This window comes from Nicotiana sylvestris, chromosome 11 (assembly GCF_000393655.2).
Source record: "Nicotiana sylvestris chromosome 11, ASM39365v2, whole genome shotgun sequence".
Classification (NCBI taxonomy): domain Eukaryota; kingdom Viridiplantae; phylum Streptophyta; class Magnoliopsida; order Solanales; family Solanaceae; genus Nicotiana; species Nicotiana sylvestris.
The window spans coordinates 36,730,896-36,802,984 of NC_091067.1; the positions used below are offsets into that span (position 1 = coordinate 36,730,896).

At 40.2% G+C, this 72,089-nt stretch overlaps 3 protein-coding genes and 1 pseudogene across 3 annotated transcripts; 3 read left to right on the forward strand and 1 right to left on the reverse strand.

Moving 5' to 3' along the window:
- Positions 1-3,818: 3,818 nt before the first annotated feature.
- On the forward strand, positions 3,819-33,225 carry LOC138880931 (uncharacterized). The gene is made up of 2 exons (XM_070161116.1): positions 3,819-4,244; positions 33,085-33,225. The coding sequence occupies exons 1-2, from the start codon at positions 3,819-3,821 to the stop codon at positions 33,223-33,225; spliced, it is 567 nt and encodes a 188-aa protein (XP_070017217.1).
- Positions 28,657-38,093, reverse strand: LOC104223657 (putative disease resistance RPP13-like protein 1; annotated as a pseudogene).
- A 3,140-nt stretch (positions 38,094-41,233) lies between these two features.
- LOC138880932 (uncharacterized) lies at positions 41,234-54,386 on the forward strand. The gene is made up of 4 exons (XM_070161117.1): positions 41,234-41,476; positions 52,726-53,239; positions 53,365-54,160; positions 54,287-54,386. Exons 1-4 carry the CDS (start codon positions 41,234-41,236, stop codon positions 54,384-54,386), a joined length of 1,653 nt encoding a protein of 550 aa, XP_070017218.1.
- A 2,355-nt stretch (positions 54,387-56,741) lies between these two features.
- On the forward strand, positions 56,742-57,191 carry LOC138880933 (uncharacterized). The gene has a single exon (XM_070161118.1). It carries the CDS (start codon positions 56,742-56,744, stop codon positions 57,189-57,191), a length of 450 nt encoding a protein of 149 aa, XP_070017219.1.
- The last annotated feature ends 14,898 nt before the right edge of the window (positions 57,192-72,089 follow it).

Here is a 72,089-nt window from a genome sequence, read left to right on the forward strand (position 1 = left end):
GATAAGCAGAGGAGACTAGAGAGATTTGGGAGGCTCCAGCCTCCATCTTTTAGTGGGCAGAGTCTGAGGATGTGCAGGCTTTCTTAGATAAGTGCTAGTGGATCACGGTGTGTATCCTAGAGACCAGTGGGGTTTGGTTCAATATTTTTCAGTTTTCTGGTGATACTTTTAGTTGGTGATAGGCTTATGAGAGTTGCAGGCCGATCGGTGCAGCACTACTTATATGACAGGAGTTCTCCATTCTATTCTTGAAGAAGTTCATGCCGTAGTCTTGTTGGGAGGAGCTGTGCAGACAGTTTGAGCAGTTACGTTAGGAGGGCATATCTGTGATGCAGTATGAGATGAGGTTTTCTGAGTTGGCTCGTCACGCAGTTTGGCTGGTTACCACAGATAGGGAGAGTATTAAGAGGTTCATTGATGGCCTCACATATCAGCTGCGGTTGCTTATGACTCGGGAGAGGGTACCTGGTGCTACTTTTGATGAGGTGCTTGACATTTCTCAGCAGATAGAGATGGTCCGTCAGGAGAGAAGGAGGCCAAGAGGCCTCGTGGATTTGGTGGTTTTAGTAGTGTTCCTTTTGGGGGTCAGTTCTACCACGTCAAGGGTCGCTTTTATAGGCATGCTCAAATGGATCATCCAGTTTACCGTGGTGCATCATCTGGCCATGGTTCATACAGTTCTCATCTGGGTCAATCTTTCTCTCAGTGTTTTTCTAGCTCAGAGTTTGTCCCATGCTCCATCAGTTTAGTGTTCATCTATACTGGGTCCTTCTAGTAGTTATCATGGTGCTCAAGGCTCCCTTTAGTCGCACTACCATTGTTAGATCGGGGTTGCTACGAGTGTGGGGATCTTGGTCATATCAGGAGGCAATGTCCCCACTTCTTGGGAGGTCCAGGTCAGCAGAGGAGTCAGACTACGACTTTAGCACCAGTAACTTCACCATCTGCCCAGCCAGCTCGGGGTGGGTCCGAGGCAGTTAGAGGTCGCCTTAGAGGGGGAGGCTGATGAAGTGGTGGTCAGCCTCGATTCTATGATATTCCTGTCAGGCCGGATGTTGTTTTTTTAGATGCAGTGATCACAAGTATTGTCTCAGTATGCCACAAGGATGCTTCTGTATTATTTGACCCTAATTCTACTTATTCGTATGTCTCATGATATTTTTATCATTATCTAGATACGCCCCGTGAGTCCTTAGTTTCATCTGTTCTTGTATCTACGCCAGTGGGTGATACTATTATTATGGAACGTGTGTACCAGTCGTGTGCAGTGACTATTGGGGGATTGGAGACTAGAGTTGATCTCTTGCTACTTAGTATGGTTGATTTCGACGTGATCTTGTGTATGGATTGGTTGTCTCCATGTCATGCTATTCTGGATTGTAACACTAAGACCGTGACGTTGGCGATTCTGGGTTTGCCAAGGATTAAGTGGAGAGATTCTCTAGACTATGTTCCCAGCTGAGTGATTTCATACTTGAAAGCCCAGCGGATGGTTAGGAAGGGTTGTTTATCTTATTTGGCCTTTGTGAGGGATGTTTATTTTATTTGGCCTTTGTAAGGGATGTTAGTGCTGATACTCCCACTGTTGATTCTATTCTGATGGTGCAAGAGTTTCTACATGTGCTTCCTATTGACCTGTCGGGCATGATACCGATAGGGATATTGACTTCGGTATTGACATGGTGCCGGGCAGTTAGCCATTTCTATTCTACCGTGCCATATGGCACTAGCTGAGTTGAAGGAATTGAAGGAGCAGCTTCAAGAACACCTTGATACAGGACCTGTTATGGTCATTATGAGTTCTTTATGATATCTTTTAGGCTGACCAACGCCCCGGCAACGTTCATGCATCTGATGAACAGTGTGTTTCAGCTTTATCTTGACTCATGTGTCATAATATTCATTAATGATATCCTGGTGTACTCTTGTAGCCAAGAGGAACATACCAAGCATTTGAGGATTGTGTTGCAGCATTTGAGAGAGGCGAAGCTTTATGCCAAGTTCTCCAAGTGTGAGTTTTGTCTTAGTTCAGTAGCCTTCTTGGGGGCACGTGGTGTCCAGTGAGGGGATTCAAGTGGATCCAAAGAAGATAGAGGCAGTTCAGAGGTGGCCCAGACCGTCCTCAGCTACAGAGATTTGGACCTTTCTCGGCTTTGTCGGTTATTATCGTCGCTTCGTGGAGGGTTTTTCATCTATTGCATTGCCCTTGACCAAATTGACCCAAAGGGTACTACTTTCAGGTGGTCGGATGAGTGTGAGGAGAGCTTTCAGAAGCTCAAGACTACCTTGACTACAGCTCCAGTTCTAGTTCTACCATTAGCTTCTAGTTTGTATATAGTATACTGTGATGCTTCTTGGATCAGTATTGGGTGTGTCTTGATACATAAGGGTAGAGTGATTGCTAATGCCTTGCTCCAGTTGAAGCCCCATAAGAAGAACTACCATATCCATGATTTGGAATTAGCTGCCATTATTCATGCATTGAAGATTTGGAGGCATTATTTCTACGATGTGTCATGTGAGGTGTTTACGGATCATCGGGGCCTCCAGGATTTGTTTAAACAAAAGGATCTAACTTTGAGGCAGCGGAGATGGTTGGAGCTGCTAAAGGACTATGATATCACTATTCTGTATCACTTCGGGAAGGCCAACGTAGTGGCCGATGCCTTAAGTAGAAAGGCGATGAGTATGGGTAGCCTTGCATTCATTCCTGGGAGTCTTGTAGTTGTTGTTCAGGCCTTGGCCAACTAGTTTGTGAAATTAGATATTTCGGAGCCCAGTCGGGTTCTAGCTTAGGTGGTTTCTCGGTCTTCCTTATATGATAGCATTAGAGAGTGCCAGTATGATGATCCTCATTTTCTTATCCTTAAGGACAAGGTTCAGCATGGTGATGCCAGAGAGGTGACTATTGGGGATAATGGGTATTGAGGATGCATGGTCAGATTTGTGTGCCTAATGTGGATGGGCTACGTGAGTTGATTCTTGCGTAGGCCCACAGTTTGATGTATTCCATTCACCCCGGGTGCCGCGAAGATGTACCGGGACTTTAGGCAATACTATTGGTGGAGAGGATGAACAAGGATATAGTGGGGTTTATAGTTCGGTTCCTTAACTATCAGCAGGTGAAGTATGAACATTAGATACCGGGTGGATTACTTCAGAGGATAGACATTCTAGAGTGGAAATGGGAGTGGATCACCATGGATTTTGTAGTTAGTCTCCCAAGGACTTCGAGGACGTTTGATGCTATTTGGGTGATTCTGGATCGGCTAATCAAGTCTGCGCACTTCATTACAGTTGGTACTACTTATTCTTTAGAGCGGTTGGCTAAGATTTACATCCGAGAGATTTTGTGCCTTCACGATGTGCCAATGTCCATCGTTTCAAATCAGGGCCCGCAGTTTACATACGTAGTTATGGAGAGCCGTGTAGCGAGAGTTGGGCATCCAGGTTGAGCTTAGTACAACATTTCACTCTTAGACGGACTGACAGCCCGAGCGCACTATTGAGATATAGGATGATATGCTACGTGCTTGTGTCATTGATTTTGGGGGTTATTGGGATCAGTTTCTACCGCTGGTGGAGTTTGCCTACAACAACAGGTACCAGTTGAGCATTCAGATGGCTTCGTATGAGGCTTTGTATGGGAGGCAATATAGATCTCCGATTGATTGGTTTGAGCTGGGTGAGGCTAGGTTATTGGGTACTGACTTGGTTTGGGATGCTTTGGATGAAGTTAAATTGATTCAGGAGCGGCTTCGCATGGCGCCGTCTAGATCAAAAAGTTATGTTTAAGGAAGGTCCGCGATGTTGCTTACATGGTTGAGAAGAAGTTTTTGCTCAAGGTCTTACCCATGAAGGGTGTTATGAGATTCAGGAAGAAGGGAAAGTTGATCCCTCAGTATATTGGGCCGTTTGAGGTACTTCTGAAGATTGGAGAGGTGGCATACAAGCATGCCTTCTCGCCTAGTTTGTCGAGTGTGCATCCATTATTTCATGTTTCTATGCTCCGGAAGTATGTTGGCGATCCGTCTTATGTTTTAGATTTCAGCACGATTCTGTTGGATGGTGATCTGACTTATGATGTGCATATGGTGGCCATTTTGAATCGGCAGGTTCAAAAGTTGAGGTCAAAGGATATAGCTTTAGTGAAGGTGCAGCGGAGAGCTCAGCCAGTTGAGAAGGCTACTTGGGAGACCGAGTGGGAGATGCAGAGCAGATATCCACACCTATTAAGACTCCAGGTATGCTTTTCGAGGACGAATGTTTGTTCAAGAGGGGAGGATGTAATGACCCAGCCGGTCGTTTTGAGAGTTGTAGCCTCGTTCCCCCATTTACTACTCCTTTTGGGCTTTATAACTATTATGTGACTTGTCGGGTTAGTCGGTTCGGGTTCGGAAAGGTTTCAGAATGAATTGAGATACTTAGTATCAAAGTTGGAAGATTAAGTTAAAAAGGTTGACCGGATGTTGACTTATGGTTAAACGCCTCTGGAATGGAGTTTTAATGGTTTTGTTAGCTCCGTTGGATGATTTCGGACTTAGGAGTGTGTCCGGATTGTGATTTGGAGGTCCATAATGGAATTAGGTTTGAAATGGCAAAAGTTAGATTATTTGAAAGTTTAACCAGGAATGGACTTTTTGATATCAGGGTCCGATTCCAATTTCGGAAGTTGGAGTAAATCCATAATGTCATTTGTGATTTGTGTGCAAAACTTGGGGTTAATCAGACGTGATTTTATGTGTTTTAGTGTCACTTGTAGAAGTTGGAATTCTTTAGTTTTCAATAGGCTTGAATTGGGGTGTGATTCGTGTTTTTGGTGTTGTTTGATGTGATTTGAGGGCTCGACTAAGTTCGTATGAGGTTTTAAGACTTTTTGGTAAGTTTGGTTGAGTTCCCTGGGGCCTCGGGTTCATTCCGGATGGTTAACATATCAAAAGTTGAAGTTGGGTGATTGCTGAAGGTGAACTCTGCTGGTGAAATCGCACCTGCAGAGATTTGATCGCAGGTGCGAGTTGAGGACCGTAGATGCGGCCAGGCTTGGGGAGGACTGTGATCGTAGGTGTGAAGATTTTTCCGTACCTGCGTGGTCGCAGGAGCGGAGTGATGGGCGCAGAAGCAGACGTTTGCGCAGGTGCGATGGGCAATTCCGCACCTGCGGTTGCACGGATGCGGGGGAGAGGACCGCAAAAGAAAAGGCTCTACTCCAATGGTTTAATGCAGAAGCGGAATTTTTGTCGCTTCTGCAACACCGCAAATGCGGTTAAGTGTTCACAGAAGCGGAAGTGCTGGATAGAAAATTAAATACAAGGGTTCACGATTTTGGCATCATTTCAAACATTTTGAGCTCGGGTTTGGCAATTTTTGAGAGGGTTTTCGAGGGGATTCTTGAGGTAAGTCCCTTGTGCTGGTTTTTTATAAATAATCTTGTTTCCTTATTGATTTTCCCACCTAGTTGGTATGTATTTAAAGTGTAAATTGGAGGTTCGAGGCTACGGATTATGAGGGTTTGATTTGGGGATTTGGGTGATGATTTGGTGTCAGATTTTGATAAAATTGTTATGGTTGGACTCGTGGTCGAATGAGCTTTCGGTTTTTGTGACTTTTGTCGGATTTCGAGACATGGTCTTGGGGGCCGACTTTGAGTCGATTTTTGACTTTTGATTTATAACTTAGCATTTTCTTATTAAATTATTTCCTTTAGCCCGTGTTGATTGTATCATACTATTTTGGCTAGATTTGGAACATTTGGATGCCGATTTACGAGGCAAAGGTATGTTGGAGTAGAGATTTGCTCGGATTGAGGTAAGCAACAGTTCTAAATCTAGTTCTGAGGATATGAAACCCCATATTATGTTTCTTGTGACTGGTTTAGAGGTGACGTACATGCTAGGTGACGGGCGTGTAGGCGTACACCGTAGGAATTGTGACTTGGTCAAATTCCATGGAACTGTATAGTTAAAATTCTATTGTTACACGTATATTCTCCATATGTTATAAAAAATGAATTGCAAACCATGATAGAAATCATGTTGAGGCTATGTGCTGGTAATGTAGGGTCCCACAGAGGCCGTGTTAAATGTTAAATTATCTGCTAAATTGTTGTTGTACTCAGTCTCCGTGTTACTTGCATAGCATATCCCAGTCTCCTTTGTTCCTTGTTGATACAGTACGTCATTTCTGTTTAGGCTGATTTTTATGATTTCTATGAGCCCAAGAGAGTGGAGAGGTCAGTGACTGAGTTGGGGTCTGAGTACCGAGCTGTGAGTGATATATGTATATATATGGATCGGGTTGCACGCCGTAACGAGCTTTATAGCTGTATATATATGGATCGGGTTGCACGTCTCAACGGGCCTTATGGCTATATATATATTTATGGGATCGGACTGTACGCCGCAATGTGTTTCATTGATTATGCCATGATTGGCTTGATATAGCGCTTGGGCAGTAGGAGCCCCTCTAGAGTCTGTACACACCCCTAGTGAGCGCAGGTTAGGGGTGTCAATGGATGTTTAAATACCGACTAAACCGATCGAACCGATTTTTAGGTTTCATTTAATAAAACCGTAGGTTTTTATATAAATATATAACCGTACTGATAATTCGGGTAGATTTTTTATTTTATAAAAATAAATCAAGAAAATATTGAATCGTACTAAATAAATTTACATGTGAAAAATATATTTATATATTAAGTTTAAGAATAATAATGTTTTAAAATTTTCTTGGGGCCTTGGAATTATGAAAATGGTTACAAGTAAACAGGTAATTAAACTAAAAATCTTAATTCTCAAACCTATAATGCTACTCCTATTGAAACTAAATTATTACCAATATATTCGCTAGCAAGACACAAGTCTATCTATTAGTAGAAAACTACAATGTGTTGAATATGTTTCCTTTCATATGATTTAGATTTATCTTTTTGAATATTTAATCTTTTATAGACTTTATTCTTGAGTTCCAGCTTGGTTAATATATTTTCACTCGGTTAATATCTCTGTTTAGTTTCTTTTACACTACTGTAGAATAGTTGATGGATCTATACTTTGGCCATCTTTAATATTTTCTTAATTCATCACCCTTTAAAGAGTAAAAATATCTAGAGAGTTTGCTAAGTCCTATAAAGTACATATGTTATTCATTCTACTTCTCCTAGTAACTTTTAAATGACATTTAAAAACAATACCGAAAATTAACCGAACCGCACCGATACCGAAGAGAAACCGGCATGATTGGGACGGTTTCGAAAAGTCTAATTTTGGTTGTGCATAATAGAACTGAAAAGTTGGTATGGTACAAATTTTAAAAAATAACCGTCTGAACCGAACCATTGACACCCCTAGCGCAGGTACCTACAGAGTGTGAGTGTTGAGTGTTGTCACAATCTAGAATTCTCACCTTTGGGATCGTGACTGCGCCTAACATTTCACTTGTTAGCCAATCCAACATTAGAAGATCTTTAAGCCAATTTTAATCAATTCAATAAGTAAAGTCAATTAAACCAAAATGAAACTAAAACGTTGTGTGGAATAACATAACAACCATTAATATTTAGTACAACCCGGATCTGGAGTCATAATTCACGAGCTTCTAGAATTTCTACAAATAAAGTATGAAATAAGTACAATTGTCTCGAATGAAAAGAGCAGTTAATAAGGGAAAATGGAAGGAGACTTCAAGGTCTACGGACGCCAGCAGATATACCTCGAATCTCCAAGTCAGTTGATCCGAGATAATGCACCTCACGGGTAGCTGGGACCAATACCAAAATCTGTACAAGAAGTGCAGAGTGTAGTATGAGTACAACCGACCCCATGTACTCTGTAAGTGTCGAGCCTAACCTCGGTGAAGTAGTAACGAGGCTATGAAAAGACACCCACATAAATTACCTATGCAGATAACAATATACATATAAGATAACAACAAATAAAGGCTAAACATGTACTATTGGGAGGGGAGATGCGAAAGGGGTACAATATATGATAAATACAGCACGAAATGATAACGGAACAGTCAATATGCCTTTAACAAGTAAAACGAATAAACACAATAAATTAACCTCAACTTTAGAAACAATACTCAATTATCACAAAAAGCCCATAAACGCGGAAAGAATGATCAATTTAATAAGTGACTAGACTAAGCATGGATAACATGATTAAATTAAGCAATAAATTACAAAGAACAAGTCCCACCCACATGTTTTAACCTAACAACAACGCATAAGTACTCGTCACCTCACATATACGTTGAACCAAACATCTAAACATGCAGCAAATAGGCAAACAAGTTCTAATCCCTCAAGTCAAGGTTAACCACGACACTTACCTCACTCCAAAGATCAACACAAAGCTCAATCATAACTTTGCCTTTCAAACGAGCCTCCTAACCAACAAAATCTAACAAATTACCAACCAAACGATTCAAAATAAGCCTTAGGAACTACCCACGATTGCAAAAGATTCAATTTAGGTTATTATTAAAAAGTCAACAAAAGTCAACTCTCGGGATCGCTCGGTCCAAACCCAAAATTCGGACAAAAATCCGATTATCCATTCACCCCCGAGCCCGGTTATATAATTTGTTTTGATATCCGACCTAAATTTGAGGTCTAAATCCCAATTGTACAAAAATCCCTAATTCTACCCAAACCCCAAATTTCCACCATGAAAATACTAAATTTTAGATTGAAAACTTATGAAATGTAATGAAAGATTGAAAGAAAATAGGTTAGAATCATTTACCAACAGATTGGGAAGAAGGGCTCTTGGAAAAATTGCCTATAGGATTTTCTTGTTTTGAAAATTTAAAGAATGAGAGAAAATCCTGTCTAACTCATATTTGACCAGTTGCAAATGTCACAATTGCGACCTGGAGTTTGCAATTGCGAACCCCGCAAATGTGAGCTTTTCTTCGCAAATACGAAGTCCCCGTTTTTTCTGCTATCATCGCAATTGCAATGATTTGTTCGCAATTGTGAATAGTGGCTATCTCGCAATTGAGACCCATTGATTGCAAATGCAAACCAGTGTTGGGCCAGCCATCTTCGCAATTGCGAAGATTTACTTTGCAATTGCGACCATAACAGAACCTGAGTTCCTCGCAATTGGGAACTCTGACCTCGCAATTGCGAGATCAGAGGTCTACACTAGAACTAGATACACCAGCTATTTTCCTAAGTCTAAATTCACTCTATAACCTATCCAAAACTCACCCGAGCCCTCAGGACTCCAAACTAAACATGCACACAAGTCCAAAAATATCATACGAACTTTCTCGTGCGATAATCGCCAAAATAATACCTCGAACTACGAATTGGACACCAAATCAAATGAAATTTTCTAGAAAACTCATAAACTTCTATTTTAACAACCGGATGTCTAAATCATGTCAAACTAACTCTGGTTCTCACCAAATTTGACAGGCAAGTCATAAATATGGTAATGGACCTATACCGGGTTTCGTACCAAAAATACGAACCCGATATCAATAAAGTCAAACATTGGTCAAACTTCTAGATTCATTAAGCCTTCAAACTTTAATTTTTCAAAAAAATACGATAACTCGAGCTAGGGACACCGAATTCGATTCCGGGAATACGTGTCACGACCCAAGCCGATGGGCCGCGACGGGTGCCTGAGTCCTACCTGTCAAACACCCCTAAGCATGTGTCTAAGATATGAACATGAATAACATCTGCTACATTACGAAATTAACATGCGTGAAAGAAGACTGCCATAAAGGCATATGTGCGTATACAGGCAAAATACAGTGGGCGAGCCGGCAAGGCTGCTATAGACAACTATACATCTAAAACTGAAAGTCGGCAAGGCCACATACAACCTAACTAGACATACTGTCTACAGACCCCTAATAGAAATATAGTTGTACAAAGACGGGACTGAGCCACGTCATACCCATATACATACATACATATATATATATATATATATGTATCATACCAAAATCAAAGTAGCTCTGGATCAAGTGGAGTACGCCAATTCTCGCTGATCAGGAATCTTAAGGAGGGGGACCGTCAGCTTGCCTACCTGCACCTACTGGCATGAAACACAGGCCCCGTGAAATAGGGCGTCAATACAAAAAATGTACTGAGCATGTAAGGCATGAAAATTAGTACATAAAAGACATAGATGAAACATGGAATAAGGAAACACATCTTTAAATTTGAATAACTTTGTAAATTATGAAACGTTTATAATGCCATGCACGTGCGTATAAATGTTGTGTCATGCATAGGTATGAGTATACATAATATCATCAAGCCACTTAGGGCATCCTATCATATCATCTCGGCCATTGTGGGCAACATCATCAACATATACCAGCTGATCAAGTGGTGGTGCGTATATAATGCCGTAACCTTTTCCCATATCCCATATACATATATTTACATATATATGTGTATATAACGCAATCTGGTCATGGGTTAATGCACATGTATAAATGAGTGAAATGCATGAAAAATACGTAATAATCTCAATATTCTTTCCGGATAAACTTTTTCAACTGTATATTATTCTGAGACCCACGAATAGAAGATAATAATATTTTTCATAGGGAATCAAGAATATAGACACCCCTACTATTTTTATGAATAGAGTAATTTATGAAAACGGTGTGTTTGCTCGTTTCTTCAGTATAATTTGGACCATGCCAAAAGAAAGGAGGGAGGGCGTTAACATACCTATTCCTTCAATTATTTGCACGAAATGAAGCTTCTGCTTCTGTGAATTTAAATGAAATTCTGCTTCTGATTTATGAAGCTTTCTTTGTAAACTAAATCTTTCTTTTGCTTCTATTGTTTTGAATAACAATAGCGTATGTACCTTGTAGCAGACTTGGACGTACTACTATTTCTTTGTCCAAAAGAAAACCCAACTCTTTAAGTTAATTAGCCCTTTTAAAAAATGATTCATTCTTGTGAGTCATTTAATGACTTACACGATACTTACCGTTCGACCCGTATTTTATTTCAAATTGGCCACTTTCAACGAAACTCGTTTTCTTTAATTCATGTACTCTCTTTATCCTTCATATCACTTATTTATCGCTTGTTATAAATAGCGTAAATACGTTAACGTCAAGATGATCACATCCTCGAGTCCACGTCGGTTGACTGAAAATGAAATTTTAACATACGAAAACGCGAGATGTAACAATACACCCAAGTTCCAAATTGCGATAAGGACCTACCGAGACCGTCAAAATACGGATCCGGGTCTGTTTAATTAAAACGTTAACCGTAGTCAACTCAAATAGATTTTTAAGGTAAAATCTCATATTTTATCAATTTTTAACATAAAAGCTTTTCGGAAAAATGTCCGGACTGTGCACACAAATCGAGAAAGGAGAGGTATTTGAGGCTTTAAAACACATAATTAGGATCTAAAACTGTAGATGACCTATCGGGTCATCACAAATGCCGAGTGCTGAGTGAATAGAAGGGCTGAGTGACTGTGGTCCTAGGAGGATGCATTTGATTTTATTATTGGTACACTTAGCTATCATGTATCACTGTCTTGGAATTTCCAAAAGATATTACACTCTGTTCCACTTAAATTTTTCATGAAGTAACTATTTGACCTAATTTATGGAACTTTGAAAGCATGTCTGCCTTCCTATGTTGAAATCACTATAATTGAACTATAAATGTGAAGCTCGTCACTACTTTCTGTTCTTTATTTAGTCTTGTTACTTACTGAGTTGGTTGTACTCACGCTACACCATGCACTTCATGTGCAGACCCAGGTATTTCGGATATACTGGGTGTTGATTCACTACGCAGTTGACCCTTCGGAGATTTCGAGGTAGCTGCTCGGCGTTTTCGCAGACCTTGCTTCTCCTTCCTAATCTTTATACTTATTGTATTTAGTTTCGGATTATGATAGACAACATTTTCCTAGACTTGTGATATTTAGATACTCATGTACTCAGTGACACCCCGATGTTGAGAGTTTCCGCATTGTGTTTTGGATTTTCTATCCTGTTTATGAGAAGTTTTACTATTTAAACTGCTTTAAATCCATTTTCTGTAAAAAGTGTAGAAGTTAATTCGTAAATATCGGCTTACCTAGTACCACGTTAGGTGCCCTCAAGACAGGTTAGGATTTGGGTCATAATATTTATATAATAATTTTACCTCATACCTTACTTTTTCTTTATAATATTACAAGTTTGTTCTTTATATTGTTGGTACATGACATTATGAAACCACGACAAGCAATACAATCTATCCAAACACTATATAGATCAGAACAATATAATATACTACAAATACAATACTAAACGATACATTATGAAGCGATATATAACAACCATCCAAACAAGCTATTAATGATCTTTGTAATTCCACAACTTTAAGGCCGGAGGTGGAGGTGCTTACCCGCTTGAGCAACCCTCTCTTAAATCATTATGATGTTATATTACTATCCATATTTGGGAAACGTAAAAATTAATAAAACGTAGGAGAATATTGTTATGTAAATGAGGTGAACTTTATGTACTTTAGGACTTTTGTGCTCTTCAACATTTGAGATTAATTAGAATGTCAACTTTGTAACACATTGTTAGCTAACAAAGCAAAACAAAAATTTCAATTGCACTTTCTTGTGGCCTTCCTAATTAACCCTTGCCTACTGAATTGCTTGGTTTAAGGTGGTAGGTTGAAATACCTTGATGACCAGTTTAGTTTCTTTCTTTCTTTAGTTCACCTGTGAAACAAGAAAGGAAGTAGGCAGTTTATGAGGACTTTGTTGTTTTTGCTTTGACATCGTCAGTTTTTTAATCTTGTATTCATATATTAGTATGAGATGTGAAGTTAACTAGAAGCAGGCGGCAGAAGAAATAACGAAAGGATTTATGTTGAGAATTTCGTCGAGAAGGAATCTAAAGATCATATTCTCCCAAGGGACAACGAGAATCGTATTTATCGATAAAAAATTACTCACACCGAGCGTTTATACCACGTCAATGCGTGTAAGACATATATCTTGTATATATACTTTTTACTTTGATTTATTGATTCCTAAAGTTAATTATTTAGTTAGGTATAAACATCCGTGGAGTTGTGGACTAGTACTGTAAGCTACAATTTTCTTGGAAGATACCTTTAAATTTTATAGCTGATGATACTCCTATGTCTATGTGGCACAAAAAATGACATATTTTTATATTTAGAAATAATTTAAATTTAAACTTTACATTTTATATTGATTTATAAATACACTATAGCAGAACTATGATAAAATTCTTCCTGAATTAATTTCTTTTTATTATGAGTCGAATTCTGCATCTTTACGAAACAAATTACTTGACGAGGTATGGAACACAATTACTCGTCAAGTCTTAAAACTTAAATGAGGAACTAAAGAATATACTTTTTGATCTGGAGTTCCATTTTCATCATCTTTAATAGAACTCCAATAGAAATGTTTGACAACGAGGGGCAAAAATCCACTAAGGAAATTATAGGTTCGGATCAGCTCCGGTAAATAATCCTCCAGTATTCTTCAATGGCCTCTTTGATTTTTGCCACGTGTACACTTAAAATCGAAAGGTCCAAATTGCATCTCCTCTTGCTTCCATTCTCTTTCAACGGTAGACGTTTAGACCTCTCTTTAAACAATCCTTAAATAATTTCATGGCTTGAAAAATTCCCCTTTCTGCTCTATTACTATCTTAAACCGTTTTTAATATATTATTGAAACCCATAGTTACCCTTGCTTACATAAGTTTTACTTTGCTTCTCCATTGTAGTCTTCTCTAGGTGTTAGTTCAAAACGTTTTTCCAATATCACTTTTCTATTTGTCTTTTTCTGGATTTTTCAAGGACAATAAAATTAAGCTCTTAACTTGATTCTACGTGCATTTACGGGTTTGTTCAAAGGTAGAAGTGCTATGGATGCTGAAAATTCTGCTTTTCTGACTTGGAGGTAGGGAGTAAGGGGAGGTTGTAGTCTATTTGCCACTGCAGTTGTGGCTTGATCCTAAAAGAGATGTATTACTTAGGCATAAAATGAGTTTTCAGTAGTGGGTATGTTGGAAAAGCCAAAATTCAAGAAAGAAGATGGATGTAATTTGGACCTTTCGATTTTAAGTGTACACGTGGCAAAAATTAAAGAGGCCATTGAAGAATACTGGAGGGCTATTTACTGGAGCTGATCCAAACCCGGAAATTATTATCCAAAATATATGCAAGTTCCAACTTCATTGCCTATAAATACGTAGGTATTGTTTCAGATTTTTTATAACAGAAATTTCAAAAGATTTTGTATATTTTTAAAATCAAATTGAGTCTGCATGGTGTAATTTATTTTATCATTTGTGTTCGCTGAATTTCTATAATTTGAAGTGTTGATATTACAGAATAGTATTGCTATTCTATGAGGAATTAATCCGAATACCTTGAACAATAGTGGCGGGATTAAAATCATTAAGGACAGTGGCAGATCCAGGATTTTAATATAATGGGTGCTCGACTGCTTTTAGTTATGGTAAATATGGGTGTTCGTCAGTCAATACGGTACGGTATTTAAATATTTCGATTTGGTATTTCGGTATTCGGATTTTTAAAATGTTATACCGATATTGTACCTAATTATATTCGGTATGGTTCGATTTTTCTCCTTTCGGTTTCAATCTATTCGGTACAGTAACTTGAGTTTGTTCGGTTTCAATATTAATTAGTGCATAATGCCATAGACTATATTCTTAATTAAAGTATTCACAAATATAAAAATAAAAACATTCTAAGCTCACATGACTATTGACAAAAATTTTATCCAGAACTAGCAAGCATCAACCCATAGAGAGAAAAAAGGTAGATAAAGGAATAAATTTAATCAATAAAAATGTCTTGTTACTTACTTAGAGCAAAGTGCTGAAGTTATAGAACAGAACAAGGACTAATCCAACAGATTCAATTTAATACACGATAAGAAACACCTTAAAACTGTAAAAGTATTATGTTAAGATGCTTGGTATCCTAGAGAATAAGAGCCAAAATATGCGGCCTACGTTGTTCCTCTACTTTTTCCTAAAGAAGTACATGTGTTTTACTGCCTGCCTCAACATGAATACCAAAGAAGAGTATTATGTAACTTAGTATGTTATAATCAACTAGTTTCTGGACACGACGTGTATCCCAAATTATTTTTATAAAACTTAGATAAAATATATAAATTTAAATTACATACGTATTGTTCAAAGAGTATTTTTGATATACTATTACAAATTACACATATTAATAGTTTTAGCTCATTTGAGTGAGAATACATGCTACTTAAGTGACCATATCTAAAATTCAAAGTAATTCAAATTTTAATTGGAAACCTTCTCGATATGAAAAAAGATGAACCATTATATTGACGTAGTTATTTATAATCACATTATTTTAGTTTATGAGGTAAAAATATGTTACTTGGTCTCGACTTACCTAACATTTCCTCACATACAATATTTTTTGTGTATATTTAATTATATTACTTTGGTTGGATTTTTTCGTTATTGCGTAGCTACAATATCAAATTGCTCATTTGTTATTCTCCGACCCTTTTAATGATCGTCCTAGTTTCTTTTACGGGCGTAGTTGAGGGAAAAAGTTGGTCATAAGATTATGTTTTAATCTCGGAATCAAGAAAACTAAAGCAAAACATAAATTATATAAATTAGTCATCGACGAACCAAAAATACACTTCTAAAAGTAAAATATTGCAAGAAGTTTTACCTTGTGCCCATTCTATTGAAACTCGCCACGTGTATGTTCCACAAATTTCAACCAGAAAGACCATACATGAGAGGGTTATAATGACAAGAGATTTGAATTTAAAAAGTACCGTTGATACCGAATTAACCATAAGATAGTCAGATATATATGACAAGATCTTTTTACAATACCAACTACACAATCAAATAAGAAATTATCCAGAAAAAAAGAATTTCAGTAGCCGAGGCAAAGAATAAAAATCCAAGTTAGGAAGACGCACACCTCAATTGTATCGATGCACATCGCAAATGTCACGACCCAAACCCCGACCCGGTCGTGATGGCGCCTCTCGTTTAGACAAGGCCAGCCAACTAAACCCAATTCACCTTTTTAAAACAGTTAAACATTACATAAGCAGTCTATACATGATTTAATGATAATTATTAGCGGAAGTACAACCCGACACAGCCCAAACCGGGTTATTACAAGTCACGAGCATCTATTAGAGTATAAATACAACTAAGAGGTCTGAAATATACAAAACAGGACTAATGAACGAAGAGGGAGAAAAGCGGTGCTGCGAACGCCGGCAGCCACCTTGCTAAACTCCGATAACTCTGCCTCCGATCAGCCAAACCCGCTACCGGGTGCATAAATACATGAATCTGCACACAAGGTGCAGGGAGTAAAGTGAGTACTCCAACTAAGTAACAAATGTAAATAAAGACTGAAGGCAAGAAATCACGTAAAGCCAATCAAGATGTTGTATAGAAGTAGTTCAAAAACCAGTAAGAAAGCAATAAAACTGTAAAATCTCTTAAAACATTTTAGCTCAGTTTAAACTTCTTTGAAAATGGTTTTTTCAACAGTTATGCAATGAGTGCAAAACAATTAGTGCAGATAAGCACAGAAATCCGCCCCTCGGGCACAAATACCATAGTTTAACAAATATAATGACAAATAAATATGAAAGATAAACATATAAAGGTTCGCCCCTCGGGCTAAATGTCAACAACTCCGCCCCTCGGGCAATATCTCAGAACAATATCACCTCCTCGGGCAATCACATAGAACGGTACCATCCCCTCGAGCAATCACATAGAACAATACCAGCCCCTCGGGCTATCACATGGAACAACATCAGCCCTTTTGGCTATATCTCACATCACAATGGGTACCCGCGCTCATTGGGGGTGTACAAACTCCGGGAGGGGACCCTTACGGCCCAAGAGCAATATCAAGCCATCTCGTGGCATCAAATCTAGGCCCTCGGCCTCATATTAGTCAAGCCACCTCGTGGAGTATATATCTCACGCCCTCGGCCTCATAAACAATATCAACAAGCCACCTCATGGCGTACATATCTTAGGCCCTCGGCCTCAAATCAGTATCAGTGTTTCCTCACAACTAGGCCCTCAGCCTTACTTAGTCAACCCTACTCACAAGCCCCTCGGGCATTAGTAAAACAGTATTTCTCAGCCCAAAACATCATTTAAAATATCATTTAAGTCTCAAAACGGAGTAAAAATGGTTGAGTAGTAAAACAGTGGAAAATAATATGACTGAGTTCAATTAATAAATCAAAACAGTGAGGAAATAGTAATAAAAATCCCCGAAGGGTTCAAATAGTTGGCACGAAGCCCAAATATGGCAATCAACCCAAATCATGATGATAGCAAATAAGTTTCAGTGAAATACGTGGTAAAATCATCAATCGGGATGGACCAAGTCACAATCCCCAATAGTACACGACCCCACGCCCGTCATCAAGCGTGTGCCTTACCTCAATATAGCACTACGATGTGCAATCCGGGGTTTCAAACCCTCAGAGCATCATTTGCAATCATTACTCACCTCGAACCGGCTAAATCTCTAGCTCACGACACCTTTGCCCCTTGAATCGGCTTCCACGCGCGTCGAATCTATCCAAAATCAGAACGAATATGTCACAATATGCTAAGGGAACAAAGCCCAAGTGAAAACAATCGCAAAATACCAAAAATTTCGAAATTTGCAAAACCCGAGCCCCGGGCCCACTTCTCGAAACTCAGAAATTTATACATCAATAGATTCCTTATCTCCCCACGAGTTCATACATATCAAAAGTTCTCAAATCCGACCCCAAATTGTCCTTCAAATCCCAAATCAAAAGTCCAATTTCTCAAGTCCTAATTCTTCAATTTTAGGCTTAGTTTTGATGATTTTCTAGGTGGATTTCACAATATAATCGAGTTTTTAGTCTGAAATTCTTACCTCCAATCGTTTCCCCTTGAATCCCTCTTCAATCTCCTTCAAAAATCTATCAAAATGAGCAGCTATGGGTGAAAATAGACCCACATTCGCGAACAAGACGACTTAAAACATTCTGCACAGGCCTGACTTTCCTTCATCGCGATCGCGGCACTTCCCTCGCGATCGGGAAGAGCAAATCTTCAACTCCCAAAAATTACATTATGCGAACGCGACAAGAGCTATGCGAACGCGATGCTTCTTTCTCCTACACCTTCGCGAATGCGCTCATCCCTACGTGAATGCAATGAACAAATGACCTGGAACCCATCTAACCCCACCTCCTTTACGCGATCGCGAATGCTTTTCCGCGAACGCGATACACTGTATCCCAGCCCTCCGTGAATGCGAAGCCCCTCTCACGAACGCGAATGCTTAATTCCTGGCCTTCCTCAATCCTTCTACGCGATACACCCTACGTGATCGCGAAGGGAAATTTCTCTGCAACCTGAACCTGCATTTTCTGCAATCTTTTAAGGCATAAAAATGGTCTGATTGACCATCCGAAACTCCCCCGAGGTCCCCGGGACTTCAACCAAAGGCACCAACACATCCTAAAATCTTATACAAACTTGTTCCAATCATCAAAACACCTCAAACAACATCAAATCATCCAAAACACATCGGATTCAAGCCTAAGTTTCTAAAATTTTCTGAATTACGCTTTTGATCAAAAACCCAACCAAACCACGTCCGAATAACCTGAAATTTTGCACACACATCCCAAATGACACAACAGAACTACTGCAACTTCCAGAATTTCATTCCAACCTATATATCAAATCTCACCTATCAACCGAAAAACGCCGAAATCTCAATTTCGCCAATTCAAGCCTAAACCTTCCACGGACTTCCAAAATGCATTCCGATCACTCTCCCAAGTCCCAAATCACCTAACGAAGCTAACCAAATTATAAAAATCCCGATCCGAGATCATATACAAACAAGTCAAATCTTGATCAAACCTTTCATTTAAGCTTTAAACTGAGAACTGTTCTTCCAAATTCATTCTGATTACCCCAAAAGCCCAAACCAGCGATTTACATAAGTCATAATACAACACACGGGGCAAGTCATACCGAGAACTGGCGGGCGAAGTGCAAAAGCTCAAAGCAACAGGTCGGGTCGTTACATCCTCCCCCACTTAAACATACGTTCGTCCTCGAACGTGCCCAGAGTTGTTCCAAAAGCCAACCATTTGCTGAATAACCTCACCATGCACATACCCGAGGGTGATCCCACGTCACCCTATCTCACATAGGTTCGATAACACCTTGTAATTGAAATTACACAATCCAATCTAGACCACAAACCATAGAACCACATTTCCACTTCTGAAACCATCAATACGATCAAAACCTCACATCTATACTCTGAATAGGCCCGCACCAGCTGTAATAACCCATGTCTTCAACCTCAGGTGCAATTATATGATATACCATGTAACGCAAGCACATGTAGCGATAACTTCCATTCCCAACAGCTACACACAACACCCGAATATCGGTAAAAAATCTCTTACCAACTAAAGTTTCCTTCCAACACTTTTATATGCTGCCAATGATGACTAAAACACGTAGTAAGCCATAACCATTTCTCGGATCAACTATTCATGAAGCCACTTCTCCCTAGCAATTACCGTAGCAATTTCTAAGACGAACCTCGATATTATCCTTATAACATGCTGAAACCAAATCTGTTCGTATTCATTAATGATCCCAACGATCCCCTCTAATCCAACACACTACTCTGGTGACATGACATATCAATACAAGCCTAAGCCACAACTTGCATAATACGCGCACCAATAAGCAACGGTCCGAATATACTCAAATCATGAAAATGACCCTAATGAAAGAGTTGTCCCTCAAGCTCACCAGTACCCTCACAACACAAGGCTGAGAACCCTTCTCACATCATAGGAACAGAACACACCAATCTAACCCGCAAGGTCGTACCTCCATATAACTTCGATGCGATGTGCGATCCTATCCAACACTGCTCCACATGAATCACCTCAAGTCACTATGCTCAAAATCGACAATCACACACATTTTGATATCTAGAACCAAAGCGAATCATCATACCCACGGTAAAGCAAATAACCTACACCACACAAAACCGAAAGGACATAACTGATACGCCATTTACCAAGCAACACCCAATACTCTTCCCGCTCGACTTCCACAATGAAACCCCAATAGAACGGCACCATATGTGCCCATAACCAACAAATCATACATCTCGCAACATAGAAAGGTAAGTCATAGACCTCCCCAGATTACTAATAAGCTCAATAACAATCGAATCAACACATCCCTCAACAATACAATTTGGTGCCAACCAAGCCGATTCAAGTTAGAACACGCATCTACATTGTCCTGCCAACGAACTCCTTATCAAGGGAATCCTGAAGCTGCTCCTTCAACTCCTTTAATTCTACTGGTGCCATATGATATGGTGCCCGACATCAAATTAATACCAAAATCAACAACCTTGCCCGGCGACATGCCCGACCACAAGAAATACATCCGAAATATCCCTCACTACCGGAACTGAATCAATGGTAGAAGCCTCTGCACTAACGTCCATCACGAAAGCCCAAATAAGAAAGACAATCCTTCCCAGCCGTCCGCTAGGTCTTTGAAATATAAAAACACTCCACTAGGACATAATCCGTCGAACCTCGCCACTCAATCTATTGCATTTCCGGCATAGCCAACAGCGTCGCCTTAGCGCGATAGCCCAGAATGACACAACACGGAGACAACTAGTCTGAACCCAATATCACATCCAAAATCTAACATATCAAGCACAAAAGATCTGCTCGGGTCTCCAAACCCCGATAGACACTAAACAGAGTTGATACCCACGACTCACAACCACGACATAGCCTGAATATTAGGACTTCCCATCTCCAAATCCATATGGCACATGAATCACACACCTGATCCCAATTCCGCCGTCCGAATGCATACCACACCTCAAATACCCAATCATTTCACTAGAAATACTCTAAACGTCCCCTGTGCCACCAAGCAAACCCGAATATCAGCAGTCGATCTAAGCAGAAAGCGTCGTAGTACAACCGAAGTACCATCAACTTAATCACATTGCCTTTTCTGAAACATATACCCTCGTCAAACCACTCCGGTTAGCAATACCATTTCCTTAATCGCCTGAAGATCATCCCTTTAATCATCTGAAGCTCATTTCTCTAATCATTTACAACATACCGCATAACCCATACCATCCTAGGATAACCATGAGAACTTTATATCCCTTCCGAACCGCAAGCAACTATGCATTCCATTAGCCAAGAATTTACCGTTGATCCCATCTAGAAAGAACCACTATACATCTCATGCTCCTCATGCTAATAGGAAAAATATACCTCTCTAACTATAGTGGAAACCACCTAGAACTCCCTGAATTCCATTTACACAACACTAACTCATCATGACTGAATCCTTCTAACTCAACCGAGCTATGCATGGCACTAAAACCCAAAAGAATTTCCGCGAAACACCTGCAGAGACTCATTACCACGTAAGCATCCAAAGAGAGAATCATATCCTTACAATACCGATCCGACCCACTGCCAAGTTATACCATCTATCCGAGTTTCCTTCTGATTTACCTTCAATTTGATATTCCCTCTTGTTGTAGCACCACCATTCCTCAACCCAGACTTACCACATGAGACCTAAGCATAAAACCAGACTGTCTACGGCTCATAAGCCGCTGAGCACGCTCTTAAATGTTTTCCAAAAGCACCACGTTCAAAATACCTACCCCAAAGGGACTTCCTACGAATCTGGAACCATTACCTTCATAATACTGACATATAGAACTCCACAATTGATATAGAAATTACCACAAGTCTTGACATCTTCTAATGAAATATCCATTTCTAGCCACCTACATAACTTGAAGATACCCAACTCATACATGTAAAATTTTGAACCCATTAGAACCATTCTCGAGAGTTATCCACTCTATGAAATCTGCAATTAGCTTGATCAAACGAACCAAATCACCCATGCCTCATTAGCACTCCGACACTGCAAAATGTAGCCTTACCTTATTACAACCAAGCCACCTCCTTTTCTATGCACCGCACACCCTTTATTGACAACAACTCTAACATTCCGTGATTCTCATACCCTATGAAGCATAATATGACCTTTGTCGAAATTTTCTTTTACTTGAGCCATCCTCGGTCTCAATTTCCGCAAGCCATAACTGATTCACCCGCACGCCTCAAACTGGAACCAACATAGCACTTAACCGTGCAATCAACTAATCAACAGCAGACTCCCCCACTTGGCTCGAAGCCATAGATCAAAATACACTCAATAACTTATAACACTTATACTCTATCGATGCCACAACACCATAGTGAGATTAAAATCAAATCCTTTATAAGCTTGTGAAACACAAATCATCTAGAATTTTAACTCTTCTGCAAATATCGCATTCACTCTCGCAACAGTTAAGCCCACTCTCTTAAGAGACCCAAAATTCAAATTTCAACACTTATATTTCACTTGCACATGAGACCTTCTAAAAGACACATGAGGGTCACACAACCTCGGAACACTTCACATGAGATAACCCACCTGCCTTGTTTTCAACTAACATTTCTGTATACCTTCCACCGTCACAAAACATTACGCAGTCACTTAGCTTTCCTGAGTCTGAACTCATACCGCAATATGAAATTTACTTCACTCCCAACTAGGACACATGAAAAAACTCTTTGCACACCCATAACTCGGGGCTATACCTCAAATCAAGACGAAAATCAAGCACCTAATAGCTCTTCTATCCTACAACAGACCCTCCTCGTCGCTTCCAATTCATAAGAATACATCTTGCAGTCACAAGATACTCATCACATAGCCATGCAGCCGTCACTCCTACTAATAGGGACACTACCGAACATATCAGGTCGAAGACACTTGCTCACACAATCAGCACCTCGGTGCTCAAGCCATAGGAAAAGATCCGGCCTCAAGTCCTCCAGACTGGCCCAACATCAACTCACAGAGATCACATCTCAACCCTCGATCAGGGAATCACAAGCCATCAAGGCACATCTGATACTGAGCGCTCATGCGCGCATACGAACGCGTGGAAGGAATTCAAGAGTTTCTTTTCAACCTGAATCAGGGACGCACGATAAGAATTCAAGAATGTGAAATTTTCATAAAGGTTCCACATCCTCTTGAGGATAAATACAGGCATCTCCATACCGATCCGGGAGACTCTACTAAGCCTGCTCATGACTCATGAGACCTGTGTAACCTAGGCTCTGATACCAACTTGTCACGACCCAAACCTCGACCCGGTCATGATGGCGCCTCTCGTGAAGACAAGGCCAGCCATCTAAACCCAATTCACCTTTTTTAAAATAGTTAAACATTACATAAGCAGTCTATACATGATTTAATGATAATTATTAGCGGAAGTACAACCCGACACAGCCCAAATTAGGGTGTCATAAGTCACGAGCATCTATTAGAGTATAAATACAACTAAAAGGTCTGAAATATACAAAACAGGACTAATGAACGAAGAGGGAGAAAAGCGGTGCTGCGAACGCCGGCAGCCACCTTGCTAAACTCCGATAACTCTGCCTCCGATCAGCCAAACCCACTACCAGGTGCATAAATACCTGAATCTGCATACAAGGTGCAGGGAGTAAAGTGAATACTCCAACTTAGTGAGTAACAAATGTAAATAAAGACTGAAGGCAAGAAATCACGTAAAGCCAATCAAGATGTTGTATAGAAGTAGTTCAAAAACCAGTAAGAAAGCGGTGAAGCTGTAAAATCTCTTAAAACATTTTAGCTCAGTTTAAAGTTCTTTGAAAATGGCTTTTTCAACAGTTATGCAATGAGTGCAAAACAATTAGTGCAGATAAGCACAGAAATTCGCCCCTCGGGCACAAATACCATAGTTTAACAGATAAAATGACAAATAAATATGAAAGATAAACATATAAAGGTTCGCCCCTCGGGCTCAATTTCAACAACTCCGCCCCTCGGGCAATATCTCAGAACAATACCAGCCCCTCGGGCAATCACATAGAACGGTACCATCCCCTCGGGAAATCACATAGAACAATATCAGCCCCTCAGGCTATCACATGGAACAACAATAGCCCCTCGGGCTATATCTCACATCACAATGGGTACCCGTGCTCATTGGGGGTGTACAAACTCCGGGAGGGGACCCTTACGGCCCAAGCACAATATCATGACATCTCGTGGCATCAAATCTAGGCCCTCGGCCTCATATTAGTCAAGCCACTGAGTTCAATTAATAAGTCAAAACGGTGAGGAAATAATAATAAAAATCCCCGAAGAGTTCAAATAGTTGGCACGAAGCCCAAATATGGCAATCATCCCAAATCATGATGATAGCAAATAAGTTTCAGTCAAATACGCGGTAAAATCATCAATCGGGACGGACCAAGTCACAATCCCCAATAGTACACGACCCCACGCTCGTCATCAAGCATGTGCCTCACCTCAATATAGCACTACGATGTGCAATCCGGGGTTTCAAACCCTCAGAGCATCATTTACAATCATTACTCACCTCGAACCTGCTAAATCTCTAGCTCGCGATGCCTTTTAGCCCCTCGAATCGGCCTCCATGCACGTCGAATCTATCCAAAATCAGAACGAATACGTCATAATATGCTAAGAGAACAAAGCCCAAGCGAAAACAATCGAAAAATACCAAAAATCTCGAAATTGGCAAAACCCGAGCCCCGGGCCCACTTCTCGAAACTCAAATATTTTTACATCAATAGATTTCTTATCTCCCCACGAGTTCATACATATCAAAAGTTCTCAAAGCCGACCCCAAATGGTCCTTCAAATCCCAAATCAAAAGTCCAATTTCTCAAGCCCTAATTCTTCAATTTTAGGCTTAGTTTTGATGATTTTCTAGGTGGAATTCACAATATAATCGAGTTTTTAGTCCGTAATTCTTACCTCCAATCGTTTCCCCTTGAATCCCTCTTCAATCTGCTTCAAATATCTCTCAAAATGAGCAGCTATGGATGAAAATAGACCCACATTCGCGAACAAGACTACTTAAAACATTCTGCCCAGGCCTGACTTTCCATCATCGCGATCGCGACACTTCCCTCGCGATCGCGAAGAGCAAATCTTCAACTCCCAAAAATTACATTATGCGAATGCGACAAGGCCTAAGCGAACGCGATGCTTCTTCCTCCTACACCTTCGCGAACGCGCTTATCCCTATGCAAACACGATGAACAAATGACCTAGAACCCATCTGACCCCACTTCCTCTACGCGATCGCGAATGCTTTCCCGCGAACGTGATACACTGCATCCCAGCCCTCCGCGAACGCGAAGCCCCTCTCGCGAACGCGAAGGCTTAATTCATGTCCTTCCTCAATCCTTCTACGCGATCGCGATACACCCTACGCGATTGCGAAGGGCAATTTCTCTGCAACCTGAACCTGCATTTTCTGCAATCTTTTAAGACATAAAAATGGTCGGATTGACCATCCGAAACTCACCCGAGGCCCCCGTGACCTCAACCAAAGGCACCAACACATCCTAAAACCTTATTCAAACTTGTTCCAATCCTCAAAACACCTCAAACAACATCAAATCATCCAAAACACATCGGATTTAAGCCTAAGTTTCTAAAATCTTCTGAATTACGCTTTTGATCAAAAACCCAACCAAACCACGTCCGAATAACCTGAAATTTTATACACACATCCCAAATGACAACGAAACTACTACAACTTCTGGAATTTCATTCCGACCTCTATATCAGAATCTCACCTATCAATTGGAAAACGCGGAAATCTCAATTTCGCCAATTCAAGCCTAAACCTTCCACGGACTTTCAAAATGCATTCCGATCACGCTCCCAAGTCCCAAATCACCTAACGGAGCTAACCAAATCATAAAATTTCGATCCGAGATCATATATAAACAAGTCAAATCTTGGTCAAGCCTTTCAAATTTTAAGCTTTAAACTGAGAATTGTTCTTCCAAATTCATTTTGATTACCCCGAAAGCCAAAACCAATGATTTGTATATGTCATAATACATCACACGGGGCAAGTCATACCCGAAAACTGGCGGGCGAAGTGCAAAAGCTCAAAGCAACCAATCGGGACGTTACAGTAAAGCTAGCCCCGAGAGGTCTGTTCAATTGTCTACAAAAGCATCACGCTGACCAATTTTTCTCCGGAAACAAAAATCTCATAACCACAAACTTGATGAAAACAAAACTCTACCAACTAAATTCATGTGCTAGAGAAAACCCTTAAACTAACATGATTTACACGATGAGTAAGAAGCAAGAAACAAAAATGAAGAAAGTTGAAAATTAAGAACATGCACGAAAAGAACAATCGTTCTTTGCTATCTAAAAAAAAATCACCCAAAAACAACAATTGAACTCAATATATCCTCATTAAGTAGTCCAGAAAAGAATTAAAGAACTCAACCAATATTAAAAAGTTCATTCTCGCCGGAACTGAAAAGAGCTAAGTGAATTTATCGTCCACTCCTTACATAATACCTATATTTGTACTGTATTTGTTGAAAATAAATAAAATTATACTATCAAAAAGGTTAACAATAATATATCCGAAGGGACAAGAATAATTCAATTTACATTAATAAAAACAACTAATTTTGAATATGTGAATAGAATATTTGGTCAGAAAATAGAAAACTCACTTTTATTTTCCCAGCAGATTAGGTTTGCACCAAAAGCATGGCATCAATAACCTTGATATTACTCATTCTTGAAAGTAGTGGAATTAAAAATTCTATCAGACGTGGTCGAATATTAATCTTTTCATCTCTGCTATTGCCACGAATTCTGAAGACATAATCTTACAACGTGGCTTTTCTAATGAAATCTTTAAATAAATAATCTTATTAAAAAAGACAATAACTGAAATGAGAGAGATAAATTAAGCATGCAACATAGGGAATATAAAAGATGTTAATTCATGAATGTATTAATTATTATATAAACATAAATAATGAGATTATTGTCCTTTTATTTGCTCTCCGATTTAGTTAACCAAGATGATATTGAAATTCATATAAGTTAAACTTAAAAGATTACAAATAGCATTTGAAGAGACATATATGTAGAGTACGTTTTTGTACAAAGAAAGACCATTGAGATACAATTTGCATTTAAGAGAATTTGGTTCATATTATATGATTAATTGTAACTCTTGAAATTCTTAATTTATTGCTAGTTGCTTTTCGTGTATTAACATTACATGAGTACTTTAGTAGGGTAGTAACGTGAATTTGCTTTTTGATATAAAATTATTATGAAAATATTGTTTAAGAAAAGGGTAAAACTGTCACTTAGTTTTAACCGGGTAATATAGTAATTCAATTTTCATTTTGGTCTTCTCACTTATAATATAGTATGATAATATGTACATTGTGTAACTTATTATATATTTCGGTTCGAGATCGATATTCCGGTATTATTTTTGTAAATATCATACCTAATACCAATTTTTTTTTAAAACTTAAACCAAATACCAAAATATCGAATACCAAATACCAAAATTTTTGGTTTCGATATGGTAATTCAGTATTTACCAAATTAAGCACAGCCCTAATGGTAAACACATAATATAAGTATAACTGATACCTGATATTTGTCTAAGCCTTAATGCATAAAGTTATTTGATACTCTATTACTGATGAGAGATAATACATATCCCATGAAATTAGTCAGATGCATGCACAAGAAAAAATAATTAATATTTTTTTTTAAAGGGAAAAGGTAACAAGAATAAAAGGAAATAAGGAAAACCACAAAAGGGAATAGAACGGAAATAAAGAGAGGATCTTCTAACGGTAAATAAAAATGCTTCAGTCAAGTTCTGATTGTCCGACATGAAAAGCTAAGAGTGACCTTAAACCCTCCCTCAAAACCAAAGTACTCAGCCCCAAGCTTAGCTCGTGGGTGCTCATTGTAATTATAGAACAAATTTCCAAGAATGTCATATAAAATATACTGTCTCGTACTCTTAATCAATGGGTGCTTCAGCACCCACTCTATTGAAGGTGGATCCGGCAATACTTAAGGACACACAAGAAATTTTGTGGGTTCGAAATATTTTTACATTTCTATTCTAACTTCTATTTTCTGATTTTGAACGCAGTTTTACTAACACTTTTCTCTTCTGATATGATCGCTGAACTTTGTTCAAATCCTAACAGTGAAAAACAATATAATTTTCTTATAATATGATCGTAGTGTGCAATATGCTACTATTTGTTACATATAACAAGTCGTTTCTCATGGAAGATTGTGTCTCTTTAAAAAGTGATTCCTAATGACTTACTGTCAAGTGTAGTTTCCATATGTCATAACTCACAAGACTTCAAAAGAAAAGGTCAAATCTACTGAATAAACTATTAATGACATCATGATATATACATCTGTTTTGTTGTCTACTCTCAATTTCCTCTTTGATGCAAAATAAGAGTATATGGTATTACCAAGTTCAAGGCTGCCTAAAAAGAATCAACACAAAAAGATGAAATGTACATTACCTGGAAGATGGCAATTTAGTATCCATAGAGATATAAAAAAGTGATAAGATCCATTCAATATTACCATTCATATTGGTCATTACATGTTCCCCTCATCAATCCTTAAGGTGGGAACTAGAACAATATTTCCGAAACTACTTCCTTCTCTTGACTTTTAAATGAACAATATTTCCGAAACTACTTCCGTCTCTTGACTTTTAAATGTGGTTTGAGCAAACCTGATTCTAAGATTATTTGCTTTTGCAAGCTTCATATAATCTTCTTAAAGGAAAAAGGGGTTGAGATCTAACCAACTGTACTTGAACCTTTGCTTCTTCAAAGGACTGAAATCCAAGAATATACATGAATGTAATTCCTCTGACGCAGTTTGAGCAATCTTTTGTAATTCCTCTGACGCTGTTTGAGTAGTGGACAACCATCAATGCATAACTTAAACATAGAGGGGTTAGCCCTTTTCCTTGAAAAGATTGGAGCATGAGTTAATGCTCGAGTTATACATCGTCACAAGCGGAGGGAGGCACTCTTTAATTTGAACTGTGGGGACTTAGCTTCCTCAATTATGAAAAGCAATTCCAGAGTTGCATATGCAAGAATCTCATTATATACTCTGGCAATCAAATACCTGCAATTTCGTCGACAGATGGAAGGAGTGCTTCCATATATAGGTTCTGGTGGCAAACTTCATCTATGAACTGAAAGAACATTAGTTTACTATCCAGCACCCCAGGCTTAGTCAAGAAACAAAAGACATAAATGGAAAAAGAAGAAAAAAAGGCATCACATGAATGTTGAAAATGAATTTACGCCTTTTGCTATGTATATTTTAGGCAAATTAAACTTACATGTGCATAATCTAAGTGAACATGTGCAGAATCTAAGCCACTTCCTCCTTCCTCAACTCACTGGAAAAAAGGGAAACAACAAGAGTGCATGAATTGCTATTGAGATGAAACTTCAAGCAATACATGCGTGAACTAATTAAGTCTTCAAGTAAGATAGGTTCATAATTTGAAAGACTATGTTATGCTATCAACTTCTAGAGAAAATTATCCATTCCTACCAATACTATGTTTCGAAGAAAGTAAGGATTACTATAGTTGCAATATATCACCTTTCTATCATCTAACAATCACTCCGATGTGAATATGCATCGCCTCACAGTACTGGAAATAGGTGTTTCACACTGCTCAACGCTAATGAAAACAAGAAGAAGTAACAAATAAGACCTATTGTAACAAGGACATAGTATCAGCACTGATAGTTAACAGCACAAGGTCATTTAATTGATATTGTAATTATATGGACAAAATATCAAAAGAGAAGTAGTACTGTTAAATGCCACACAAATGAGAAGTACTTTTCTTCGCTTACACTTACTGATTCATTAGAGAGACTCCTCGCAAAATGGTTATCACTCGTCAAACATTGCATTTCTTATTGACTATGATATCTTGGAACGTAAATCTGCAAGTGGTGCAATCAAGTGAAAATCTTTAACCAGAAGAGTTTTGTTAGAACAAATAAATGTTGACTAATCCACAGTAGAGAAAGAATTGCTCGAAGCAAATCAAGTTTTATAAAATGTATAATACGTATAGCTTAGTGCGTCAATCTGAGCTAATGCTGGCAAATTATACACAAAAAAAGAAGTACGTTTCTTCCTTTCACCAACTGAGCAAGGAGATGATCATACATAATAACCTTAATTATGCTTTAAGGTTTTTAAATTATCAAGAAACAAACTCTTATATTTTTGATACATCGGAAACAAACATTCTGCCTCGTGTACCTTTGAGTTACGATAGAGCTCTGCATTTACGAAGGATTTTACACTTCCCAGTACACAGATCAAAGCTCAAGAGTGAACATGTTCATTCCTCAACTCACTTGCAAAAGGAAAACAACAAGATTACATGAATTTCTATTTAGTTGAAACATCAAGAAATACATGAACTAAAATTTCAAGAAAAAATTGACTCATATTTAGGCAATGCACAGACAAGTCTATGTATGTGAATGGTAAAAGATTTCTAGTTCATTAATATCATATTATGTATCGCGACCTATACTTGGTTTCTGTTACAATGGTTTATCGCAGCTTTCTGCAGTTGCAATGTATCACCATTCATCCCGATTTGAAGATTACTTCCTCGGCTTCACAAGCTTCACAGTGACAACAGACACACGCTCCACACTACTCAACAAGATTTAACGAAGGAAAAGAATTAACAAACGTTTTAATCAAAGAGAAGTAACAGCAAATAAAAACTACTGGGAAAAAAAAAAGAGAATAACTTACATCTGACAGAACACCATTCATTTTAATCATCACAGGCATTCCCAATCGATCTTTATGGTGGGAATATGAGCAATATTTGGCCAGTATTCGCCCTTCTGAGAGTAACTTAAATATCTCAACAGCTTTCCCTTCTCAACAACTCAATAAAACCAAACTGAAAACAAAAGAAAATGATATGTTAGAACTCTTAGCTAACCCATGTGCTACTATTCCAGAAGCCTACATTTGTAGAGCTATACATGAATGATTCCTCTAGACAAGTAATCAACATTCATGGTTTTATCTGATTACGAAAATGATTCCTAAACATACTGCCAAGTGGAGACGTTTCAATATGTCATCGCTCATAATCAATTTTTTATGCTGAAGAAGTTAGAAGAATAAAGCAACATCAAGGGAGCCAAGCTGCCATTTCATCTGTGATACTACTGGTTTTACGATTAATCAAGAACTGAAGTCTTCTCAATTACTCACGATGTAGCATAGTTTTAATGACATCATGATACTCATATTATCTTACAAGCATTAAATTAATCCCTGGTGCAAATCAATGTTGATTTTCAAGTTCGAAGCTGCCACATGAAGCTGACTCAAAAAGGGAAAGGAGAAAAAATCACAATCAGATAAAATGAAGTTGGAAGGTGACAATTTAATATCCATTCAACTGTGCTCTAGAATTTCGGAAAATGAGAAAATTCATCTATCAAATGCAGGGTGGTTAGAAACTCAAAGATAAAATGAACAAAGCAATACGTGAAAAAAGAAATGAGTTTGAAGATCTTCATCCATATATTTTGCTTTCCAAGCTTGATGTATTCTTCTTAAAAGGAATAGGGAAAAAAGTACCTGATCGTGAAATAGAGATTGCATGTTTCTGACTGTTCATGTTCTTCCTTGTGATTCTATGAATTGACTGGAGTTTAAGAACAACGAACAGAAGATTGAACAACTGCAACAATAAAAATGTATCAATGACCAAATCGAGCTAGTAGAAAAGCAAAGGAGGAAATCCTCAAAATAAACTACCAAATTATTCTGCATCATATTTTGAACAGCTAATGTGCATCAACTGAAACAGGAGAACTAATAAGAGATGGCTCTTTCGTGGTTATGTTGTCAAGTCTACCGAGTAAATTGAAAACTACTACCAGTACAAACATAAAGATTGTGGTAACTGAAACATGACTGAATCGCCAGTCTCGGCTTTGTGCAGACATATAGATGCATACTGAAGTGATGGAGAAGGGCAACTCTCCTTATGTCCAGTCCCAAGGCAGATGATGGTACAGAGATGGCCACCACTTTACAGCGATCCGACACGATTTGGGTGTCGGTGAGGATATACATCAAGTGTGCATTGACTACAACAATTACAAAGAAGTACAGGTTAGCCAGGTTTTTGGTTTCAACTCATTGTTTTATATATGCATAAACAAACAAAGTATTGAACACTTTTCTGTTGGATGAGCTATATTCAAGGAAATAAATGCTAGAAATTTAAAATTTTATATTGTTTTTGTTCAATATATTTTTAATGTAATTACTGAAATACACAAACACACGTACATTTAAAAATATTTATTAGTTGAGAGGGGCATTTCTCATTAGAGTGAACCTTGACAACTCTCTGCCCAGCTTTTCCTTCTCATGTTAAGCAACAACATCGTATTTACATGCATGAAATATATATTCTACAACCTTTATTTTCTTTCATTCTGAATTGTGTAAATAAATTTTTGAATTTTTATTGTTGATATTAAAATTATTATTACAAATAAATTATTCTAATTAAATTTTTTACTATGCTCATTATTTTGTTATTCCAGCATTATAGATGCTTAAATACCTTTTATTTTTCTAATTTATAAATAATATTTATTTATTCTATCGGTAAATCCATAATATAAATTAAAAATGGAAAATCATAATATTAAAATGTTTTTAAAAAAAAGGTAGATAAATGTTTATAATTTAGAGGGTAAAATTGGTATTTGGCAATCCAAAATTTGAAAAATCTAGTTGAGTGACCTTCTGAGTGCAATAGGCATAGTTAAGCGACTTTGTTGTTACAAACGAAAGAAAAGTGACTTTAGAAGATAATTTGAGATAGTTGAGTGACCATTTGAGTAATTGACTCTATTAACAAACAATATGGTGAAGATGCTTCCTTGGCTTCACAGCGCAAAAGCCGCTACAGACTGCTCAACAAGATCTGACAAAGAGGAAGAATTAACAAACAAGCCAAGAGCAGTAATGAAAAATAGAAAAGCAACTGAAGTAGAAAATAATTTACATCTTTAAGAGCAGCATTTGTTTCAATCGTTACAGGCATTCCTCATCAATTCTTATGAAGGAAATTTGAGCAATTTCTAGCCAGTATCCCCCTTTCTCAAATTCTAGATGTCGTTTAAGCAACGGACTGGAGATTTGGTCAATTGTCGACGACCAGCTCAGCAAGGGAGTAGGGCAGCATAGAGCTCTGCATGCGTTTAATGACGAGAAAAACATATTCATGTCCCATAAGCAAATTGAACATCATTAATAGCGCGCGGAGAGCTACAACATTTTTGACATACCATCTAATATATTTATTTCTAGTTTCTACTGGAAAAGAGTACAAATACTTATTGATTCATTAGAGAGACTCTTAGCAAACTGGTTTTCATTCATCAATCATCGCATTTGTGATCTGTTATGATATGTTGGAAAGTAAACCTGGAATAAGTGGTGCAATCAAGTGAAAATCTTTAAGCAGAAGATTTTGTTAGAACAAATAAATCTTAATATAGTGAAGCCTTAAAACTACTACCATCAACAAGATTTTTAATAAAAGGAAAAGAATTAACAAACAAGCCAATAGAAGTAACCAAAAATGAAAAGCTGCTGAGATAAAAAGAGAGAGAATAACTTACATCCGTTAGAGCACCCTTTTGTTTTAATCATTACAGATATTCCTTATCGACTCGTATAGTGGGAAGATGAGCAATATTTGGCCAGTAATCCCCCTTGTCAAATTCTAGGAGTGGTTTGAGCAATGGGCAGTTATGAATCCATATTGTTGAGATGGAAGAGGGCATCCCTTTTACTGGAAGATGTTGGAGATTAGGACAATACCAGATATGCAGCTTAGAGAGGGAAGAGGGCAGCGCTGATTCTGGAAGAGATTGGAGATTACGGCAATTCCCGATGGTCAACGCAGTGAGGGAAGAGGGAATCTCTGGAAGAGATAGGAGTTGATTGCAGTACCTGATCTGTAGACATTGAAGCGAAGTGAGGCGCCGAAGACCTTCGTTCGGTAGTGAATGGAGCTCACGTTGGCAATATAATATAAGCTCAGAAAGAGACGAGGGAAGCCCTTCTTCCAATAGTGACTGAATTTGAGGTGAATTATAAGTATATAGAGATTCAAGAGACGTGAGGCTTTTGAGAACTTGGCTGCTAAATGTTTTCAGATTGTATACAGTAAGCCGCCGAATAGAGCAAGGCAATTCCCAGTTTTCACTAGCAGGAATCTCTTCGTCACTACCATCATGGTAGATGAGTAACTTTGTGAGACAAGGGAGTCTCTGTAAACCCCACTCCTTTCGCCCATTCACCAGTCTCTTACAATGCTCGGTCTCAAAGACTTCTAAATTAAAGGGCAATCCTCCTTCAGGAAAGCACTCTATTTCTGGACAATTATTCAGAAATAGTTCCTTAAGAGATGGAACAAGTTCCTGCATATGTTTTGGCAGCGACTTCAGGTTCTCGCAGTTGCTAATATCCAAAGTACCCAACGACGTCATTTGAGCCACCGAAAGTATTTCAAGATTCTCACATTTTTTAATTATGAGATCTTCAGTCCCATTGGGAATCAGAAGCCTGGTAAGGCCGTGGCAACTTTCTACCCACAAAATGCGTGCTCTTGGGACTAACTCACGTGATATATCATCTATAGAATCACATTTATTCATTTCCAATTTCTCCAGAAACATGTTACTTCCTATAGAGATCATATCACCAACTGATGACTCCAGTTTCAATTTCCCACAGTGCTTTATCTTTATTTCCTTCAAAGTATTTGGCAGACTGCTAATAGCCAAGGAGCTAAGAGAGTGACAATCACTGATGCATAATTCAATTATCTGTTTCATTCCCTGAAGTTGAGACAAAAACAGTTCAGCATGATCAAAAAGAACTCCACCCTTAGGAGAACCTTCAACTTTAAACTTTTTTAGACTTGAAAGTTGGACAGGTGTCTCCAGATTGAGTTCCGGACACCTTGAAATTGTCAATTTTGTCAGAGAACAAAGATTTTCAGACAACTTTCCAATCAACTTGGGGCAGTTTTTAATTGAAAGGTCCTGAAGTGTAGGAAACTCGCCATTCCCTAGTAGGTACCACTGCTTCCACTCCAGCATCTCTGCAAATTCAAGTCGCTCAAGAGAGTTAAAAGGCTTTTTGGAGGACGAACTGCCATAGAATTCTTCAGTCACCTCTGTTATTCGACACATCCCTCTAATGGTAAGGAATTTCAAAGAAGGAAGCTGTCCCAATGCTGGCAAGGAATAACAGTTCTTGCAGTTGCTTAGGGACAATTCCACCAGCTCAAAAAATAAATGATCAGCTAACCAATTTGGAAAGTTTGTCCCTCTATATCCAGTGATCTTGAGTTCTTTAATGTTTGGATTTGGATGTAGATCATCAAGTATGTCTCTTTCATTTTGTGAATTGTCCGCAATACTTATACTCCACTCCAATGATAACTTTTCGATATGTTCCTTTCCTCTCATGTTTGCTTCCAAAGCTTCACTTCTGTCAGCCACATTTTGCAACTCTAGAATAGATAGAAATCCATACAAGTTATGTAGTTCACCCAAATCTTCCATTCTCGAACTACTGCTACAACCAAGAAATAATTTAACTCCCAATAACACACAGATGCTTTTCAACTTGCTTGGATGTTGCGGCTTCTTCAAGCAAGGAGTGTCGCTAATATCAAGTTGACGCAAGTTGATCAAATTTTGTATTTGTATCGGTAACTCCACCAGATTTTGACAACATGACAAGAGAAGTGTCTCTAAGTTATAGAGTACACATATTGAATCTTGTAACTGCTTTATCTCTGTCAAAGAAAGGTCCAAAAATCTTAGGAGTTTTAACTTGATGAAAAAGTCATTTGGCAACTCTTTGATAGTATAATGAGACAATGATAATGCCCTTAAAGATGTTAGTCTTGGCAATATGTTATGCAGTACCCTCTTGTTTATACAACCAGAGTAATGCTGGGCGTTTATCGGAAGCAAAGTCCGCAATTGCTCCAACTTGCGGAGGGGCTTCAATTTCTCAAGGTCACCACCGTATCCCATTGAATATGATAGGTGACGACTTTTTTCCAACATATGAGATACTTCTCTATCTTCTAACCTGATACAAAGTTTTGAAGATGCAAGTTGCACCAAATCATTGACAAGGTCATGCATTAAGAATTTCTCTTTGTTCCCTTGAGAAGACCTTGGGACCCTTTCAAACAATGATCTTGATCGCAACTCGAGAAAGTATTGGTTGCCTGAATCTTCAATTGTTTTATCTTTTTGCAGCCATTGTACGAGACCATTAGCAATCCATAGTTGAATGACTTGTTCTTTGCCAAATGGATAATCTTTGGGAAACATTGCACAATAGGAAAAACATTGCTTCAAATGCACGGGAAGATCATTGTAGCTCAACATCAACGCTGGTAATAAGCCATTGTCTGGCAGCTCCCATATTTCACTTTTCAAAATGCGTCTCCACTCTTCAATCTCTGATTTGGACCGTACCAAACCAGCAAGTGTCTTTAGTGCTAAGGGCAAACCTTTGCACTTTTTTGCAATTTGTTTTCCTACCTCTTCAAGTTCTGGATGTTCCTTAGGATCCCTATTTTCAAATGCATGTATTTTGAATAAAGGCCAAGAGAATTCGCTAGAAAGAATCTCCATGATAATTGGTCGACTACCCATCATCTCCGCAACACTCCCCTTACGTGTCGTCACAATGATCTTACTTCCACGTTCACCTTGTGCAAAAGGATTTCTCAAGTCATCCCACTCGATGTACTTGTCATTCCAAACATCATCTAAAACAATAAGAAACTTTTTACCTTTTAAGCTTTCCTTCAATTTGATTTGAAGTTGATTAAGATTGTTATCAACCATCAAGTTGGATGAACCAATTTCTTGAAGTAATCCTTTTGTTATTCTAGAAACATCATATGGTTCAGACACACAAAACCAAGCTTTCGGATCAAAATGGTCTTTCACCTTCTCATTATTGTACACAGCTTTAGCAAGTGTTGTCTTGCCAAGCCCCGCCATTCCAACAATAGGAATTACACGATACTTTTTTCCATCGGCGTCAACAGACAATAAACGGTCAACCAATGTCTCTATTTCATTATGCCTACCAAAGATATCAGATTCATCGTCCAAAGAAGTTGAAAGCCCTCTAGTTTCTTGTTTACCAGAAACAAGATATATAGTCCTTTAGGCCAAGCCTATCAATTTGTTTTTCCAACTCCTCCAATGTTTTAGTGGTGCCTTCCAACTTCTCCTTTATGTTAAGAAAATAATGATCACTCAAGCACAAGTTGAGGTCACTGACCTGTTGGTTGCCTGTTTCTATAAAATTTTGATGCTGACCTTCTATCTTAACTCTCAGAACTTCATAATTGATTTCTTCCATTAAGTTTTCAGCACTTTCCACAGCATCCCGAAGTTCATTAAGCCACTCGCTCATGTATGGATTAGATGTCTGCTTATTCTCTGCATCACTTAGCACAGCTTGAAGACCAAGTAAAGTCATCTTCAACCTCTTTAACAGTCGAACATCATGCTTGCCCCTTTGAAACATCTTCAGCAGCTCACCCCGAGGAGCAAGCCTATCAAAGAGAACATTCAAAGCTGAAGATAGAAATGCACCTCCAACTGCTAAGCCAAACTCCATTTCTGAAAACTGCAAAACAAAACAGACAACCACAAAATGATCAAGAATTTGGAGAAGATTGATGTTTCTATCTTAAAATAGTCTTACTTTTACCTGTTCAATGCTAAAAGTAATATGAATAAGAATGCTCAGAGTATATGCTAGTTGTGTGCCGTGCTTTTGCAAAAGTTGCTTGTGCTTCTTAGAAGACCTTATATCTCTCTTTCTTTCTTTTCAAAATGTACGACTTTTTAACCAACAAAAAGTTAAAGACTTCATAATGGAGACCGGTTTCTTAACTAGTCATTGATTAACTGAGGCAAGAGAGGGAGTATAAAAAGGGACAGGGTGGGGAACTGAAAAATAAAAGAGCCTAAAATGATAAATTTATGCAGGGTATGCATTAGGTGTGCCTTTTGCTCATATCATGAAATTATTTAGAAATTGTGAAAATTTAAATGATGAGATATACTAACTGTTAAATTGTTGCTGAAATACTTTGCACTCTACATTCTTGAAAATGTTCCTTTTCTTGCAATATACCTCTTTGAAGTTGAAAACCTAAATAATGGTAGGAAAAAATATTAAATGGTGCCTTTAATTAAATTTTAATAGTATAGTCTCTATCTCTAAAAAATTTATTGATCCATTATATGTTGTAGCTAAGTGTTATTAGTGACAGAGTTTTAGAATAATTTGACAAAACCAATTGAAAAGACGGAATCTTGAAATTCCTTAATATCATGTTTTAGAAAGTATTAGAGCTTGAGAAGAGAAGTGTTACACCTTGTGTATTTGGCGTTATCATGCTGTAAAGGGGCTAATTCGATAGGAAGATAATTTCTATGAGATATTTAAATGATGCGATAGTTATACGTTAAGATTGGAAGTCCTTCGAGTTGTGATTAAAAATTCGACAAAGATCGCCGCAAGTTAAGGGTTTTAAATTTCACTGAAATTTGGATAAAATGTTGATGAGCTTTTCTCTCAATATACTAGGAGTTATGGTGTGTTCTACCCACCGAATCGAAGATCTATGAGTCTAGTTTCCAACGCAACAAACCGTTCGTTAACACGACTTCAGAGTAGAGATATTAACATTTTCGTACAGGGGTGCACACTGTTACGGGAACAGTGTGCATAGTCGGTTTTGGTTAAAAAAAATTTTATTTAAGTTAGTTTTAAAACATAACCCCTGCGTTTTATCCTCTCCAAAACAGAACCTAAAACCTAGGGATTTCCTCTCAAATTCCTCCCATCTATCTAGCCAATCATAACAACAATTTAGTCATCCTCAAGATAGAGAACACCATGGTAGCTTCGGAATCGTGAATTCTTCGGTGTTTCACTTTTCGTAGGAAGACTCTGTCTTGAAGTAATCTCGAATTTAATGTAATTCTGGTCACATAAGGTATGATTTAACTTCCTCTTTGATCTTTGTAAACTTCTACCATAAGAATTCCTAAGAAATAGTTGAAACCTCTATAGAAATGTTCTTGATTTTTTTAAGAAACCTCTCTTAATATGACTTGATTGTTGGGGTTGTTTTATATGGTTTTATTGTGTTGTTTGGATCTGTGAAGACATGGATGGAATCGTGTCGATGAGGAGATGTAGTAAAGTAAAAATTTGGTGGTGTGTTGAGGGGAAATTAAGCTACAAAAGAGTCTACAAATTCATGCCAGCAAGTTGTTCGCTTAAATGTCTAAATGAAGAATTATATAAGATATGAGCGTGAATTTGATATTGAATGGTTCGTATTATGTAGGAAATCATTCCTAAGGCTTTCGAGGTCTCAGAAACCGTATATAACTCCATCGACAAGGTATGTAGGGCTTTCGATATACTTTTCGGCATGACTAGAATTCGAATACACGTTTATCGAATTGTTTCGTCGGATTTTAGTTATTTCACCTTCAACTTATAAAGATGCTTAGACCTGATCCTTTCTCATCGATTGCTTACTTAAAAGAATATCTATGAATTCTCGGTTTTCCTTGTTCCTTGCTTAAAAAGAACTAGAGCCTTTTTACTCGTTCTACTTTCGACGTTCATATAAATCATGAATAAGTAATACTTACTTCAAAGATACTCATAACACATAACTCTCATGTTCTTAGTACTTGTTGGCTCATGGTTGAAAAATTAAATATTTTAGCGACAACCATGATAGTCGGGGAATAATGATGATAGGCCACTTCGACTCTTCTTAGAATACGTCTTTTAAGGTTAGTTTTGCATTGCACTTATATAATTCATGGTTTAATGTATGTATGTATTTACTTTCATTACCGAGCCGCACTATAAACGGTCGGGTATGACACGTATTGTGTAACCACTGATCAGTTGGGATTATCGAGCTTCACGTGGCCGGGTACGATTCTATCAAGCCTTTATTATGGCCGGGTATGTTATGGATATTGTAGCCCCACAGAGGGATTTATTATTATATAATGTAATATATTATAAGTAGCAATAGTGAGCGACGATTCCACGAGCATACATTTATATCCATGTTGAATTTTAGTTTCCTATCGAGGCTAGCTTCAGAATTCAAATTGTCTCTATATCTCTTCTCTTAATAATTACATTTTTTCCTGTTACACTTGTCGCCCTACATATTCAGTACATATTTCGTACTAACGCCTTTTTATGCGTTGTGTTCATGCCCACAGGTTCGGATAGACAGAGCGGTGTGCCTCCTCAGTAGGACCCCCAGGATCAGCGTTGGGTTTCGCACTCCACTTCTTCGGAGTTGCTGACTTTGAGTCCATAGGTACTATTACAGATGTATATGAGTAGTTTTGGGCATGTCGGGGGCCTTGTCCCGGCCTGTTGAGATTGTCTTACACTCTTAGAGGCTTGCAGACTAGCGGTCATTGCATGTATATTTTTTTGTATGGCCCTATCGGCCTTCTAGATAGCTATCATACTGTTGTTGCAGCCTTGTTGGCCTATGTTATATAAATATATATATATATATATATATATATATATATGTGTGTGTGTGTGTGTGTGTGTGGTGTGTGTGTGTGTGTGTGTGTGTCGTTTTGGGCTCTTCTGCCTGCAGGTTATTATATTTCAGATCATATCTCATGGTTGGTTCGCTCGGGTCTTCGGGCATCGGGTGTCAGCCACACCTCCCAAGATTGGGGTATGACAAACTTGGTATCAGAGCAGGTCAGTCTTAGGGAGTCTACAAGTCGTGTCTAGTAGAGTCTTGTTTATGGTGTGTTGTGCACCACACTTATAAACATGAGGCTATTGGGCATTTAGGATTATTACTGTTTTTCTTGATCTAGATCGTGCCATAGTGCCTAATCATAAGTGTTCATTCCTAATTCTCTTTTTATTTACCTTCTCAGTGATGCCTAATACTACGAGACAACAAGTGGCTATGAAATTTATTCAGAGGTTGGATGAGGAGGCGGGAGAGGGCACAAGTCAGGTCCCACCTGCTAATGTAGATCAACATGAGCCACAGAATGAGGCTGATTCTCAGGCTTCCGGGGCAGCACCCTCACCACCCCCGGAAGGGCGTAAAGGAGCTAACGTACCTCCAGTCCCTCTCCCAGTTGTTCCTGATCAAGACCTGGACATGCGGAGTGCTGTACAATTGCTGACTCGAATAGTGGCCTCCCAGGCCCAACACCAAACCCTCGATATTGCTGATAGGTCCGTGAGTGTGAGAGTTCGAGACTTTATGTCACGACCCAATCCCCGAACCCGGTCGTGATGGCACCTCTCGCGGAGACAAGGCCAGCCAGACCAAAACGGAACACCTCTTTTAAACAGTTAATCATCATAAACAGTAGTAACATATAATATAATATTCATAAATTGCGGAATTTAACGATAATAACAGCAGGAACTATCCCGACACAGCCCAAACCGGGGTGTCACAAGTCATGAGCTACTACAAAATCTGCTATAGGTCTACAAAGTACGAAATTCGATACAACAGTCTGAAGAAAACATAAATGATAGAGGATAAGAGAGACAAGGGGCTGCAGACGTCAACAACTACCTCGTAACTCCAAATCACTGCCTAGCCTGGAAGGAATCAGCGCTCAAGTGCGGACTCTGCTATACCTGAATCTGCACACACGGTGCAGGGAGTAATGTGAGTACTCCGACTCAGTGAGTAATAATTACAAATAATGGCTGAAAGTATGAAAACACGTAAAGGCACAAAGCAATTCCATATCAAGAAGTAAAATCACTTAAAACAGTAAATTAGTGAAGAAATCAAATGATATTCCTTTTTAAAACAAGTAAAACAGGTAATTTAACAGGTAATTAACAAGTAGAAATTCGCCCCTCGGGCATAGTATCAATCGCTCAGCATAGTATCAGCCCCTCGGGCTCACTCTTAGTACAGTATCAACCCCTCGGGCTACCCCACAATCACTCAGTATAATGGTCAGCCATTGTTACCTAACCAAATTGCATCATACAGTGTCATTATTACCACTGTTTCAAATCACATGGGTACCCGCGCTCACTGTGGGTGTGCAGACTCTGGAGGGGCCCCTTACGGCCCAAGCGCTATATCAAGCCACCTCGTAGTATCATCACTCAACATATCCTCACATCACTCAAGCCACCGCATGGCATAAATAGTATTTCAGGCCCTCGGCCTCATATCACTCAACATATCCTCACATATGGCGCTCGGCCTCACTCAGTCCAGAAATCATCATAAGCCCCTTGGGCATTCGTAAAACAGTAGTTCTCAGCCCAAAGCATGATGCAGAAATATCATTTAAGTCTCAAATCTGAGTAAAAGTGGCTGAGTTTGTAAAACAGTAGATATCAACAGGACTGAGTTCAAATAATAAGTCAAGCAGTAAGGAAACATTGATAAAAATCCCCGAAGGGTTCAAATAGCTGGCACGAAGCCCAAATATGGCAATCAACCCAAATCATGATGGTAACAAATAAATTTCAGTCAAATATTCAGTAAAGTCATCAATCGGGATGGACCAAGTCACAATCCCCAGTAGTGAAAGACCCCACGCTCATCATCCAGAGCATATCTTGCCTCAATATAGCACTACGATATGCAATCCGGGGTATCAAACCCTCAGGACATCATTTACAATCATTACTCACCTCGAACTGGCTAATTCTCTAGCTCGCGACGCCCTTTGCCCCTCGAATTGGCCTCCACACGTGTCGAATCTATCCAAAATCAGAACGAATACGTCACAATATGCTAAGGGAACAAAGCCCAAGCGAAAACATTCGAAAAAATATCAAAAATCCCGAAATTAGCAAAACCTGAGCCCCAGGCCCACGTCTCAGAATCAGGTAAAATTTACATTTTCAGAATCCTCATACCATCACGAGTCTAACCATACCAAAATTATCCAATTCTGATACCATTTGGTCCTTCAAATCATCATATTACATTTTTGAAAGGTTTCACAATTTTCTTCCCAAATTCCATCTCAAATCACGAATTAAATGATGAATTCAGTGATAGATTCATGTATTCTAGCCAAATCTAAGTTAAAATCACTTACCACGATGAATTTCTTGAAAACCCTTCAAAAGATTGCCAAAATCTGAGCTTTCTAGGTCAAAATATTTAATAAAATCCAAAACCTCGTATTTATAGCCCTCAGGTATCAGCTACCGTGGGCCGCACCAAAATAACCGCGGTCCGCGCAAGCCAGTCAGTTTTGGCCATATCGTTTTCTACAGATGTCCAAATTGCGATATATTTACTTTTCTGGAAACTAGACAGAAAGAGCTACAACTTTTGTTTTTGAATTACCTCAAAATTCCTTGTAGATCAAAAGATATGAGCTTATGAAGTAGGACCAGCGGGAGGGTTCTTCACCGCGACCGCGCCCACTTTTGTGCGGTCCGCGCGACGCCTACCGCGGCCGCAGCCTCTTTTGTGCGGTCCACACAGCACTCAACGTGGGCGCACTCATTTTTGTGCAGACCACGTGAGTGAGTTCCGGGGCCTGCAAGCCCTGTAGACCTGCTACAGCTATGATTTTTGTACTAAAACATCCCGGAACCTACCCAGAACTCCCGGAACTTCAAACCAATTGTACCAACACATCTCATGACATCGTTCAAACTTGCTCAAAACTTCAGAACGCTCACAACAACATCAAATCACCAACTTAACATAGGATTCAGGCCTAAGAACTCCAAGAACTCTTAAATTATGTTTTCGATCAAAAGGTCTACCAAATCTCGTCCGAATGACCTGAAATTTTGCACACACATCCCAAATGACACAATGGAGCTACTGCAACTCTCGGAATTCCATTCCGACCCCTATATCAAAATCTCGCCTATCAACCGGAATTTGCCAAAATATCAATCTTGCCAATTCAAGCCTAAATCTTCTCTACAACTTCAAAACTCATTCCGATCACGTTCCTAGGTCACAAATCACCTCCCGAAGCTAACGAATCATCGGAACTCACTTCCGAGCCTTCTAACACATAAGTCAACATCTGGTTGACTTTTCCAACTTAAGCCTTCTTAAAAGAGACTAAGTGTCTCATTTCTTACCAAATCCTCTCCGAACTCGAACTAATAAACTCGATCACATAAAAAATGGATAACGAAGCGTAAAGAAGCTGAAATGGGGGAAATGGAGTGGCAACTCATGAGACGACTGGACGGGTCGTCACATCCTCCCCAACTTAAACAAACGTTCGTCCTCGAACGAGTCAAGAAACATACCTGAAGCCTCAAACAAATGAGGATATCTGCTCCGTAGCTCCCGCTCGGTCTCCCAGGTAGCCTCCTCCATGGGCCGACCTCTCCACTGCACCTTCACTGAAGCTATATCCTTTGACCTCAACTTCCGAACCTAGCGACCCAAAATAGCTACTGGCTCCACATCAAAGGTCAAATCATCATCCAACCGAACCATGTTGTAGTCCAAAACATGAGACAGATCCCCACTATACTTTTGGAGCATAGAAACATGAAATACCGGATGCACACTCGACAGGCTGGGTGGCAAAGCAAGCTCATAAGCCACCTCCCCAATCCTCTGAAGCACCTCAAAAAGCCCAATGAACTGAGGACTCAACTTGCCTTTCTTCCCAAACCGCATAACACCCTTCATGGGCGAAACCTTCAGCAAGACCTTCTCACCGACCATGTAGGACACATCTCGAACCTTTCGGTCCGCATAACTCTTCTGACGTGACTGCGCTGTACGAAGCCTCTCCTGAATCACCTTCACCTTCTCTAAGGCATCCTGAACCAAATCTGTCCCCAATAGTCTAGCCTCGCCGGGCTCGAACCAACCAACCGGAGATCTACACCGCCTCTCGTACAAAGCCTCATATGGAGCCATCTGAATACTCGACTGGTAGCTGTTGTAGTAGGCAAACACTGCAAGTGGTAGAAACTTATCCCATGAACCTCCAAAGTCAATAACACAAGCACGCAACATGTCCTCCAATATTTGAATAGTACGCTCGAACTGTCCGTCCGTCTGAGGATGAAACGCTGTGCTCAACCCTACCTGAGTACCCAACTCTCTCTACACGGCTCTCCAAAACTGCGAAGTAAACTGAGTACCTCTATCTGAGATGATGGAAACATGAACGCCATGCAATCAAACAATCTCCCGGACATAAATCCCCGCCAACCGCTCTGAAGAATAGGTAGTACACACAGGAATGAAGTGCGCAGACTTGGTCAGCCGATCCACAATCACCCAAATAGCATCGAACTTCTTCAAAGTCCGAGGAAGTCCAACCACAAAGTCCATAATAATTCTCTCCCACTTCCACTCGGGAATAACCATCTGCTGAAACAAGCCACCCGGTCTCTGATGCTCATACTTCACCTACTGACAGTTGAGACACCGAGCTACAAATCCCACAATATCTTTCTTCATTCTTCTCTATCAATAGTGTTGCCTCAAATCCTGATACATCTTCGCGGCACACGGAGCGAGCTATGAGCCTCCTCTAGAATCAGCTCTCTAAGCCCATCCACATTGGGAACACAAATCCGGCCCTGCATCCTCAACACACCATCATCACCGACGGTCACCTCTCTGGCATCATCATGCTGGACTCTGTCCCTAAGGACAAGCAAATGCGGATCATCATACTGGTGCTCTCTGATGCGATCATATAAAGAAGACCGAGAAACCACACAAGCCAACACCCGACTGGGCTCCGAAATATCCAACCTCACGAACCGATTGGCCAAGGCCTAAACATCAACCACAAGAGGTCTCACCTCAACTGGAATATATGCCAAACCCCCCATACTCACTGCCTTTCGGCTCAAAGCATCGGCCACCACATTAGCCTTTCCCGGATGGTACAATATAGTGATATCATAATCCTTAAGCAACTCCAACCATCTCCGCTACCTCAAATTAAGATCCTTTTGCTTGAACAAATGCTGAAGACTATGATGATCAGTGAACACGTCACAAGATACGACATACAAGTAATGCCTCCAAATCTTCAATGCGTGAGCTATGGCAGCCAACTCCAAATCATGAACGGGGTAGTTTTTCTCATGGGGCTTCAATTGCCGAGAAGCATAAGCAATAACTCTACCCTACTGCATCAACACACAACCAATCTCAACTCTTGAAGCATCACAATACACAATATATGAACCTGAAGCTGATGGCAAAACCAACACTAGAGCTGTGGTCAAGGCTGTCTTGAGCTTCTGAAAGCTCTCCTCACACTTGTTCGACCATACGAATGGAGCACCCTTCTGAGTCAACTTGGTCAAGGGCGATGCAATGGATGAAAATCCCTGAACGAACCGGCGATAATAGCCTGCTAACCCAAGAATGCTACGAATCTCTGTAGCTGAGGACGGTCTGGGCCAACTCTGAACTGCCTCTATCTTCTTCGGATCAACTTGTATACCCTTGTTGGATACCACGTGCCCCAAGAAAGACACTGAACTGAGCCAAAACTCACACTTGGAGAATTTTGCACAAAGCTTCTCCTCCCTCAGTCTCTGCAACACAACTCTCAAATACTCCGCGTGCTCCTCCTGACTACGCGAGTACACCAAAATATCATCAATGAATACAATAACGAACGAATCCAGATAAGGTCGAAATACAATGTTCATCAAATGCATTAATGCTACTGGGGCATTGGTTAGCCCGAAAGACATAACAAGAAACTCATAATGACCATATCTGGTCCTGAAAGTAGTCTTAAGAATATCTGAATCCCTGATCTTCAATTGGTGATAACCCGAACGAAGATCAATCTTGGAGAATACCCTCGCTCCCTGAAGCTGATTAAATTAATTGTCAATGCGAGGCAAAGGATACTTGTTCTTGATTGTTACTTTGTTTAATTACCTATAATCAATGCACATTCTCATCGTGCCATCCTTCTTCTTCACAAATAAAACCAGTGCACCCCAAGGGGACACACTAGGCCGAATGAACCCCTTATCTAGGAGTTCCTGAAGCTGTTCTTTCAATTCCTTCAACTCCGTTGGTTCCATAAGATATGGCAGAATAGGAATGGCTGAGTGCCCGACACCAGGTCAATACCAAAATCAATATCCCTGTCTGGTGGCATGCCCGGCAGGTCTGCAGGAAAAACATCGGGAAAATCCCTCACAACTGGGATAGAATCAATACTCGGAGTCTCAGCTCCAACATCCCTCACAAGTGCTAGATATGAAAGGCAACCCTTCCCAACCATACGCTGGGCCTTCAAGAAAGAGATCACTCTACTAGGGATATAATCAATCACACCACGCCACTCGATCCGCGGTACACCCGGCATAGCCAAGGTGACTGTCTTATCATGACAGTCTAGAATAGCACGACACGGAGATAGCCAATCCATGACCAAAATGACATCAAAATCCACCATGCTCAATAACAATAGATCCACTCGCGTCTCCGGACCCCCAATAGTCACCACACATGACCGGTACACATGGTCTACAACAATAATATCGCCCGCTGGGGTAGATACATGAACAGGTAAAGCAAGAAACTCACGGGGCATACCCAAATAACGAGCAAAGTATGATGACACAGAAGAAAAGGTGGAACCGGGACCAAATAATACAGAGTCATCTCTGTGGCAGACTGAAACAATACCTGTAATGACAGCATCTAAAGCAATAGCATCTGGCCTGCCAGGAAGTGCATAGAAACGGGCCTGACCGCCCCCTGGTCGACCTCCCCCTCTAGGGCGACCCCTAGCTTCATGAAGTCCACCCCTAGTTGGCTGGGCGGGTGGTGAGGTAACTGGAGTAGTAGTCGAGGGCTGACCCCTCTGCTGAGATGAACTAGCCATACAACGAGGACACTACCTCTACACATGTCCAAACTCTCCACACTCATAACAACTCCCAGGTGCTGGAGAAGGGGACTGAAGGGAACCCCTCACACCGGAGTGACCAGCTGATGCACTCGGCATAGAAGAACCCTGAGCTGACGGGGCACGAGATGAACTTTGGGCTGGAAGGGCACTGAGTGATGACTGGCCCCGCTGAGATCCATGATGACCATGACCCGAAGATGCCCCGCGATACTCTGGGCGGGCTGACTGAGCATGCCTGAAAGAGCGACCTCTACCATGCTGAAATTGGCCCCTCGAAGAAGCACCACTATAACTGCCCGATCCTCGAGGCTTCTTGGCCTTCCTCTCCTATCGATCCTGACGGCGAACCGTCTCAATCTCGCGAGCGATATCGACCACCTCCTCGAACGTAGCACCCAACACTTTCTCTCGGGTCGTAAGAATACGGAGGTGATAGTTAATGCCATCAACAAATCTCCTGATCCTCTCACGATCTGTCGGAACCATCCAAATGGCATGACGAGCCAACTCAGAAAACCTCGACTCATACTGTGACACAGTCATATCCCCCTGTCGTAACCACTCAAACTGTCTACGCAGCTCCTCTCTACGGGACTGCGGCACATACTTCTCCAAGAATAGAGTGGAGAACTACTGCCAAGTAAGGGGCACTGCTCCAACCGGCCTACTCCTCTCATACCCCTCCCACCATGAGAAGGCAGCCCCAGTAAACTGAAAGGTGGTAAATGCCACACCACTAGTCTCAAGAATCCCTGCTGTACGAAACATCCTCTGACACTTATCAAGAAAACCCTGGGCATCCTCGCCCTCGGTACCACTAAATGACGAAGGCTGGAGTCTACCAAACCTCTCAAGACGATGTTGCTCATCATCTGGCATAACTGGTGCTGTAAACTCCTGAGCTGGTGCAACCGGCTAAGCTGGAGGTGTCCTTGGTGTCTGTAGTCCCTGCACTACTTGCTCAGGTGTGCGAGCAACGGGGGTCTGATTGCCTCCACCGGCCTATGAAGTAGCTGCTGCTGTAGTGGCTGAAACTGCCTGAGCCAGGCCAGTGCAAACTGATAAGATCTGTGCCAAGGCCTCCTGAAGACCCGGAACCACGATAGGCACAACTGGTGCCTAAATTAGTGCTGCTGGAGCATCCATAGCGGGAGCCTGATCCGGAGCCGAGGCATCCAGTGCATCAACAGGTGCTTCCCTCGCTGCTCTGCCTCTGCCACGTCCACGACCACGTCCACGTCCACAGCCTCTGGTGGCCTCAGTGGGTGGCACTGGTGGTCGTCCACCTCGTCCGGTAGCTCGCGTCCACACCATCTATGAGAGAATGGAATATCAGAAGTTTAGTACTCGGACCAACAAGTTCGCACGACAAGAGATTCAAGAATATGAAATTTTTCCTAAAGGTTTTGCAGCCTCTCGAGGATAAATACAAACGTCTCCGTACCGATCCGCGAGACTCTACTAACCCTGCTCAAGAATCTTGAGACCTAAGTAACCTAGGCTCTGATACCAACTTGTCCCGACCCAATCCCCGAACCCGGTCGTGATGGCACCTCTCGCGGAGACAAGGCCAGCCAGACCAAAAAGGAATACCTCTTTTAAACAGTTAATCATCATAAACAGTAGTAACATATAATATAATATTCATAAATTGCGGAATTTAATGATAATAACAGCAAGAACCATCCGACACAGCCCAAACTGCGATGTCACAAGTCATGAGCTACTACAGAATCTGTTATATGTCTACAAAGTACGGAATCCGATACAACAGACTGAAGAAAACATAAATGATAGAGGATAAGAGAGACAAGGGGTTGCGGACGTCAACAGCTACATTGTAACTCCAAATCACTGCCTAGCCTGGAAGGAATCAGCGCTCAAGTGCGGACTCTACTATACCTGAATCTGCACACACGGTGTAGGGAGTAATGTGAGTACTCCAACTCAGTGAGTAATAATTACAAATAATGGCTGAAAGTAGGAAAAACGTAAAGGCACAAAGCAATTCCATATCAAGTAGTAAAATCACTTAAAGCAGTAAATTAGTGAAGAAATCAAATGATATTCCTTTTTAAAACAAGTAAAAGAGGTAATTTAACATGTAATTAACAAGTAGAAATCCTCCCCTCGGGCACAGTATCAATCGCTCAGCATAGTATCAGCCCCTCGAGCTCACTCTTAGTACAGTATCAGCCCCTCGGGCTACCTCACAATCACTCAGCATAATGGTCGGCCATTGCTTCTTGACCAAATTGCATCATACAGTGTATTGTTACCACTGTTTCAAATCACATGGTTACCCGCGCTCACTATGGGTGTGCAGACTCTAGAGGGGCCCCTTACGGCCCAAGCGCTATATCAAGCCACCTCGTGGCATCATCACTCAGCATATCCTCACATCACTCAAGCCACCGCATGGCATAAATAGTATCTCAGGCCCTTGGCCTCATATCACTCAGCATATCCTCACATATGACTCTCGGCCTCACTCAGTCCAGAAATCATCATAAGCCCCTTGGGCATTCGTAAAACAGTAGTTCTCAGCCCAAAGCATGATGTAGAAATATCATTTAAGTTTCAAATCTGAGTAAAAGTGGCTGAGTTTGTAAAACAATAGATATCAATAGGACTGAGTTCAAATAATAAGTCAAACAGTAAGGAAACAGTGATAAAAATCCCCGAAGGGTTCAAATAGTTGGTACAAAGCCCAAATATGGCAATCAGTCCAAATCATGATGATAACAAATGAATTTCAGTCAAATATTCAGTAAAGTCATCAATCGGGATGGACCAAGTCACAATTCCCAGTAGTGAAAGACCCCACGCTCATCATCCAGCGCGTATCTTGCCTCAATATAATAATACGATATGCAATCCGGGGTTTCAAACCCTCAGGACATCATTTACAATCATTACTCACCTCGAACTGGCTAATTCTCAAGCTCGCGACGCCCTTTGCCCCTCAAATTGGCCTCCACGCGCGTCGAATCTATCCAAAATCAGAACGAATACGTCACAATATGCTAAGGGAACAAAGCCCAAGCGAAAACATTCGAAAAAAATATCAAAAATCCTGAAATTAGCAAAACCCGAGCCCCGGGCCCACGTCTCGTAATCAAGTAAAATTTACATTTTCAGAATCCTCATACCCTCACGAGTCTAACCATACCAAAATTATCCAATTCCGATACCATTTGGTCCTTCAAATCATCATTTTTCATTTTTGAAAGGTTTCACAATTTTCTTCCCAAATTCCATCTCAAATCACGAATTAAATGATGAATTCAGTGATAGATTCATGTATTCTAGCCAAATCTGAGTTAAAATCACTTACCCCGATGAATTTCTTGAAAAACCTTCGAAAAATCGCCAAAATCCGAGCTATCTAGGTCAAAATATTAAATAAAACCCAAAACCTCGTATTTATAGGTACCCCTCAGGTATCAGCTACCGCGAGCCGCACCAAAACGACCGCGGTCCGCGCAAAGGCAGCCGCAGCCGCACAGGCCTCCCTCTGCAGTGACAGTCTTCAGTGTTTTGGCCATAACTTTTGCTACAGATGTTCAAATTGCAATATCTGTACCTTTATGGAAACTAGACACGAAGGGCTACAACTTTAGTTTTTGAATAACCTCAACATTCCTTGTAGATCAAAAGATATGAGCTTCTGAAGTAGGACCAGCGGGAGGGTTCTTCACCGCGGCCGCACCCACTTTTGTGCGGTCCGCATAGCACTCACCGCGGGCGCACTCATTTTTGTGCGGACCGCGTGAGTGAGTTCCGGGGCCTGCAACCCCTGTAGACCTGCTACAGCTATGATTTTTGCACTAAAACATCCCGGAACCTACCAGGAACTCCCGGAACTTCAAACCAATTGTACCAACACATCTCATGACATCATTCAAACTTGCTCAAAACTTCGGAATGCTCACAACAACATCAAATCACCAACTTCACATAGGATTCGGGCCTAAGAACTCCAAGAACTCTTAAATTATGCTTTCGATCAAAAAGTTAATCAAATCTCGTCCGAATGACCTGAAATTTTGCACACACATCCCAAATGACACAATGGAGCTACTACAACTCTCAGAATTCCATTCCGACCCCTATATCAAAATCTCTCCTATCAACCGGAATTTGCCAAAATATCAATTTCGCCAATTCAAGACTAAATCTTCTCTACAACTCCAAAACCCATTCCAATCGCGCTCCTAAGTCACAAATCACCTCCCGAAGCTAACCGAACCATCGGAACTCACTTCCGAGCCTTCTAACACATAAGTCAACATTCGGTTGACTTTTCCAACTTAAGCCTTCTTAAAAGAAACTAAGTATCTCATTTCTTACCAAATCCTCTCCGAACTCGAACTAATAAACTCAATCATATAAAACACGGATAACGAAACATAAAGAAGCTTAAATGGGGGAAATGGAGCGGTAACTCATGAGACGACTGGCCGGGTCGTCACACTTTATCAACTTGGATCCTGCAGTATTTACAGGGGTTGATCCTAATGCTGACCCATAGGATTTTCTGGATCTTATGCAACGGACCTTACAAATTATACATGCCACAGATGTTGAGTCAGTGGAGTTTACTTCTTATAGACTACGTGATATTGTTGTGACATGGTATGAGACTTGGAAGCAGACTCGAGGGCCTAATGTGCCGCCAGTGACATGGAAGGAGTTCTTTGAGGCATTTTTACAGCAATATTTGCCAATTGAGCTTCGAAGAGCCCGACGATATAGGTTCTTACACTTAGAACAGGGTAATATGAGCGTTCGGGAATATAGCATGCAGTTCAACTCTTTGGCTAGGTATGCTCCTACGATTGTTGCTGGTATGAGTGATCGAGTACACCAGTTTGTTAGTGGTTTGGGGGAACACTTGATAAATGAGTGCACTACAGCTTCTCTAAACCAAGGAATGGATATTGCCCATATTCAAGCATATACACAGGGTCTAGAGGATCGTAAGAGGCAACAACGAGCTAATCGAGAGCATGATAGAGGCCAACAGAAGAGGGCGCGGTTCACAGGTAACATAGGAGAGTTTCGAGGGGATTTAGGCCACAGTTTCCTAGGCGTCCATCTTATCCGGTAGCCAGTGCACCACCACAGTTTCAGGGATAGCGACATGATCGAACCACTTATTCTGGTCCAGGTCTGAGTTCACGAACCCCAGGTCCACAGTTTAGAGTCGAGTTTAGTCAGATGAGGCCTCAGTTTCCCAGATGTGATCGATGTGGCCAAAATCATTTTGGACCATGTCGCCAGGGTTCTGATGCATGTTATGCATGTGGACAGCCATGTCATATTATGAGACATTGTCCGATGACAGGTGGAGGGGGTATGGCTCAGCCGACGACATCTACAGGGGCTTCTTATTCTTCAGTACGTCCTCCTCGGCAGAGTATGCACACATCAGCTGGCAGGGGTAGGGGAAGAGTTGGAACTTCTGGTTCAGGAGTTCAGCAAAATCGCATATATGCTTTATCGAGTCGTCGGGATTTAGAGTCATCTCCGGACGTGGTTACAGGTATACTATCCGTCTTTTCTATCGCTATGTATGCTTTGATAGATCCTGGTTCTACATTGTCGTATATCTCCCCCTTCGTTGCTAATAAATGGGATAGAGAGCCTGAATTGTTGCATAAGTCATTTGAGGTATCTACGCCAATGGGTGAGTCTGTTATAGTTAGACGGGTATATCGAAGTTGCGACGTGAAAATTCATGACCGCCATACGTTAGCTGATTTGCATGAGCTAGAAATGGTTGATTTTGATATCATTATGGGTATGGATTGGCTGGCTTCTTGTTATGAAAATGTAGATTGCTGGACAAAGATTGTTCGTTTTAATTTTCCAAGTGAGCCTATTATTGAATGGAAAGGTGATGTTGCAGCGCTTAAGGGGAAGTTTATTTCTTACCTTAAAGCTCGAGAGATGATTTTGAAGGGGTACATCTATCATTTGGTACGAGTGCATGATATGGAGGTGAAATCTCCAACCCTTTAATTGTTTCCCGTCGTGAATGAATTTCCCGATGTATTTCCTGATGAACTTCCTGGTCTTCCTCCCAAAAGAGAAATCGACTTTGCTATTGATGTGCTTCCAGATACTCAGCCAATATCTATTCCTCCATACAGAATAACTCCTGCTGAGTTAAAAGAATTGAAATCCTAATTGAAGGATCTTCTGAATAAGGGCTTTATCAGGCCCAGTATTTCTCCCTGGGGTGCACCAGTGCTGTTTTTTCGTAAGAAGGACGGTTCGTTAAGAATGTGTATTGACTATCGTCAGCTCAACAAAGTGACTATCAAGAACAAGTACCCCTTACCCAGAATTGATGATTTGTTTGATCAGTTGCAAGGTGCCAAGTATTTCTCAAAGATTGACCTTCGATCCGGCTATCACCAGTTGCGAGTTAAGGAGAGAGATATTCCAAAAACGACTTTCCGGACTAGATATGGCCATTATGAATTCCTTGTGATGTCTTTCGGTCTTACTAATGCGCCAACAACTTTCATGGATTTAATGAATTGGGTTTTCAAGCCATTTCTAGATATATTTGTAATTGTTTTCATTGATGATATTCTGGTATATTCTCTATCAGAAGCAGAACATGAGGATCATTTGCGTGTGGTGTTGCAGACTTTGAAAAATCAGAAATTATATGCTAAATTCTCCAAATGTGAATTTTGGTTGAATTCAGCGGCTTTCTTTGGGCATATCGTTTCCAATGAAGGTATTAAGATAGATGGTCAGAAAATTGAAGCAGTACAAAATTGGCCTATACCCACAACTCCTACGGAAGTTCGTAGTATCTTGGGCTTAGCTGGTTATTATCAGAGATTTGTGGAGAACTTCTCTTCTATTGCTGCTCCCATGACAAAATTGACACACAAAGTCGTTTAGTTCCAATGGTCTGATGCATGTGAAAAGAGCTTTCATGAGTTGAAGAAACGCTTAATATCAGCACTTGTTCTAGCACTTCCTGGGGGATCTGAAGGTTATGTGGTATATTGTGATGCATCTAGTGTTGGATTGGGATGTGTTCTAATGCATCATGGCAAAGTTATTGCATATGCTTCGAGGCAGTTGCGGAAGCACGAACATAATTATCCGACTTATGACATTGAGTTAGCAGTCGTTATATTTGCCTTGAAAATATGGTGCCATTATCTTTATGGTGTTCATGTGGATATCTATACAGATCACAAAAGTTTACAATATATATTTAAGCAGAAAGAGTTGAACTTGAGACAAAGGAGGTGGCTTGAATTGCTGAAGGACTATGATGTGGATATTTTGTACCATCCGGGCTAAGCGAATATGGTAGCTGATGCGTTGAGTCACAAATCCATGGGTAGCTTGAAGCATGTAGAAGCAGGGAAATTAGAAATGACTAAGGAGATATATCGATTGGCCAACCTGAGTGTGCGACTATATGATACAGGTGACCAGGGTGTAGTAGTCCAAAATATTGCGGGGTCATCACTGGTAGCTGAGGTAGAAATGCGTCAATTTGAAGATCGGGAGCTAGTCAAGATTAAAGAGAGCATCCCTTTTCAGAAGAAGCAGTTATTCGAGTAATCTGATGATGGAATTCTAAAATATAAGGGCCGATGGTGTGTACCTAATGTTGGGGAGCTTCGTAAGCAAATTATGACAGAGATGCACCAGTCTCGGTACTCAGTTCATCCTGGTTCAACTAAAATGTATCATGATCTTCGTCAGCTATACTGGTGGAACGACATGAAGAAAGATATAGCCACATTTGTGGCTCAGTGTCCCAACTGCCAGTAGGTTAAAGCTGAACACCAGAAACCTGGAGGGCTACTTCAAAATATTGAAATTCCAGCTAGGAAATGGGAATCGATTAATATGGATTTCATTACAGGATTGCCCAATTCTTGCCGGAAGTTCAATTCAATTTGGGTCATTGTGGATAGGCTGACGAAATCAGCTCACTTTCTCCCAGTTAGGACCACCTATTTAGCTGAAGACTATGCGAGACTATATATCAAGGAAATAGTTCGGCTACATGGAGTTCCGCTTTCTATTATATCTGACAGAGGTGCCCAATTTACAGCTAATTTCTGGAGGTCTTTTCAAGAAGGTTTGGGTACTCTTGTTAACCTTAGTACAACCTTTCATCCGCAGACCGACAGACAAGCCGAACGCACTATTCAGACGCTCGAAGATATGTTGCGATCTTGTGTCTTAGACTTCAAGGGAAGTTGGGAAGATCATTTATCGCTTATTGAGTTTGCCTACAATAACAGTTATCACGCCGGTATTCAGATGGCACCCTATGAGGCACTATATGGGAGGAAATGTAGATCTCCTATTGGCTGGTTTGATGTTGGCGAGACAAAGTTTCTAGGACCCAAATTGGTACAGCAAGCTGTAGAAAAGGTAAAGTTGATCCAGGAAAGGTAGCGTACAGCTCAAAGTCGACAGAAATCATATTCAGATAGCCGACGTCAAGACTTGGAATTTGTTGTGGGAGACTGGGTATTCTTGAAAGTGTCAACTATGAAGGGTGTAATGAGATTTGGCAAGAAGGGAAAACTCAGCCCTAGATATATCGGGCCATATCAGATTGTTCAGAGAATTGGGCGAGTAGCCTACAAACTTGACTTGACACCGGAATTAGACGCAATCCATCTGGTATTTCACGTTTCCATGCTTCGCAAATTTTTAGGTGATCCTTCTTGCATCAGCCCTATTGAGGATATTCAAGTTACCGAGGAATTGTCATATGAAGAAATACATGTTGCCATTCTTGACCGTCAAATCCGTAAGCTACGGACTAAAGAGGTAGCCTCAGTAAAAGTACTTTGGAGGAACAATAATGTAGAGGAAAAGACATGGGAGGCCGAGGAGGACATGAAGTCCAGATACCCTCATTTATTTGAGTCTTCAGGTGATATGCTTGAGACAAATATGGAAGGTGTTGCACAGATATCTACCAGTGACAGTTGAGGTAATTAAATTATGGCTAACCTTCTTATTATCATTATTGTATAAGTAAACGGCCGTGTGGGGCCAAGTTGATGTTATTATGATGATGTGTAGCCCTGTGTGGCCTTAGATATGTATGTTTGGCTGATGACAGGTTTTGGATAGTCCTATTTACAGGGGAAACTCTGGCGAAATTTAAAAAAAAAAAAAGAAATCAGAGGTTAGGTTAACTGCTAACATTCAAGGACGAATGTTCTTAAGGAGGGGAGAATATTATACCTTGTGTATTTGGCGTTATCATGCTGTAAAGGGGCTAATTCGATAGGAAGATAATTTCTATGAGATATTTAAATGATGCGATAGTTATACGTTAAGATTGGAAGTCATTCGAGTTGTGATTAAAAATTCGACAAAGATCGCCGCAAGTTACGGGTTTTAAATTTCACTAAAATTTGGATAAAATGTTGATGATCTTTTCTCTCGATATTCTAGGAGTTATGGTGTGTTCTACCTATCGAATAAAATGTCTATGAGTCTAGTTTTCAACGCAATAAACCGTTCGTTAAAACGACTTCGGAGTAGAGAGATATTAACATTTTCGTACAGGGGTGCACACTATTATGGGAACAGTGTGCATAGTCGGTTTTGGTTAAAAAAAAATTTATTTAAGTTAGTTTTAAAACATAACCCCTGCATTTTATCCTCTAAAAAACAGAACCTAAAACCTAGGAATTTCCTCTCAAACTCCTCCCATCCATCTAGCCAATCATAACAACAATTTAGTCATCCTCAAGATAGAGAACACCATGGTAGCTTCGGAATCGTGAATTCTTCGGTGTTTCACTTTTCGTAGGAAGACTCCACCTTGAAGTAATCTCGAATTTAAAGTAATTCTGGTCATATAAGGTATGATTTAACTTCCTCTTTGATCTTTGTAAACTTCTACCATAAGAATTCCTAAGAAATAGTTGAAACCTCTATAGAAATGTTCTTGATTTTTTTTAAGAAACCTCTCTTAATATGACTTGATTGTTGGGGCTGTTTTATATGGTTTTATTGTGTTGTTTGGATCTGTGAAGACATGGATGGAATCGTGTCGATGTAGTAAAGTAAAAGTTTTGTGGTGTGTTGGGGGAAATTAAGCTACAAAAGAGTCTACAAATTCATACCCGCAAGTTGTTCGCTTAAATGTCTAAATGAAGAATTATATAAGATATGAGCTTGAATTTGATATTGAATGGTTTTTATTATGTAGGAAATCATTCCTAAGGCTTTCGAGGTCTCAGAAACCGTATATAACTCCATCGACAAGGTATGTAGGGCTTTCGCTATACTTTTCAGTATTACTAGAATTCGAATACACGTTTATCGAATTGTTTTGTCGGATTTGAGTTATTTCACATTCAACTTATAAAGATTCTTAGACCTGATCCTTTCTCATAGATTTCTTACTTCAGAGAATAACTATGAATTCTCGGTTTTCCTTGTTCTTTGCTTAAAAAGAACTAGAGCCTTTTTACTCGTTCTCCTTTCGACGTTCATATAAATTATGAATAAGTAACACTTACTTCAAAGATACTCATAATACATAACTCTCATGTTCTTAGTACTTGTTGGCTCGTAGTTGAAAAATTAAATATTTTAGCGACAACCATGATAGTCGGGGAATAATGATGATAGGCCACTTCGACTCTTCTTAGAATACGTCTTTTAAGGTTAGTTTTGCATTGTACTTATATAATTCATGATTTAATGTATATATGTATTTACTTTCATTACCGAGCCGCACTATAGATGGCCGGGTATGACACCTATTGTATAACCACTGATCAGTTGGGATTACCGAGCTTCACGTGGCCGGGTACGATTCTACCGAGCCTTTATTATGGCCGAGTATGTTATGGATATTGTATCCCCACAGAGGGATTTATTATTATATAATGTAATATGTTATAAGTAGCGATAGTGAGCGACGATTCCACGAGCATACATTTATATCCATGTTGAATTTTAATTTCCTATCGAGGCTAGTTTCAGAATTCAAATTGTCTCTATATCTCTTCTCTTAATAATTACATTTTTTCATGTTACACTTGTCGCCCTACATATTTAGTACATATTTCGTACTGACGCCTTTTTATGCTCTGTGTTCATGCCCACATGTTCGGATAGACAGAGCGGTGTGCCTCCTCAGTAGGACCCCCAGGATCAGCGTTGGGTTTCGCACTCCACTTCTTCGGAGTTGCTAATTTTGAGTCCATAGGTACTATTACAGATGTATATGAGTAGTTTTGGGCATGTCGGGGGCCTTGTCCCGGCCTGTTGAGATTGTCTTACACTCTTAGAGGCTTGCAGACTAGCGGTCATTGCATGTATATTTTTTTTGTATGGCCCTATCGGCCTTCTGGATAGCTGTCATACTGTTGTTGCAGCCTTGTTGGCATATATATATATATATATATATATATATATATATATATATATATATATATATATATATGTGTGTGTGTGTGTGTGTGTGTGTGTGTGTGTGTGTGTGTGTCGTTTTGGGCTTTTCTGCCTGCAGGTTATTATATTTCAGATCATATCTCATGGTTGATTCGCTCGGGCATCGGGTGCCAGCCACACCTCCCAAGATTGGGGTGTGACAAGAAGAAGCACATTAGTAGTTCTAGTATGAGCTTTTTCAGATAATGGTAGGTACTTATAATAACCTTAGGTGTCTTAAAACAGATATTGCTTTATCTTGAAATAATCTTTACATAAAACTTTATTTTACGTAAAAAAAATTATCTTTTCCAAAATTCCTGAACCATAAAACTCTATCTTTACATAATCACTTGTGTTTACTTCCGTTAATTGTCATCATAAGCTTCCAATTTTAACTATTGGGTTGAGATGGATTGATTAGTCATACGTTACTTACAATTTAAGATAATGAATCGAAATATGAGTCACCCTCATGAAAATATATAGGTGAAAAACTATAATGAACACTAATATTCTCGATGAAGAACCACCATTAAGACAAGTAATAGTTGAATTTCCTTAACATCATGTTTTAGATAGTAGCAGTTCTAGTATGAGTTTTTGGAGATAAATCTAGGTAGTTATAATTACTTTGGGTGTCTTAGACAGAGTAATATCTATCTTGAAATAATCTCTACAGAAAATTTTGTTTTACATAGCATAATTGCTAGATAATATAAAATAGTATGGCATACTAGTTGTGTGTTCTAATATAAATTACTAGCATCTTGTAGTTTTCTGTAAGATATTTTCTCTTTTTGTGCTCTTGTTAGAGATCGTAAGGATTATGCGGATAGTGGTGGAGATATTTTTGTAACTGTAGGCTATCTTTTATCATTTATTACTACGTTTGTGGGGTATCAGTGGTTCTTAAGAACTGATACAACGATCGAACAAAATCTATTTCAACTTCTTATTAGATTTTTAATTTTTAATAAAATCATATGTTTCGATATAAATTTATAATCTCACCAAACTATTAAGACAGTTCTTTAATTTTTTTTCATGAATATGTTTTAGTCTTTTAAAAATTGCGGAAAATTGATTTCTGTCAAAATTATTGCTAAAGTTTGAAAGATACTCTACTACATTCTTGAAATATTGCCTTTTCTTCCGAGTTTCTTTTCTTATTATTTTTCTATGTCCAAGATTTTGTGAGGTTTAACAAATTAATCATTTTTGCAAAGAAAATTTGCACTATCACTATAGTTTTATTTAATCAGTGTAACATATTATTTATCATGTTTGGCTGGTTCTATGCTTGCTATTGTTAGAAGATAATTCTTACATCTCAAAAATAAAATATAACATATTCATTATCATTTATTAGTCATGATTAATAGCTATTATTATAAATTTATAATTTTAAATAACTTTGAATATAGTAATTTTACTAACCTTAAATGGCTATCATTATGACTATTAAAAACAGTTTGACTTTTGATGATAAGAGATTTGTTATTTGATAACGTTTTTGGCTTAAATACATTTAAAATATGTAACGTCTGTTTTGTTAACTTTGATAACGTTTTGGCATTAATTTCAATATACAATGTTCTTCAAAATCATATGTCTACTTTTGACTATATATAAGTATACATTTGTGTTCGTTTGGAGAGTGTGAAAAAACAATCTGCTAATTTTCTTCTTTGTGCTGGGTTTTATTTTATTCGATCTTTGTTGTTTCTGCTCCTAGTTTATACTAGAAAAGTTTGTTGAATCCTGGAGGATACGTCTAATTTTATTCATTACGGTGTGGGCGAAATATCCTTAAGGACAGTGTCTTTGACACGCCTTAAGCTACACCTTTTATTCTCCATAATCATCCAATTTTTACAACAATCTTAAGGATATTTCCAAATTTTTATTATGGAGAATCGAATTTGACGTTGTCCAAGTTATTGTTCTAATTCTGAAAATGGAACCTACACTTCAAGTTTGCACAATGGTCTTGTGAAGAATACCACTCTTTATTGAAATTATTTATGTGAGCAACGAAATGTTAATCAAGTTGCTATTTCAATTTTGTGCATTATCACATTATGGAGGGTAAATTGCACCATAAAATTAAAGTACGTTTTTTATAGTATTTAAATGCGCCTAAGCCTACAAAAATATAGACTTTTATTGTTATCTATTTTTTAAAATCTTGAAAGCTCTAAGATAGTGGGTTTAAATTTATTCTTTAATTTCAATAAATTCGAGTTTTGAATTTGGTGTTACAAATAAAAGCACGATTGATTTCTATACCCAAGTTGTATAAGTTCTTTGTTAATTCTATGAGAATGAAAGAGTGAATAATTTACTATACATGATAATCATTCATGTCAAACAGAATTTGATAGATTTTTTTTTATATAAAAGGGAAGATGATGATTATGTGTTAATTTTATAAATCTCCTCTGTATTAGTATAATAGAAATAATAGATAAGATAAGATCTCTGTATTCTTGTGACTTATTGGGTGAAGCTATATCATTAGCTTGCTATTTATAAATTGGTAGAACTCTTTATGAATTGTGAAAATGTTATCTCCTTAACTTGAAATTTTCAAAAAAGTGGGGGATCATGGTGTCCCGAGTTATCTAGCTTGATCCTAAGAAGAGGGAAAAAAATTGCTTATTAAAATTATAACATTGAAGCCTTACAAAAATGAGATTTTTTTGAGGAAAAAAAATTATATTGGAAGATTAAAAGTATGTTGTATTATTGGCTCTAAAAAGTTATTTCATTACGGATCTCTTAGTCATTTGGGTGATGAAGAAATCATTGAATTATGATCCGCTTCCTATTGATTTGAGATATTTCTGTAGAAGTTAAATGTCACGACCCGGAATTCCCACCCTCGGGAGTCGTGATGGCGCCTACTCGTAGAAGCTAGGCAAGCCACGAACTTAGAAATCTTCAACTTTTCTGTTTTAATCGTTTCTACAACTTATATTGATAAGTGATAAACATCTAAATGACAGCGGAATATGAGATTTAAGCGGAAGCCTTAAATAAATATAAAACCAAAATGTTTCGAAAGTCAACACATGCCTCTACCCAGAAACCGGTGTCACAATATCCACAAACTACTAAGAGCATTACATACAACAGTTTGAAGGAAAAATAACAATGTTTGTCTCAGATACATGAGATAACAGAACATAATAAAAGATAGAGGAGACGCCGGGCCTGCAGACGCCTGCAGGGCTATCTCGGTGTCTCGATGGACTGAAGGCTGACTCCCCAAGTGCTGCTGATCAAGTGCCGCTCCGGTATCTGCACAGAGTGCAGAGTGTAGTATCAGCACAACCGACCCCATGTGCTGGTAAGTGTCTGGCCTAACCCCGGCGAGGTAGTGACGAGGCTAGGATCAGACTCCAGATAAACCTGTGCAGTTATATAATATACAGCGGAAATATAATAGGTAATAACAGTTTAAAAGGGAGGGGGAATCATGCTTCGGGGAAACATATCAATTCTATCAGAAACTTAATAAAGTATGAAAGGACACTCGATGTCTACAATCAATACAATGACAATACTGTTGCGGCGCGCAACCCGATCCCTTATCATTTAATATTGTTGCAGCGTGCAACCCGATCCACATATATAACTATTGCGGCGTGCAACCCGATCCAATATAATATCTGTTGCGGCGTGCAACCCGATCCACATATAATATCTATTACGGCGTGCAACTATCACGACCCAATTCCCGAACCCGGTCGTGATGGCGCCTCTCGTGAAGACAAGGCCAGCCAAAACAAACGAAACACCTCTTTTAAAAAATAATTGACATATACAAGTCTAAAACATGATTAATATAGCCATAATTGCGGAAACAACGATAATAACAAAAGGGAAACCATCCCGACACAATCCAAACCGGGGAGTCACAAGTCATGAGCAACTAAGAAATCCGGATACAAGCCTACTGAACACTAAATCCGATACAATAGTTCTACAAACATGAAAATGACAAGATAAAGGAGGCATGGGGCTGCGAACACCAACAGCTACCTCGTAGTCTCCGAATCACTTCCTGAACTGGGAGAATCAACACTCAAGAGCGGACTCTGCGATGCCTGAATCTGCACACATGGTGCAGGGAGTAATGTGAGTACTCCGACTCAGTGAGTAATAATTATAAATAATGGCTGAAAGAATGAAAACACGTAAAGGCACAAAGTAATTCTATATCAAGCAGTAAAATCACTTAAAGCCGTAAATCAGTGAAGAAATCAAATGATATTCCTTTTTTAAAAACAAGTAAAACAGGTAATTTAACAGGTAAATAACAGGTAGAAATCCGCCCCTCGGGCATAGTATCAATCGCTCAGAATAGTATCAGCCCCTCGGGCTCACTCTCAGTACAGTATCAGCCCCTCGGGCTAAGTATCATTCACTTAGAACAGTATCAGCCACTTGGGGTCACTCTCAGATCATAATGGGTACCCGCGCTCACTGTGGTTGTACAGACTCCGGAGGGGCCCCTTACGGCCCAAGCGCTATATCAAGCCACCTCGTGGCATCATCACTCGGCCTCACATCACTCGGCACTCGGCCTCACATCACTCAAGCCACCTCGTGGAATATAAAGTATCTCAGTCCCTCGGCCTCATATCACTCAGCATATCCTCACATATGGCCCTTGGCCTCACTCAGTCCAAAAATCATCACAAGTCCCTTGGGCATTAGTAAAACAGTAGTTCTCAGTCCAAAACATGATGTAGAAATATCATTTAAGTTTCAAATCTGAGTAAAGGTGGTTGAGTTTGTAAAACAGTAGATATCAACAGGACTGAGTTCAAATAATAAGTCAAGTAGTGAGGAAACAACGATAAAAATCCCCGAAGGGTTCAAATAGTTGGCACGAAGCCCAAATATGGCAATCATCCCAAATCATGATGATAACAAATGAATTTCAGTCAAATACGCGGTAAAATCATCAATCGGGATGGACCAAGTCACAATCCCTAGTAGTAAAAGACCCCACGCTCATCATCCAACGCGTATCTTGCCTCAATATAGCACTAGATGTGCAATTCGAGGTATGAAACCCTCAGGACATCATTTACAATCATTACTCACCTTAAGTCGGCCAAAACTCTAGCTCGCTAGGCCCTTGCCTCACAAATAATCCTCCTCGCGCGTCGAATCTGACCAAAACCACAACGAATACGTCACAATATGCTAAGGGAACAAACCCAATCGAAAACAATTGAAAAATATCAAAAATCCCGAAATTGGCAAAACCCGAGCCCCGGTCCCACTTCTTGAAACTCAGAATTTTTACATCATTAGATTCCTTATCTCGCCACGAGTTCATACATATAAAAATCACAAGAATCGAAGTTCAATTGACTCCTCAAATCCCTAATCTTAGCTCTCTTAAGTTCAAGCCCTAACCTCCATTTTTAGACCATGATTTTCTTAAATTTCCAGTCTTAATTCATGTAATAACACTATAGGATTGTGTTTTAGGTCCAAAAATCCTTACCTTATCGAAGCTTCTTGAAATTCCTCTTCAAAATCGTCCAAAATTCTCCAAGTCCGAAGTTAGAAATGAGAAACCCTTCAAAATTCGCAAAGAAGAACTTAAATACCTTCTGCCCAGCCATAACCGCATCTGCGGTCAAATAGCCGCTTCTGCGGTTGATACTCCGCATCTGTGGAACCTCATTAAATCCCTCCTGGCCGCATCTGCAGTCTAGTAGCCGCATCTGCGGCTCCGCATGTGCGGCTCCTTATCCGCATCTGCAGTACCAGCCAATCCTTGCCTTTTCCGCTTCTGTGACCCCCAACCCACATCTGCGACACCGCACCTGCGGTACCCAAACCGCAGGTGCGAAAATACCTGAAGCAGCAAAAAAGCTACAATAACACAAGTTCAAACTCTTCCCGTTAGCCATCCGAAACCACTTCGAGGTCCCCAGGACCTCAACCAAACGCACCAACGCATCTTAAATCATCATTCAAACTTGTTCCAATCATCAAACCACCTCGAACAACACCAAAACCGTCAATTCACGTCGAATTCAAGCCTAAGTTCTTCTAAAACTTCCGAAACACGCATTTGATCAAAAACTCGACCAAATCACCTCTAAACGACCTGAAAGTTTACACACATATCCCAAATCACCTAACGAAGCTACTAGAACTCTTGGAATTCCGTTCTGACCCTCCGGTCAAAATATCACCTACCAACGGAAATCGCCAAAATATTAACTTCGCCAAAACAAGCTAATTTCTACACCGGACCTCCAAAACCACTTCCGATTACGCTCCCAAGTCACAAATCATCCCCCGAAGCTAACTGAATCACCGAAAATCACATCCGAGCCCTCTAACTCATAAGTCAACATCCGATTGACTTTTCCAAACTAAGCCATCCTTAAAGAGACTAAGTGTCTCATTTCCTACCAAAACCAATCCAAATCGACTCGATCACACCAATTACAGATAATGAAGCATAAAGAAGCCGCAAACGGGGAAAACGGAGCAGTAACTCATGAGATGACGGGTCGGGTCGTCACATCCTCCCCAACTTAAACAAATGGTCATCCTCGAGCGAGTAAAGAAACATACCTAAAGCCTCAAACAGGTCAAGATATCTACTCTGCATCTCCCGCTCGGTCTCCCAGATAGCCTCCTCCACGGGCTAACCTCTCCACTGTACCTTCACTGAAGTTATATCCTTTGATCTCAACTTTCAAACCTGACGACCCAGAATAGCTACTGGCTCCACATCAAAGATCAAATCATCATCCAATTGAACCGTGTTGAAGTCCAAAACATGAGACGGATCCCCAACATACTTCCGGAGAATAGAAACATGAAATACCGGATGCACACTCGACAAGCTTGGTGGCAAAGCAAGCATATAAGCCACCTTCCCAATCCTCCTAAGTACCTCAAAAGGTCCAATGAATCGCGGACTCAACTTCCCTTTCTTTCCAAATCTCATAACACCCTTCATGGGCGAAACCTTCAGCAAGACCTTCTCGCCAACCATGTAAGATACATCTCAAACCTTCCGGTCTGCATAACACTTCTGACGCGATTGCGCTGTACGAAGTCTCTCCTGAATCAACTTCACCTTCTATAAGGCATCCTGGACTAAATCTATCCCCAATAACTTCGCCTCGCCGGGCTCAAACCAACCAACTGGAGATCTACATCGTCTCTCATACAACACCTCATACGGGGCCATCTGAATACTGGACTGATAGCTGTTGTTGTAGGCAAACTCTGCAAGCGACAAAAACTCATCCCAAGAACCTCCGAATCAATAACACAGGCACGCAACATGTCCTCTAATATCTGAATAGTACGCTCGGACTGCCCGTCTGTCTGCGAATGAAATGATGTGCTCAACTCCACCTGAGTACCCAACTCTCGCTGAAAAGTCCTCAAAAACTAAGAAGTAAATTGAGTATCTCTATCTGAAATAATAGACACTGGCACACCATGCAATTGAACAATCTCCCGGATAAAGATCCCTGCCAGCCGCTACGAAGAATAGGTTAGTACACACCGGAATGAAGTGTGCGGACTTGGTCAGCCGATCCACAACCACCCAAATAACATCGAACTTCTTCAAAGTCCGAGGAAGACCACTCACAAAATCCATAGTGATTCTCTCCCACTTTCACTCGGGAATAACCATCTGCTAAAGCAAGCCACCCGGTCTCTGATGCTCATATTTCACCTGCTGACAATTGAGACACCGAGCTACATACCCCACAATATCCTTCTTCATTCTTCTCCACCAATAGTGTTGCCTCAAGTCCTGATAAATCTTCGCGGCACCCGGATGAATAGAGTACCGCGAGCTATGGGCCTCCTTCAGAATCAACTCCCTAAGCCCATCCACATTGGGCACACAGATCCGGCCCTGCATCCTCAACACGCTATCATCACCTATGGTCACATCTCTGGCATCATCATGCTGGACTCTGTCCTTAAGGACAAGCAAATGCGGATCATCATACTAGCGCTCTCTGATGCGATCATATAAGAAAGACCAAGAAACCACACAAGCCAACACCCGACTGGGCTCTGAAATATCCAATCTCACGAACCGATTGGCCAAGGCCTGAACATCAACTACAAGGGGTCTCTCCTCAAGGAATATATGTCAAACTCCCCATACACACTGCCTTTCGGCTCAAAGCATCGTCCACTACATTGGCCTTTTCTGGATGGTACAGGATAGTGATATCATAATCCTTAAGCAATTCCAACCATCTCCGCTGCCTCAAATTAAGATCCTTTTGCTTGAACAAATGCTAAAGACTGCGATGATCGGTGAATACCTCACAATATACACCATACAAATAATGCCTCCAAATCTTCAACTAACGAAAAGCATAAGCAATAACTCTACCCTCCTACATCAATACACAACCAATCCCAACTTTCGAAGCATCACAATACACGGTATATGAACCTGAAGCTGATGGAAAAACCAACACTGGAGTTGTGGTCAATATTGTCTTGAGTTTGTGAAAGCTCTCCTCACACTCGTCCGACCATACAAATGGAACACCCTTCTGAGTCAACTTGGTCAAGGGAGATGCGATAGATGAGAATCCCTGAACAAACCGGCGATAATAGCGTGCCAACCCAAGAAAGCTACGAATCTCTCTGGTTGAGGACGGTCTGGGCCGACTCTGAACTGCCTATATCTTCTTCAGATCAACCTGAATGCCCTCGTTGGACACCACGTACCCTAAGAAAGCCACTGAACTAAGCCAAAACTCACACTTAGAGAATTTTGCATAAAGCTTCTCCTCGCTCAATTTCTGCAATACAACTCTCAAATGCTCTGCGTGCTCCTCCTAACTATGCGAGTACACAAGAATATCATCAATGAATACAATAACGAACGAATCCAGATAAGGTCGAAATACACTGTTCATCAAATGCATGAATGTTGCTGGGGCATTGGTCAGCCCGAAAGACATGACAAGAAACTCATAGTGACCATATCTAGTTCTGAAAGCAGTCTTAACAATATCTGAATCCCTGATCTTCAACTTGTGATAACCCGAACGGAGATCAATCTTAGAGAACACCCTCGCTCCTTGAAGTTGGTCGAATAAATCATCAATGTGAGGCAAAAGATACTTGTTCTTAATTGTTACTTTGTTCAATTGCCTATAATCAATGCAGATTCTCATCGTGCCATCCTTGTTCTTCACAAACAAAACCAGTGCACCCCAAGGTGACACACTAGGCCGAATGAACCCCTTATCTAGGAGTTCCTGAAGCTGATTCTTCAACTCTTTCAACTCTGCTGGTGCCATACAATATGGCGGAATGGAAATGGGCTGAGTGCCCGGCACCAGGTCAATACCAAAATCAATATCCCTGTCCGGTGGCATGCCCGATAGGTCTGCAAGAAATACATCAGGAAACTCCCTCAAAACTAGAACAGAATCAATGCTAGGAGTCTCAGCTCCAACATCCCTCACAAACGCCAAATATGAAAGACAACCCTTCCCAACCATATGCTGGGCCTTCAAGAAAGAAATCACTCTACTAGGAACGTAATAGTCACACCACGCCACTCGATCCTCGGTACACCCGGCATAGCCAAGTGACTGTCTTAGCATGATAGTCTAGAATAGCACGGCACGGAGACAACCAATCCATGCCCAAAATGATATCAAAATCGATCATGCTCAATAGCAATAGATCTACTCGGGTCTCCAGACCCCCAATAGTCACCACACATGACCGGTACACACGGGCTACAACAACAATATTGCCCACCGGGGTAGATACATGAACAGATAAGGAAAGAAACTCACGGTGCATACCCAAATAACAAGCAAAGTATGATGACACATAAGAAAAGGTGGAACCGGGATCAAATAATAAAGAGGCATCTCTGTGGCAGACTGAAACAATACCTGTAATGACAACATCTAAAGCAATAGCATATGGTATGCCTGGAAGTGCATAGAAATGGGCCTGACCGCCCCCTAATCGACCTCCCCCTCTGGAGCGACCCTTGACTGTCTGACCTCCAACCCTAGCTGGCTGGGCGGGTGGTGAGGTTACTGGAGCAGAAGTCAAGGGCTGACCCTTCTGCTGAGACGAACTAGCAATACGACGAGGACACTGCCTCCACACATGTCCAAACTCTCCACACTCAAAACAACTCCCAGGTGCTGGAGCATGGGACTGAAGGGAACCCCTCGTACCGGAGTGACTAACTGATCCACTCGGCATGGAAGAACCCTGAACAAACAGGGCACGAGATGAACTCTGAGCTGGAAGGGCACTGAGTGAATACTAACCCTGCTGAGAACCATGATAACCATGGCCTGAAGATTCCCCACGATACTCGGGACGGGCCAAATGAGCGTGTCTAAAAGAATGGCCTCTACCATGCTGGAACTGGCCCCTAGATGGAGCACCACTGAAACTGCCAGAACCTCGAGGCCTCTTGGCCTCCCTCTCCTCTCTATCCTGCCGGCGATCCGTCTCAATCTCATGAGTGATATCAACCACCTCCTCAAATGAAATACCCAAGACTCTCTCTCTAGTCATTAGAATACGGAGATGATAGTTAAGGCCATCCATAAACCTCTTGATCCTCTCACGATCTGTCGGGACCATCCATGCAGCATCACGAGCCAACTCAGAAAACCTCGCCTCATACTGAGACACAGTTATATCCCCCTGCCGAAGCCACTCAAACTACCTACGCAGCTCCTCCCTACGGGACTGCGGTACATACTTCTCCAAGAAGAGAGTGGAGAACTCCTGCCAAGTCAAAGGCGTTGCACCTGTTGGCCTACGCCTCTCATATGCCTCCCACCAAGTGAAGGCAGCCCCAGTGAAATGAAAGGTGGTAAATGCCACACCACTAGACTCAAGAATCCTTGCCGTATAAAGCATCCGCTGACACTCATCGAGAAAACCCTAGGCTTCCTCGCCCTTATCACCACTAAATGAAGGAGGCTGGAGCCTTCCAAACCTCTTGAGACGACGCTGCTTACCTTCTGGCATAGCTGGAACTACGAACTCTTGAATTGGTGCAACCGGCTGAGCTGGAGGTGCTCCCGGTGTCTGCAATCCCTACACTACCTGCTCAGGTGTGCGAGCAGCAGGGGTCTGATTGCCTCCCCGGCCTATGAAGTAGTTGCTGCTGTGCTAGCTGAAACTGCTTGAGCCAGGCTAGTGCAAACCGATAAGATTTGAGCCAGGGCCTCCTGAAGACCCGGATTCACGATGGGCACAACTGGTACCTGAACTGGTGCTACTAGAGCATCCATAGTCGGAGCCTGGTCCTGAGCTGGGGCAGCTGGTTGATCGACGGGTGCTGCCCTCGCTGCTTTGCCTCTACCACGATTGCGTCCACGGCCTCTAGTGGCCTCAATGGGTGGTACTGGTAGTCATCCGCCTCGTCCGGTAGCACGAGTCCTCGCCATCTGCGAGAGAATAGAATACAGAAGTTTAGTTCTCGGACCAACGAGTTCGCACAACAAGAGTTTCAAGAATATGAAGTCTTTCCTAAAGGTTCTGCAGCCTCTCGAGGATAAATACAGACGCCTCCGTACCGATCCGCGAGACTCTACTAAACCTGCTCATGACTCGTGAGACCTAAGTAACCTAGGCTTTGATACCAACTTGCCACGACCCAATTCCCAAACCCGGTCGTGATGGCGCCTCTCGTGAAGACAAGGCCAGCCAAAACAAACGAAACACCTCTTTTAAAAAATAATTGACATAAACAAGTCTAAAACATGATTAATATAGCCATAATTGCGGAAACAACAATAATAACAAAAGGGAAACCATCCCGATATAGCCTAAACCGGGGTGTCACAAGTCATGAGCAACTAAGAAATCCGGATACAATTCTACTGAACACTAAATCCTATACAATAGTTCTACAAACATGAAAATGACAAGATAAGAGAGGCACGTGGCGACAAACGCCAACAGCTACCTCGTAGTCTCCGAATCACTTCCTGAACTGGGAGAATCAGCACTCAGGAGCGGACTCTGCGATGCCTGAATCTGCACACATGGTGCAGGGAGTAATGTGAGTACTCTGACTCAGTGAGTAATAATTATAAATAATGGCTAAAAGTATGAAAACACGTAAAGGCACAAAGCAATTCTATATCAAGTAGTAAAATCACTTAAAGCAGTAAATCAGTGAAGAAATCAAATGATATTCCTTTCTTAAAAACAAGTAAAACAGGTAATATAACAAGTAAATAACAAGTAGAAATCCGCCCCTCGGGCACAGTATCAATCGCTTAGAACAATATCAGCCCCTTGGGCTCAGTATCATTCACTCAGAATAGTATCAGCCCCTCGGGCTCACTCTTAGATCATAATGGGTACCCGCACTCACTGTGGGTGTGTAGACTCCAG

Coding starts and splice junctions, on each gene's coding strand:
- LOC138880933 (XM_070161118.1), top strand. CDS start 56,742: ATGAAGGGTGTAATGAGATTTGGCAAGAAGGGAAAACTCAGCCCTAGA.
- LOC138880931 (XM_070161116.1), top strand. CDS start 3,819: ATGGTTGAGAAGAAGTTTTTGCTCAAGGTCTTACCCATGAAGGGTGTT. Junction 4,245..33,084: donor CACACCTATTAAGACTCCAG/GTATGCTTTTCG, acceptor AATATGGTGAAG/ATGCTTCCTTGGCTTCACAG.
- LOC138880932 (XM_070161117.1), top strand. CDS start 41,234: ATGCCTAATACTACGAGACAACAAGTGGCTATGAAATTTATTCAGAGG. Junction 41,477..52,725: donor ACCTGGACATGCGGAGTGCT/GTACAATTGCTG, acceptor GCTGACCCATAG/GATTTTCTGGATCTTATGCA. Junction 53,240..53,364: donor GAAGAGGGCGCGGTTCACAG/GTAACATAGGAG, acceptor ATTCTGGTCCAG/GTCTGAGTTCACGAACCCCA.